The sequence below is a fragment of the Gorilla gorilla genome, chromosome 21 (assembly GCF_029281585.2).
Source record: "Gorilla gorilla gorilla isolate KB3781 chromosome 21, NHGRI_mGorGor1-v2.1_pri, whole genome shotgun sequence".
NCBI classification, from domain to species: domain Eukaryota; kingdom Metazoa; phylum Chordata; class Mammalia; order Primates; family Hominidae; genus Gorilla; species Gorilla gorilla.
In genome coordinates this window covers 7,490,576-7,562,664 of record NC_073245.2, presented here as the reverse complement: position 1 = coordinate 7,562,664, position 72,089 = coordinate 7,490,576, and positions in this window count along the sequence as shown.

Below are 72,089 nucleotides of genomic sequence, written 5' to 3'. Positions count from 1 at the left end.
GATAGCGGTGTAGATATTTCCATGTTTATACAGATAGCGGTGTAGATATCTCCTTCTTAATACAGATGGCGGTGCAGATATTTATATGCTCATACACATGCCGGTGCAGATATTTCCATGTTCATACAGATGGCGATGTAGATATTTCCATGTTTATAGAGATAGCGGTGTAGTTATTTCCATGTGTAAAGAGATAGCTGTGTAGATATTTCCATGTATATGCAGATAGCTGTGTAGATATTTCCATTTTCATGCTGACAGCAGTGTAGATATTTCCATGTTCAAACAGATAGCGGTGTAGATATTTCCATGTTCATACAGATAGCGGTGTGGATATTTCCATGTTCATACAGATAGCGGTGTAGATATTTCCATGTTCATGCAGATACCGGTGTAGATATTTCCATGTTCATACAGATAGCGGTGCTGATATTTCCATGTTTATACAGGTAGCGGTGTAGATATTTCCATGTTTATACAGATAGCGGTGTAGATATTTCCATCTTAATACAGATGGCCGTGTAGATATTTATATGTTCATACAGATGGCGGTGCAGACATTTCCATGTTCATACAGATGGCGGTGTAGATATTTGCATGTTTATAGAGACAGCGCTGTAGTTATTTCCACGTGTAAAGAGATAGCTTTGTAGATATTTCCATGTATATGCAGATCGCTGTGTAGATATTTCCATTTTCATGCAGATATCGGTGTAGACATTTCCATGTGTAAAGAGATAGCTGTGTAGATATTTCCATGTATATGCAGATAGCTCTGTAGATATTTCCATTTTCATGCTGATAGCGGTTTAGATATTTCCATGTTCAAACAGATAGCGGTGTAGATATTTCCATGTTCATACAGATAGCGTTGTAGATATTTCCATGCTTGTACAGATTGCAGTGAAGATGTATGCATGTTTACACAGATAGCGGTGTAGATATTTCCATGTTCATGCAGATAGCGGTGTAGATATTTCCATGTTCATCCAGATGGCTGTGTAGACATATCCATGTTCATACAGATAGCGGTGTAGATATTTCCATGTTCATACATATAGAGGTGTAGATATTTCCATGTTCGTACAGATAGCGGTGTAGCTATTTCCATGTTCATGCAGATAGCGGTGTAGATATTTCCATGTTCATAGAGATAGCGGTGTAGATATTTCCATGTTCATACAAATAGCGGTGCTGATATTTCCATGTTTATACAGGTAGCGGTGTAGATATTTCCATGTTTATACAGATAGCGGTGTAGATAATTCCAGGTTTATAAAGATAGCGGTGTAGATATTTCCAAGTTTATACAGATAGCGGTGAAGATATCTCCATCTTAATACAGATGGCGGTGTAGATATTTATATATTCATACAGATGGCAGTGCAGATATTTCCATGTTTATACAGATAGCGGTGAAAAGTATGCATGTTTACACAGATAGCAGTGTAGATATTTCCATGTTCATACAGATCGCGGTGTAGATATTTCCATGTTCATCCAGATGGCTGTGTAGACATATCCATGTTCATACAGATGGCGGTGAAGATATTTCCATGTTCATACAGATAGCGGTGTAGATATTTCCATGTTCATACAGATAGCGGTGTAGATATTTCCATGTTCATCCAGATGGCTGTGTAGATATATCCATGTTCATACAGATGGCGGAAAGAAATTTCCATGTCCATACAGATAGCGGTGTAGCTATTTCCATGTTCATACAGATAGCGGTGTAGATATTTCCATGTTCAAGCAGATAGCGGTGTAGATATTTCCATGTTCATACAGATAGCGGTGTATATATATCCAGGTTCATACAGATAGCGGTGTAGATATATCCATGTTAATACAGATAGCGGTGTAGATATTTCCATGTTCATACAGATAGCGGTGCTGATATTTCCAAGTTTATACAGGTAGCGGTGTAGATATTTCCATGTTTATACAAATAGCGGTGTAGATATTTCCATGTTTATACAGATAGCGGTGTAGATATTTACATGTTTATACAGATAGTGGTGTAGATATCTCCATCTTAATACAGCTGGCGGAGTAGATATTTCTATGTACATACAGATGGCGGTGCAGATATTTCCATGTTCATACAGATAGCGGTGTAGTTATTTCCATGTGTAAATAGATAGCTGTGTAGATATTTCCATGTATATGCAGATAGCTGTGTAGATATTTCCATTTTCATGCAGATAGCGGTTTAGATATTTCCATGTTCAAACAGATAGCGGTGTAGTTATTTCCATGTTCATACAGATAGCGGTGTAGATATTTCCATGTTTATACAGATAGTGCTGAAGATGTATGCATGTTTACACAGATAGCGGTGTAGATATTTCCACGCTCATACAGATAGCGGTGTAGATATTTCCATGTTCATCCAGATGGCTGTGTAGATATATCCATGTTCATACAGATAGCGGTGTAGTTATTTCCATATTCATACAGATAGTGGTGTAGATATTTCCATGTTCATACAGATAGCGGTGTAGCTATTTCCATGTTCATACAGATAGCGGTGTAGATATTTCCATGTTCGTACAGATAGCGGTGTAGATATTTCCAAGTTCATACAGATAGGTGTGCTGATATTTCCATGTTTATACAGGTAGCGGTGTAGATATTTCCATGTTTATACAGTTAGCGGTGTAGATATTTCCATGTTTATACAGATAGCGGTGTAGATATTTCCAGGTTTATACAGATAGAGGTGTAGATATCTGCTTCTTAATACGGATGGCGGTGTAGATATTTATATGTTCATACAGATGGCGGTGCAGATATTTCCATGTTCATACAGATAGCGGTGTAGATATTTCCATGTTTATAGAGATAGCGGTGTAGTTATTTCCATGTGTAAAGAGATAGCTGTGTAGATATTTCCATGTATATTAAGATAGCTGTGTAGATATTTCCATTTTCATGCAGACAGCGGTGTAGATATTTCCATGTTCAAACAGATAGCGGTGTAGATATTTCCATGTTCATACATATAGCGGTGTAGATATTTCCATGTTCATACAGACAGCGGTGTAGATATTTCCATGTTCATACAGAGAGCGGTGTATATATTTCCATGTTCATACAGATAGCGGTGCTGTTATTTCCATGTTTATACAGGTAGCGGTGTAGATATTTCCATCTTTATACAGATAGCGGTGTAGATATTTCCAGGTTTATAAAGATGACGGTGTAGATATTTCCAAGTTTATACAGATAGCGGTGAAGATATCTCCATCTTAATACAGATGGCGGTGTAGATATTTATATATTCATACAGATGGCAGTGCAGATATTTCCATGTTCGTACAGATGGCGGTGTAGATATATCCATGTTTATAGAGATAGCGGTGTAGTTATTTCCATGTGTAAAGAGATAGGTTTGTAGATATTTCCATGTATATGTAGATAGCTGTGTAGATATTTCTATTTTCATGCATATAGCGGTTTAGATATTTCCATGTTCAAACAGATAGCGGTGTAGATATTTCCATGTTCATACAGATAGCGGTGTAGATATTTCCATGTTTATACAGATAGCGGTGAAGATGTATGCATGTTTACACAGATAGCGGTGTAGATATTTCCATGTTCATACATATCGCGGTGTAGATATTTCCATGTTCACCCAGATGGCTGTGTAGACATATCTATGTTAATACAGATTGCGGTGAAGATATTTCCATGTTCATACAGATAGCGGTGTAGATATTTCCATGTTCATACAGATAGCGGTGTAGATATTTCCATGTTCATACAGATGGCTGTGTAGATATATCCATGTTTATACAGATGGTGGTGAATATATTTCCATGTTCATACAGATAGCAGTGTAGATATTTCCATGTTCATACAGATAGCGGTGCAGATATTTCCATGTTCATACAGATAGCGGTGCTGATATTTCCATGTTTATACAGATAGCGGTGTAGATATTTCCATGTTTATACAGATAGCGGTGTAGATATTTCCATGTTTATACAGATAGCGGTGTAGATATCTCCTTCTTAATACAGATGGCGGTGTAGATATTTATATGTTCATACAGATGGCGGTGAAGATATTTCCATGTTCATACAGATGGCGGTGTAGATATTTCCATGTTTATAGAGATAGCGGTGTAGTTATTTCCATGTGTAAAGAGATAGCTGTGTAGATATTTCCATGTATATGCAGATAGCTGTGTAGATATTTCCATTTTCATGCAGACAGTGGTGTAGATATTTCCATGTTCAAACAGATAGCGGTGTAGATATTTCCATGTTCATACAGATAGCGGTGTATATATATCCATGTTCATACAGATAGCGGTGTAGATATATCCATGTTAATACAGATAGCGGTGTAGATATTTCCATGTTCATACAGATAGCGGTGCTGATATTTCCAAGTTTATACAGGTAGCGGTGTAGATATTTCCATGTTTATACAAATAGCAGTGTAGATATTTCCATGTTTATACAGATAGCGGTGTAGATATTTCCATGTTTATACAGATAGCGGTGTAGATATCTCCATCTTAATACAGCTGGCGGAGTAGATATTTCTATGTACATACAGATGGCGGTGCAGATATTTCCATGTTCATACAGATAGCGGTGTAGTTATTTCCATGTGTAAATAGATAGCTGTGTAGATATTTCCGTGTATATGCAGATAGCTGTGTAGATATTTCCATTTTCATGCAGATAGCGGTTTAGATATTTCCATGTTCAAACAGATAGCGGTGTAGATATTTCCATGTTCATACAGATAGCGGTGTAGATATTTCCATGTTTATACAGATAGTGCTGAGGATGTATGCATGTTTACACAGATAGCGGTATTGATATTTCCACGCTCATACAGATAGCGGTGTAGATATTTCCATGTTCATCCAGATGGCTGTGTAGATATATCCATGTTCATACAGATAGCGGTGTAGTTATTTCCATATTCATACAGATAGTGGTGTAGATATTTCCATGTTCATACAGATAGCGGTGTAGCTATTTCCATGTTCATACAGATAGCGGTGTAGATATTTCCATGTTCGTACATATAGCGGTGTAGATATTTCCAAGTTCATACAGATAGCTGTGCTGATATTTCCATGTTTATACAGGTAGCGGTGTAGATATTTCCATGTTTATACAGTTAGCGGTGTAGATATTTCCATGTTTATACAGATAGCGGTGTAGATATTTCCAGGTTTGTACAGATAGAGGTGTAGATATCTGCTTCTTAATACGTATGGCGGTGCAGATATTTACATGTTCATACAGATGGCGGTGCAGATATTTCCATGTTCATACAGATTGCGGTGTAGATATTTCCATGTTTATAGAGATAGCGGTGTAGTTATTTCCATGTGTAAAGAGATAGCTGTGTAGATATTTCCATGTATATGCAGATGGCTGTGTAGATATTTCCATTTTCATGCAGACAGCGGTGTAGATATTTCCATGTTCAAACAGATAGCGGTGTAGATATTTCCATGTTCATACATATAGCGGTGTAGATATTTCCATGTTCATACAGACAGCGGTGTAGATATTTCCATGTTCATACAGATAGCGGTGTAGATATTTCCATGTTCATCCAGATGGCTGTGTAGACATATCTATGTTCATACAGATTGCGGTGAAGATATTTCCATGTTCATACAGATAGCGGTGTAGATATTTCCATGTTGATACAGATAGCGGTTTAGATATTTCCATGTTCATACAGATGGCTGTGTAGATATATCCATGTTTATACAGATGGTGGTGAATATATTTCCATGTTCATACAGATAGCGGTGTAGATATTTCCATGTTCATACAGATAGCGGTGCAGATATTTCCATGTTCATACAGATAGCGGTGCTGATATTTCCATGTTTATACAGATAGCGGTGTAGATATTTCCATGTTTATACAGATAGCGGTGTAGATATTTCCATGTTTATACAGATAGCGGTGTAGATATCTCCTTCTTAATACAGATGGCGGTGTATTTATATGTTCATACAGATGGCAGTGAAGATATTTCCATGTTCATACAGATGGCGGTGTAGATATTTCCATGTTTATAGAGATAGCGGTGTAGTTATTTCCATGTGTAAAGAGATAGCTGTGTAGATATTTCCATGTATATGCAGATAGCTGTGTAGATATTTCCATTTTCATGCAGACAGCGGTGTAGATATTTCCATGTTCAAACAGATAGCGGTGTAGATATTTCCATGTTCATACAGATAGCGGTGTATATATATCCATGTTCATACAGATAGCGGTGTAGATATTTCCATGTTAATACAGATAGCGGTGTAGATATTTCCATGTTCATACAGATAGCGGTGCTGATGTTTCCAAGTTTATACAGGTAGCGGTGTAGATATTTCCATGTTTATACAAATAGCGGTGTAGATATTTCCATGTTTATACAGATAGCGGTGTAGATATTTCCAAGTTTATACAGATAGCGGTGTAGATATCTCCATTTTAATAAAGCTGGCGGAGTAGATATTTCTATGTACATACAGATGGCGGAGCAGATATTTCCATGTTCATACAGATAGCGGTGTAGTTATTTCCATGTGTAAATAGATAGCTGTGTAGATATATCCATGTATATGCAGATAGCTGTGTAGATATTTCCATTTTCATGCAGATAGCGGTTTAGATATTTCCATGTTCAAACAGATAGCGGTGTAGATATTTCCATGTTCATACAGATAGCGGTGTAGATATTTCCATGTTTATACAGATAGTGCTGAAGATGTATGCATGTTTACACAGATAGCGGTGTAGATATTTCCATGTTCATACAGATAGCGGTGTAGATATTTCCATGTTCGTACAGATAGCGGTGTAGATATTTCCAAGTTCATACAGATATCTGTGCTGATATTTCCATGTTTACAGAGGTAGCGGTGTAGATATTTCCATGTTTATACAGGTAGCGGTGTAGATATTTCCATGTTTATACAGTTAGCGGTGTAGATATTTCCATGTTTATACAGATAGCGGTGTAGATATTTCCAGGTTTATACAGATAGAGGTGTAGATATCTGCTTCTTAATACGGATGGCGGTGTAGATATTTATATGTTCATACAGATGGCGGTGCAGATATTTCCATGTTCATACAGATAGCAGTGTAGATATTTCCATGTTTATAGAGATAGCGGTGTAGTTATTTCCATGTGTAAAGAGATAGCTGTGTAGATATTTCCATGTATATGCAGATAGCTGTGTAGATATTTCCATTTTAATGCAGACAGCGGTGTAGATATTTCCATGTTCAAACAGATAGCGGTGTAGATATTTCCATGTTCATACATATAGCGGTGTAGATATTTCCATGTTCATACAGACAGCGGTGTAGACATTTCCATGTTCATACAGAGAGCGGTGTATATATTTCCATGTTCATACAGATAGCGGTGCTGTTATTTACATGTTTATACAGATAGCGGTGTAGATATTTCCATGTTTATACAGATAGCGGTGTAGATGTTTCCATGTTTATACAGACAGCGGTGTAGATATCTCCATCTTAATACAGATGGCGGTGTAGATATTTATACGTTCATACAGATGGCCGTGAAGATATTTCCATGTTCATACAGATAGCGGTGTAGTTATTTCCATGTGTAAAGAGATAGCTGTGTAGATATTTCCATTTATATGCAGATAGCTGTGTAGATATATCCATTTTCATGCAGATAGCGGTTTAGATATTTCCATGTTCAAACAGATAGCGGTGTAGATATTTCCATGTTTATACAGATAGCGGTGAAGTTGTATGCATGCTTACACACATAGTGGTGTAGATATTTCCATGTTCATACAGATAGCGGTGTAGATATTTCCATGTTCATCCAGATGGCTGTTTAGATATATCCATGTTCATACAGATAGCGGTGTAGATATTTCCATGTTCATACAGATAGTGGTGTAGATATTTCCATGTTCATACAGATAGCGGTGTAGCTATTTCCATGTTCATACAGATAGCGGTGTAGATATTTCCAACTTCATACACATAGCGGTGTAGATATTTCCATGTTCATACAGATAGCTGTGCTGATATTTCCATGTTTATACAGGTAGCGGTGTAGATATTTCCATGTTCATACAGATAGCTCTGTAGCTATTTCCATGTTCATACAGATAGCGGTGTAGATATTTCTATGTTCATCCAGATGGCTGTACAGATATATCCATGTTCATACAGATGGCGGTGATGATAATTCCACGTTCAGATAGCAGTGTAGATATTTCCATGTTCATTCAGATAGTGGTGTAGATATTTCCATGTTCATACAGATAGCGGTGTAGCTATTTCCATGTTCATACAGATATCAGTGTAGATATTTCCATGTTCATCCAGATGGCTGTGTAGATATATCCATGTTCAAACAGATGGCGTTGTAGACATTTCCATGTTCATACAGATAGCGGTGTAGATATTTCCATGTTCATACAGATAGCGGAGTAGGTATTTCCACGTTCATACAGATAGAGGGGCTGATATTTCCATGTTCATAGAGATAGCGGTGCTGATATTTCCATGTTTATACAGGTACCGGTGTAGATATTTCCATGTTTATACAGATAGCGGTGTAGTTATTTCCATGTTTATATAGATAGCGGTGTAGATATTTCCATGTTTATACCGATAGCGGTGTAGATATCTCCATTTTAATACAGACGGCCGTGAAGATATTTGTATGTTCATACAGATGGCGGTGCAGATATTTCCATGTTCATACAGATGGCGGTGTAGATATTTCCATGTTCATACAGATAGCGGTGTAGTTATTTCCATGTGTAAATAGATAGCTGTGTAGATATTTCCATGTATATGCAGATAGCTCTGTAGATATTTCCATTTTCATGGAGATAGCGGTGTAGATATTTCCATGTTTAAACAGATAGCGGTGTAGACATTTCCATGTTCATACAGATAGCGGTGAAGATATTTCCATGTTTATACAGATTGCGGTGAAGATGTATGCATATTTACACAGATAGCGGTGTAGATATTTCCATTTTCATACAGATAGCGGTGTAGATATTTCCATGTTCACCCAGATGGCTGTGTAGATATATCCATGTTCATACAGATAGCGGTGTAGATATTTCCATGTTCATACAGATAGCGGTGTAGCTATTTCCATGTTCTTACAGATAGCGGTGTAGTTATTTCCATGTTCATAGAGATAGCGGTGTAGATATTTCCGTGTTCATACAGATAGCGGTGCTGATATTTCCATGTTTATACAGGTAGCGGTGTAGATATTTCCGTGTTTATACAGATAGCGGTGTAGATATTTCCATGTTTATACAGATAGCGGTGTAGATATTTCCATGTTTATACATATAGCGGTGTAGATATCTCCATCTTAATATAGATTGGGGTGTAGATATTTATATGTTCATACAGATGGCGGTGCAGATATTTCCATGTTCATACAGATGGCGGTGTAGATATTTGCGTGTATATAGAGATAGCGCTGTAGTTATTTCCATGTGTAAAGAGATAGCTTTGTAGATATTTCCATGTATATGCAGATAGCTGTGTAGATATTTCCATTTTCATGCAGACAGCGGTGTAGATATTTCCATGTTCAGATAGCGGTGTAGATATTTCCATGTTCATGCAGATAGCAGTGTAGATATTTCCATGTTTATACAGATAGCGGTGAAGATGTATGCATGTTTATACAGATAGCGGTGTAGATATTTCCATGTTCTTCCAGATGGCTGTGTTGATATATCCATGTTCATACAGATGGCGGTGAAGATATTTCCATCTTCATACAGACAGCGGTGTAGCTTTTTCCGTGTGTAAAGAGATAGCTGTGTAGATATTTCCATGCATATGCAGATAGCTGTGTTGATATTTCCATTTTCATGCAGATAGCGGTTTAGATATTTCTATGTTCAAACAGATAGCGGTGTAGATATTTCCATGTTCATAGAGAGAGCGGTGTAGATATTTCCATGTTCATACAGATAGCGGTGTAGATATTTCCATGTTCATCCAGATGGCTGTGTAGACATATCCATGTTCATACAGATAGCGGTGTAGATATCTCCATCTTAATACAGATGGCGGTGTAGATATTTATATGTTCATACAGATGGCGGTGCAGATATTTCCATGTTCATACAGATAGCGGTGTAGTTATTGCCATTGGTAAAGAGATAGCTGTGTAGATATTTCCATGTTTATGCAGATAGCTCTGTAGATATTTCCATTTTCATGCAGATAGCGGTTTAGATATTTCCAAGTTCAAACAGAGGTGTAGATATTTCCATGTTCATACAGACAGCGTTGTAGATATTTCCATGTTTATACAGATAGCGGTGTAGATACATCCAGGTTTATACAGATAGCGGTGCAGATATCTCCTTCTTAATACATATGGCGGTGTAGATATTTATATGTTCATACCGATGGCGGTGCAGATATTTCCATGTTCATACAGATGGCGATGTAGATATTTCCATGTTTTTAGAGATAGCGGTGTAGTTATTTCCATGTGTAAAGAGATAGCTGTGTAGATATTTCCATGTATATACAGATTTCTGTGTAGATATTTACATTTTCATGCAGACAGCGGTGTAGATATTTCCATGTTCAAACAGATAGCGGTGTAGATATTTCCATTTTCATACATATAGCGGTGCAGATATTTCCATGTTCATACAGATAGCGGTGTAGATATTTCAATGTTCATACAGATAGCGGTGTAGATATTTCCATGTTCATACAGATAGCGGTGCTGATATTTCCATGTTTATACAGATAGCGGTGTAGATATTTCCATGTTTATACAGATAGCGGTGTAGATATCTCCATCTTAATACAGATGGCGGTGTAGATATTTATATGTTCATACAGATGGCGGTGCAGATATTTCCATTTTCATACAGATAGCGGAGTAGCTATTTCCATGTTCATACAGATAGCGGTGTAGATATTTCCATGTTCCTCCAGATGGCTGTGTAGACATATCCATGTTCACACAGATGGCGGTGAAGATAATTCCATGTTCATACATCTAGCGGTGTAGATATTTCCATGTTCATACAGATAGCGGTGTAGATATTTCCATGTTCATACAGATAGAGGGGCTGATATTTCCATGTTCGTACAGATAGCGGTGCTGATATTTCCATGTTTATACAGATAGCAGTGTAGACATTTCCATGTTTATACAGATAGCGGTGTAGATATCTCCATCTTAATACAGATGGCGGTGTAGATGTTTATATGTTCATACACATGGCTGTGCAGATATTTCCATGTTCATACAGATAGCGGTGTAGTTATTTCCATGTGTAAAGAGATAGCTGTGCAGATATTTCCAGGTATATGCAGATAGCTGTGTAGATATTTCCATTTTCATGCAGATAGCGGTTTAGATATTTCCATGTTCAGATAGCGGTGTAGCAATTTCCACGTTCATACAGATAGCGGTGTACATATTTCCATGTTCATCCAGATGGTTGTGTAGATATATCCATGTTCATACAGATAGCGGTGTAGATATCCATGTTCATACAGATAGCAGTGTAGATATTTCCATGTTCATACAGATAGCGGTGTAGATATTTCCATGTTCATACAGATAGCTGTGTAGCTATTTCCATGTTCATACAGATAGCAGTGTAGATATTTCCATGTTCATCCAGATGGCTGTGTAGATATATCCATGTTCATACAGATGGCGGTGAAGATAATTCCATGTTCATTCAGATAGCGGTATAGATATTTCCATGTTCATACAGATAGTGGTGTAGATATTTCCATGTTCATACAGATAGCGGTGCTGATATTTCCATGTTTATACAGGTAGCGGGGTAGATTATTCCATGTTTATACAGATAGCGGTGTAGATATTTCCATGTTTATACAAATAGCGGTGTAGATATCTCCATCTTAATACAGATGGCCGTGTAGATATTTATATGTTCATACCGATGGCGGTGAAGATATTTCCATGTTCATACAGATGGCGGTGTAGATATTTCCATGTTCATACAGATAGCGGTGTAGTTATTTCCATGTGTAAAGAGATAGCTGTGTAGATATTTCTATGTATATGCAGATAGCTCTGTAGATATTTCCATTTTCATGCAGATACCGGTGTAGATATTTCCATGTTCAAACAGATAGCGGTGTAGATATTTCCATGTTCATCCAGATGGCTGTGTAGATATATCCATGTTCATACAGATGGCGGTGAAGGTATTTCCATGTTCATACAGATAGCGGTGTAGATATTTCCATGTTCATACAGATAGCGGTGTAGATATTTCCATGTTCATCCAGATGGCTGTGTAGATATATCCATGTTCATACAGATAGCGGTGTAGATATTTCCATGTTTATACAGATAGCGGTGTAGATATTTCCATGTTTATACATATAGCGGTGTAGATATTTCCAAGTTTATACAGATAGCGGTGTAGATATCTCCATCTTAATATAGATGGGGGTGTATTTATATCTTCCTACAGATGGCGATGCAGATATTTCCATGTTCATACAGATGGCACTGTAGATATTTCCATGTTTATAGAGATAGCGGTGTAGTTATTTCCATGTGTATAGAGATAGCTTTGTAGATATTTCCATGTATATGCAGATAGCTGTGTAGATATTTCTATTTTCATGCAGATAGCGGTTTAGATATTTAGATGTTCAAACAGATAGTGGTGTAGATATTTCCATGTTCATACAGATAGCGGTGTAGATATTTCCATGTTTATACAGATAGCGGTGAAGATGTATGCATGTTTACACAGATAGCGGTGTAGATATTTCCATGTTCATACAGATCGCGGTGTAGATATTTCCATGTTCATCCAGATGGCTGTGTAGACATATCCATGATCAAACAGATGGCGGTGAAGATATTTCCATGTTTACACAGATAGCGGTGTAGATATTTCCATGTTCATACAGATAGCGGTGTAGATATTTCCATGTTCATACCGATAGCTGTGCTGATATTTACATGTTTATACAGGTAGCGGTGTAGATATTTCCATGTTTATACAGATAGCGGTGTAGATGTTTCCATGTTTATACAGATAGCGGTGTAGATATTTCCATGTTTATACAGATAGCGTTGTAGATATCTGCTTCTTAATACAGATGGCGGTGTAGATGTTTATATGTTCATACAGATGGCGGTGCAGATATTTCCATGTTCATACAGATGGCGGTGTAGATATTTCCATGTTTATATAGGGGTGTAGTTATTTCCATGTGTAAAGAGATAGCTGTGTAGATATTTCCATGTATATGCAGATAGCTGTGTAGATATTTCCATTTTCATGCAGACAGCAGTGTAGATATTTCCATGTTCAAACAGATAGCGGTGTAGATATTTCCATGATCATACAGATGGCTTTGTAGATATATCCATGTTCATACTGATGGCGGTGAAGTTATTTCCATGTTCCTACAGATAGCGGTGTAGATATTTCCATGTCCATACAGATAGCGGTGTAGATATTTCCAAGTTCATACAGATAGCGGTGTAGCTATTTCCATGTTCATACAGATAGCGGTGTATGTATTTCCATGTTCATACCGATAGCAGTGCAGGTATTTCCATGTTCATACAGATAGCAGTGTAGATATTTCCATGTTCATCCAGGAGGCTGTGAAGATATATCCATGTTCATACAGATGGCGGTGAAGATATTTCCATGTTCATGCAGATAGCGGTGTAGTTATTTCCATGTGTAAAGAGATAGCTGTGTAGATATTTCCATGTATATGCAGATGGCTGTGTGGATATTTACATTTTCATGCAGATAGCGGTTTAGAGATTTTCATGTTCTAACAGATAGCGGTGTAGATATTTCCATGTTCATAGATATAGCGGTGTAGATATTTCCATGTTCATACAGATAGCAGTGTAGATATTTCCATGTTTATACAGATAGCGGTGAAGATGTATGCATGTTTACACAGATAGCGGTGTAGATATTTCCATGTTCAAACAGCGGTGTAGATATTTCCATGTTCATACAGATAGCGGTGTAGATATTTCCATGTTTATACAGATTGCGGTGAAGATGTATGCATATTTAAACAGATAGCGGTGTAGATATTTCCATGTTCATACAGATAGCGGTGTAGATATTTCCATCTTCATCCAGATGGCTGTGCAGATATATCCATGTTCAAACAGATGGCGGTGAAGATATTTCCATGTTCATACAGATAGCGGTGTAGTTATTTCCATGTTTAAAGAGATAGCTTTGTAGATATTTCCATGTATATGCAGATAGCTGTGTAGATATTTCCATTTTCATGCAGATAGCGGTTTAGATATTTCCATGTTTAAACACATAGGGGTGTAGATATTTCCATGTTCATAGAGATAGCGGTGTAGATATTTCCATGTTCATACAGATAGCGGTGCTGATATTTCCATGTTAATATAGGTAGCGGTGTAGATATTTCCAAGTTTATACAGAGAGCGGTGAAGATATCTCCATCTTAAAGCAGATGGCGGTGTAGATATTTATATGTTGATACAGATGGCGGTGCAGATATTTCCATGTTCATACAGATGGCGCTGTAGATATTTCCATGTTTATAGAGATAGCGGTGCAGTTATTTCCATGTGTATAGAGATAGCTTTGTTGATATTTCCATGTATATGTAGATAGCTGTGTAGATATTTCCATTTTCATGCAGACAGTGGTGTAGATATTTCCATGTTCAAACAGATAGCGGTGTAGATATTTCCATGTTCATACACATAGCGGTGTAGATATTTCCATGTTCATACAGATAGCGGTGTAGATATTTCCATGTTCATACAGATAGCGGTGTAGTTATTTCAATGTTCATACATATAGCGGTGCTGATATTTCCTTGTTTATACAGGTAGCGGTGTAGATATTTCCATGTTTATACAGATAGCGGTGTAGATATTTCCATGTTTATACAGATAGCGGTGTACATATTTCCATGTTTATTCAGATAGCGGTGTAGTTATCTCCATCTTAATACAGATGGCGGTATAGTTATTTATATGTTCATACAGTTGGCGGTGCATATATTTCCATGTTCATACAGATGGCGGTGTAGATATTTCCATGTTCATACAGATAGCGGTGTAGTTATTTCCATGTATAAAGAGATAGCTGTGTAGATATTTCCATGTATATGCAGATAGCAGTGTAGATATTTCCATTTTCATGCAGATAGCGGTGTAGATATTTCCATGTTCAAACAGATAGCGGTGTAGATATTTCCATGTTCAAACAGATAGCGGTGTAGATATTTCCATGTTCATACAGATAGCGGTGTAGATATTTCCATGTTCATACAGATAGCAGTGTAGATATTTCCGTGTTTATACAGATAGCGGTGAAGATGTATGCATGTTTACACAGATAGCGGTGTAGATATTTCCATGTTGAAACAGATAGCGGTGTAGATATTTCCATGTTCATACAGATAGAGGTGTAGATATTTCCATGTTTATACAGATTGCGGTGAAGATGTATGCATATTTACACAGATAGCGGTGTAGATATTTCCATGTTCATAGAGATAGCGGTGTAGATATTTCCATGTTAATCCAGATGGCTGTGTAGCTATATCCATGTTCATACAGATAGCGGTGTAGATATTTCCATTTTCATACAGGTAGTGGTGTAGATATTTCCATGTTCATACAGATAGCGGTGTAGCTATTTCCATGTTCATACAGATAGCGGTGTAGATATTTCCATGTTCATAGAGATAGCGGTGTAGATATTCCCATGTTCAAACAGATAGCGGTGCTGATATTTCCATGTTTATACAGGTAGCGGTGTAGATATTTCCATGTTTATACAGATAGCGGTGTAGATATTTCCATGTTTATACATATAGCGGAGTAGATATTTCCAAGTTTATACAGATAGCGGTGTAGATATCCCCATCTTAATATAGATGGGGGTGTAGATATTTATATCTTCATACAGATGGCGGTGCAGATATTTACATGTTCATACAGGTGGTGGTGTAGATATTTGCATGTTTATAGAGATAGCGCTGTAGTTATTTCCATGTGTAAAGAGATAGCTGTGTAGATATTTCCATGTATATGCAGATCGCTGTGTAGATATTTCCATTTTCATGCAGATAGCGGTGTAGATATTTCCGTGTTCAAACAGATAGCGGTGTAGATATTTCCATGTTCATGCAGATAGCTGTGTAGATATTTCCATGTTTATACAGATGGCGGTGAAGATGTATGCATGTTTACACAGATAGCGGAGTAGATATTTCCATGTTCATCCAGATGGCTGTGTAGATATATCCATGTTCATACAGATGGCGGTGAAGATATTTCCATGTTCACACAGATAGCGGTGTAGTTATTTCCATGTGTAAAGAGATAGCTGTGTAGATATTTCCATATATATGCAGATAGTTGTGTACATATTTCCATTTTCATGCAGATAGCTGTTTAGATATTTCCATGTTCAAGCAGATAGCGGTGTAGATATTTCCATGTTCATAGAGATAGCGGTGTAGATATTTCCATGTTCATACAGATAGCCTTGCTGATATTTCCATGTTTATACAGGTAGCGGTGTAGATATTTCCATGTTTATACAGGTAGCGGTGTAGATATTTCCATGTTTATACAGATAGCGGTGTAGATATTTCCAAGTTTATACAGAGAGCGGTGAAGATATCTCCATCTTAAAGCAGATGGCGGTGTAGATATTTATATGTTCATACAGATGGCGGTGCAGATATTTCCATGTTCATACAGATGGCGCTGTAGATATTTCCATGTTTATAGAGATAGCGGTGTAGTTATTTCCATGTGTATAGAGATAGCTTTGTAGATATTTCCATGTATATGCAGATAGCTGTGTAGATATTTCTATTTTCATGCAGATAGGGGTTTAGATATTTCCATGTTCAAACAGATAGCGGTGTAGATATTTCCATGTTCATACAGATAGCGGTGTAGATATTTCCATGTTTATACAGATAGCGGTGAAGATGTATGCATGTTTACACAGATAGCGGTGTAGATATTTCCATGTTCATACAGATCGCTGTGTAGATATTTCCATGTTCATCCAGATGGCTGTGTAGACATATCCATGTTCATACAGATGGCGGTGAAGATATTTCCATGTTCATACAGACAGCGGTGTAGATATTTCCATGTTCATACAGATAGGGGTGTAGATATTTCCATGTTCATACTGATGGCTGTGTAGATATATCCATGTTCATACAGATGACGGTGAATATATTTCCATGTTCATACAGATAGCGGTGTAGATATTTCCATGTTCATACAGATAGCGGTGTAGATATTTCCATGTTCATACCGATAGCGGTGCTGATATTTCCATGTTTATACAGGTAGCGGTGTAGATATTTCCATGTTTATACAGATAGCGGTGTAGATATTTCCATGTTTATACAGATAGAGGTGTAGATGTTTCCATGTTTATACAGATAGTGGTGTAGATATCTCCTTCTTAGTACAGATGGAGGTGTAGATGTTTATATGTTCATACAGATGGCGGTGCAGATATTTCCATGTGCATACAAATGGCAGTGTAGATATTTCCAAGTTTATAGAGATAGCGGTGTAGTTATTTGCATGTGTAAATAGGTTGCTGTGTAGATATTTCCATGTATATGCAGATAGCTGTGTAGATATTTCCATTTTCATGCAGACAGCGGTGTAGATATTTCCATGTTCAAACAGATAGCGGTGTAGATATTTCCACGTTCATACAGATAGCGGTGTAGATATTTCCATGTTCATACAGATAGCGCTGTAGATATTTCCATGTTCATACAGATAGCGGTGTAGATATTTCCATGTTCATACAGATAGCGGTGCTGATATTTCCATGTTTATACAGGTAGCGGTGTAGATATTTCCATGTTTATACAGATAGCGGTGTAGATATTTCCATGTTTATACAGATAGCGGTGTAGATATTTAAATGTTTATACAGATAGCGGTGTAGATATCTCCAAGTTAATAAAGATGGCGGTGTAGATATTTATATGTCCATAAAGTTGGCGGTGCAGATATTTCCATGTTCATACAGATGGCGGTGTAGATATTTGCATGTTCATACAGATAGCGGTGTAGTTATTTCCATGTGTAAAGAGATAGCTGAGTAGGTATTTCCATGTATATGCAGATAGCAGTATAGGTATTTCCATTTTCATGCAGATAGCGGTGTAGATATTTCCATGTTCAAACAGATAGCAGTGTAGATATTTCCATGTTCATACAGATAGCGGTGTAGATATTTCCATGTTCAGATAGCGGTGGAGATACTTCCATGTTTATACAGATAGCGGTGAAGATGTATGCATGTTTACACAGATAGCGGTGTAGATATTTCCATGTTCATCCAGATGGCTGTGTAGATATATCCATGTTCCTACAGATAATGGTGTAGATATTTCCATGTTCATACAGATAGCGGTGTAGATATTTCCATGTTCATCCAGATGGTTGTGTAGATATATCCATGTTCATATAGATAGCGGTGTAGAAATTTCCATGTTCATACAGGTAGCAGTGTAGATATTTCCATGTTCATACAGATAGCGGTGTAGATATTTCCATGTTCATACAGATAGCTGTGTAGCTATTTCCATGTTCATACAGATAGCGGTGTAGATATTTCCATGTTCATCCAGATGGCTGTGTAGATATATCCATGTTCATACAGATGGCGGTGAAGATAATTCCATGTTCATACAGATAGCGCTGTAGATATTTCCATGTTCATACAGATAGTGGTGTAGATATTTCCATGTTCATACAGATAGCGGTGCTGATATTTCCATGTTTATACAGGTAGCGGGGTAGATATTTCCACGTTTATACAGATAGCGGTGTAGATATTTCCTTGTTTATACAAATAGCGGTGTAGATATCTCCATCTTAATACAGATGGGCGTGTAAATATTTATATGTTCATACAGATGGCGGTGCAGATATTTCCATGTTCATTCAGATAGCGGTGTAGATATTTCCATGTTCATACAGATAGCGGTGTAGTTATTTCCATGTGTAAAGAGATAGCTGTGTAGATATTTCTATGTATATGCAGATAGCTCTGTAGATATTTCCATTCTCATGCAGATACCGGTGTAGATATTTCCATGTTCAAACAGATAGCGGTGTAGATATTTCCATGTTCACACAGATAACGGTGTAGATATTTCCATGTTTATACAGATAGCGGTGAAGATGTATGCATGTTTACACAGATAGCGGTGTAGATATTTCCATGTTCATACAGATAGCGGTGTAGATATTTCTATGTTCATCCAGATGGCTGTGTAGATATATCCATGTTCATACAGATAGCTGTGTAGATATTTCCATGTTCATACAGGTAGTGGTGTAGATATTTCCATGTTCATACAGATAGCGTTGTAGCTATTTCCATGTTCATACAGATAGTGGTGTAGATATTTCCATGTTCATAGAGATAGCGGTGTAGATATTTCCATGTTCAGATAGCGGTGCTGATATTTCGATGTTAATACAGGTAGCGGTGTAGATATTTCCATGTTTATACAGCTGGCTTTGTAGATATTTCCATGTTTATACATATAGCGGTGTAGATATTTCCAAGTTTATACAGATAGCGGTGTAGATATCTCCATCTTAATGTAGATGGGGGTGTAGATATTTATATCTTCATACCGATGGCGGTGCAGATATTTCCATGTTCATACAGATGGCACTGTAGATATTTCCATGTTTATAGAGATAGCGGTGTAGTTATTTCCATGTGTATAGAGATAGCTTTGTAGATATTTCCATGTATATGCAGATAGCTGTGTAGATATTTCTATTTTCATGCAGATAGCTGTTTAGATATTTAGATGTTCAAACAGATAGCGGTGTAGATATTTCCATGTTCATACAGATAGCGGTGTAGATATTTGCACGTTCATACAGATACCTGTGTAGATATTTCCATGTTCATACAGATAGCGGTGTAGATATTTCCCTGTTCATACAGATAGCGGTGTAGATATTTCCATGTTCATACAGATAGCGGTGCTGATATTTCCATGTTTATACAGGTAGCGGTGTAGATATTTCCATGTTTATACAGATAGTGGTGTAGATATTTCCATGTTTATACAGATAGCGGTGTAGATATTTCCATGTTTATACAGATAGCGGTGTAGATATCTCTTCTTAATACAGATGGCGGTGTAGATATTTATATGTTCATACAGATGGCGGTGCAGATATTTCCATGTTCATTCAGATATCGGAGTAGCTATTTCCATGTTCATACAGATAGCGGTGTAGATATTTCCATGTTCCTCCAGATGGCTGTGTAGACATATCCATGTTCACACAGATGGCGGTGAAGATAATTCCATGTTCATACATCTAGCGGTGTAGATATTTCCATGTTCATACAGATAGCGGTGTAGATATTTCCATGTTCATACAGATAGAGGGGCTGATATTTCCATTTTCATACAGATAGCGGTGCTGATATTTCCATGTTTATACTGGTAGCGGTGCAGATATTATCATGTTTATACAGATAGCGGTGTAGATATTTCCATGTTTATACAGATAGCGGTGTACACATTTCTATGTTTATACAGATAGCGGTGTAGATATCTCCATCTTAATACAGATGGCGGTGTAGATATTTATATGTTCAGACAGATGGCTGTGCAGATATTTCCATGTTCATACAGATAGCGGTGTAGTTATTTCCATGTGTAAAGAGATAGCTGTGCAGATATTTCCATGTATATGCAGATAGCTGTGTAGATATTTCCAGTTTCATGCAGATAGCGGTTTAGATATTTCCATTTTCATGCAGATACCGGTGTAGATATTTCCATGTTCAAACAGATAGCGGTGTAGATATTTCCATGTTCACACAGATAGCGGTGTAGATATTTCCATGTTTATACAGATTGCGGTGAAGATGTATGCATATTTACACAGATAGCAGTGTAGATATTTCCATGTTCATACAGATAGCGGTGTAGATATTTCCATGTTCATCTAGATGGCTGTGTAGATATATCCATGTTCATACAGATAGCAGTGTAGATATTTCCATGTTCATACAGGTAGTGGTGTAGATATTTCCATGTTCATACAGATAGCGGTGTAGCTATTTCCATGTTCATAAAGATAGTGGTGTAGATATTTCCATGTTCATAGAGATAGCGGTGTAAGTATTTCCATGTTCATACAGATAGCGGTGCTGATATTTCGATGTTAATACAGGTAGCGGTGTAGATATTTCCATGTTTATACAGATAGCGGTGTAGATATTTCCAAGTTTATACAGATAGCGGTGTAGATATCTCCATCTTAATATAGATGGGGGTGTAGATATTTATATCTTCATACAGATGGCGGTGCAGATATTTCCATGTTCATACAGATGGCACTGTAGATATTTCCATGTTTATAGAGATAGCGGTGTAGTTATTTCCATGTGTATAGAGATAGCTTTGTACATATTTACATGTATATGCAGATAGCTGTGTAGATATTTCTATTTTCTTGCAGATAGCGGTTTAGATATTTAGATGTTCAAACAGATAGCGGTGTAGATATTTCCATGTTCATACAGATAGCGGTGTAGATATTTCCATGTTAATACAGATAGCGGTGAAGATGTATGCATGTTTACACAGATAGCGGTGTAGATATTTCCATGTTCATACAGATCGCGGTGTAGATATTTCCATGTTCATCCAGATGGCTTTGTAGACATATCCATGTTCAAACAGATGGCGGTGAAGATATTTCCATGTTCATACAGATAGCGGTGTAGATATTTCCATGTTCATACAGATAGCGGTGTAGATATTTCCATGTTCATACCGATAGCGGTGCTGATATTTCCATGTTTATACAGGTAGCGGTGTAGATATTTCCATGTTTATACAGATAGCGGTGTAGATGTTTCCATGTTTATACAGATAGCGGTGTAGATATTTCCATCTTTATACAGATAGAGTTGTAGATATCTCTTTCTTAATACAGATGGCGGTGTAGATGTTTATATGTTCATACAGATGGCGGTGCAGATATTTCCATGATCATACAGATGGCGGTGTAGATATTTCCATGTTTATATAGCGGTGTAGTTATTTCCATGTGTAAAGAGATAGCTGTGTAGATATTTCCATGTATATGCAGATAGCTGTGTAGATATTTCCATTTTCATGCAGACAGCGGTGTAGATATTTCCATGTTCAAACAGATAGCGGAGTAGATATTTCCATGTTCATACAGATAGCGGTGTAGATATTTCCATGTTCATACAGATAGCGGTGTAGATATTTCCATGTTCATACAGATAGCGGTGTAGATATTTCCATGTTCATACATATTACGGTGCTGATATTTCCATGTTTATACAGGTAGCGGTGTAGATATTTCCATGTTCATATAGATAGCGGTGTACATATTTCCATGTTTATACAGATAGCGGTGTAGATATTTCCATGTTTATACAGATAGCGGTGTAGATATCTCCATCTTAATACAGATGGCGGTGTAGATATTTATATGTTCATACAGTTGGCGGTGCAGATATTTCCATGTTCATACAGATGGCGGTGTAGATATTTAAATGTTCATACAGATAGCGGTGTAGTTATTTCCATGTGTAAAGAGATAGCTGTGTAGATATTTCCATGAATATGCAGATAGCAGTGTAGATATTTACATTTTCATGCAGATAGTGGTGTAGATATTTCCTTGTTCAAACAGATAGCGGTGTACATATTTCCATGTTCATACAGATAGCGGTGTAGATATTTCCATGTTCATACAGATAGCAGTGTAGATATTTCCATGTTTATACAGATAGCGGTGAAGATGTATGCATGTTTACACAGATAGCGGTGTAGATATTTCCATGTTCAAACAGCGGTGTAGATATTTCCATGTTCATACAGATAGCGGTGTAGATATTTCCATGTTTATAGAGATTGCGGTGAAGATGTATGCATATTTAAACAGATAGCGGTGTTGATATTTCCATGTTCATACAGATAGCGGTGTAGATATTTCCATCTTCATCCAGATGGCTGTGCAGATATATCCATGTTCATACAGATGGCGGTGAAGATATTTCCATGTTCATACAGATAGCGGTGTAGTTATTTCCATGTGTAAAGAGATAGCTGTGTAGATATTTCCATGTATATGCAGAGAGCTGTGTAGATATTTCCATTTTCATGCAGATAGCGGTTTAGATATTTCCATGTTTAAACACGTAGCGGTGTAGATATTTCCATGTTCACAGAGATTGCGGTGTAGATATTTCCATGTTCATACAGATAGCGGTGCTGATATTTCCATGTTAATACAGGTAGCAGTGTAGATATTTCCAAGTTTATACAGAGAGCGGTGAAGATATCTCCATCTTAAAGTAGATGGCGGTGTAGATATTTATATGTTGATACAGATGGCGGTGCAGATATTTCCATGTTCATACAGATGGGGCTGTAGATATTTCCATGTTTATAGAGATAGCGGTGCAGTTATTTCCATGTGTATAGAGATAGCTTTGTAGATATTTCCATGTATATGCAGATAGCTGTGTAGATATTTCTATTTTCATGCAGATAGGGGTTTAGATATTTCCATGTTCATACAGATGGCTGTGTAGATATTTCCATGTTCATCCAGATGGCTGTGTAGACATATCCATGTTCATACAGATGGCGGTGAAGATATTTCCATGTTCATACAGACAGCGGTATAGATATATCCATGTTCATACAGATAGCGGTGTAGATATTTCCATGTTCATACAGATGGCTGTGTAGATATATCCATGTTCATACAGATGACGGTGAAGATATTTCCATGTTCATACAGATCGCGGTGTAGATATTTCCATGTTCATCCAGATGGCTGTGTAGACATATCCATGATCAAACAGATGGCGGTGAAGATATTTCCATGTTTACACAGATAGCGGTGTAGATATATCCATGTTCATACAGATGACGGTGAAGATATTTCCATGTTCATACCGATAGCGGAGCTGATATTTCCATGTTTATACAGGTAGCGGTGTAGATATCTCCTTCTTAAAACAGATGGCGGTGTAGATGTTTATATATTCATACAGATGGCGGTGCAGATATTTCCATGTGCATACAGATGGCTGTGTAGATATTTCCAAGTTTATAGGGATAGCGGTGTAGTTATTTCCATGTGTAAAGAGGTAGCTGTGTAGATATTTCCACGTATATGCAGATAGCTGTGTAGATATTTCCATTTTCATGCAGACAGTGGTGTAGATATTTCCATGTTCAAACAGATAGCGGTGTAGATATTTCCATGTTCATACACATAGCGGTGTAGATATTTCCATGTTCATACAGATAGCGGTGTAGATATTTCCATGTTCATACATATAGCGGTGCTGATATTTCCTTGTTTATACAGGTAGCGGTGTAGATATTTCCATGTTTATACAGATAGCGGTGTAGATATTTCCATGTTTATACAGATAGCGGTGTAGATATTTCCATGTTTATTCAGATAGCGGTGTAGATATCTCCATCTTAATACAGATGGCGGTGTAGTTATTTATATGATCATACAGTTGGCGGTGCATATATTTCCATGTTCATACAGATGGCGGTGTAGATATTTCCATGTTCATACAGATAGCGGTGTAGTTATTTCCACGTGTAAAGAGATAGCTGTGTAGATATTTCCATGTATATGCAGATAGCAGTGTAGATATTTCCATTTTCATGCAGATAGCGGTGTAGATATTTCCATGTTCAAACAGATAGCGGTGTAGATATTTCCATGTTCAAACAGATAGCGGTGTAGATATTTCCATGTTCATACAGATAGCGGTGTAGATATTTCCATGTTCATACAGATAGCAGTGTAGATATTTCCGTGTTTATACAGATAGCGGTGAAGATGTATGCATGTTTACACAGATAGCGGTGTAGATATTTCCATGTTCAAACAGATAGCGGTGTAGATATTTCCATGTTCATACAGATAGAGGTGCAGATATTTCCATGTTTATACAGATTGCGGTGAAGATGTATGCATATTTACACAGATAGCGGTGTAGATATTTCCATGTTCATACAGATAGCGGTGTAGATATTTCCATGTTCATCCAGATGGCTGTGTAGATATATCCATGTTCATACAGATAGCGGTGTAGATATTTACATTTTCATACAGGTAGTGGTGTAGATATTTCCATGTTCATACAGATAGCGGTGTAGCTATTTCCATGTTCATACAGATAGCGGTGTAGATATTTCCATGTTCATAGAGATAGCGGTGTAGATATTCCCATGTTCAAACAGATAGCGGTGCTGATATTTCCATGTTTATACAGGTAGCGGTGTAGATATTTCCATGTTTATACAGACAGCGGTGTAGATATTTCCATGTTTATACATATAGCGGAGTAGATATTTCCAAGTTTATACAGATAGCGGTGTAGATATCTCCATCTTAATATAGATGGGGGTGTAGATATTTATATCTTCATACAGATGGCGGTGCAGATATTTACATGTTCATACAGGTGGTGGTGTAGATATTTGCATGTTTATAGAGATAGCGCTGTAGTTATTTCCATGTGTAAAGAGATAGCTGTGTAGATATTTCCATGTATATGCAGATCGCTGTGTAGATATTTCCATTTTCATGCAGATAGCGGTGTAGATATTTCCGTGTTCAAACAGATAGCGGTGTAGATATTTCCATGTTCATGCAGATAGCAGTGTAGATATTTCCATGTTTATACAGATGGCGGTGAAGATGTATGCATGTTTACACAGATAGCGGAGTAGATATTTCCATGTTCATCCAGATGGCTGTGTAGATATATCCATGTTCATACAGATGGCGGTGAAGATATTTCCATGTTCATACAGATAGCGGTGTAGTTATTTCCATGTGTAAAGAGATAGCTGTGTAGATATTTCCATATATATGCAGATAGCTGTGTACATATTTCCATTTTCATGCAGATAGCGGTTTAGATATTTCCATGTTCAAACAGATAGCGGTGTAGATATTTCCATGTTCATAGAGATAGCGGTGTAGATATTTCCATGTTCATACAGATAGCCTTGTTGATATTTCCATGTTTATACAGGTAGCGGTGTAGATATTTCCATGTTTATACAGGTAGCGGTGTAGATATTTCCATGTTTATACAGATAGCGGTGTAGATATTTCCAAGTTTATACAGAGAGCGGTGAAGATATCTCCATCTTAAAGCTGATGGCGGTGTAGATATTTATATGTTCATACAGATGGCGGTGCAGATATTTCCAGGTTCATACAGATGGCGCTGTAGATATTTCCATGTTTATAGAGATAGCGGTGTAGTTATTTCCATGTGTATAGAGATAGCTTTGTAGATATTTCCATGTATATGCAGATAGCTGTGTAGATATTTCTATTTTCATGCAGATGGGGGTTTAGATATTTCCATGTTCAAACAGATAGCGGTGTAGATATTTCCATGTTCATACAGATAGCGGTGTAGATATTTCCATGTTTATACAGATAGCGGTGAAGATGTATGCATGTTTACACATATAGCAGTGTAGATATTTCCATGTTCATTCAGATCGCGGTGTAGATATTTCCATGTTCATCCAGATGGCTGTGTAGACATATCCATGTTCATACAGATGGCGGTGAAGATATTTCCATGTTCATACAGACAGCGGTGTAGATATTCCCATGTTCATACAGATAGCGGTGTAGATATTTCCATGTTCATACAGATGGCTGTGTAGATATATCCATGTTCATACAGATGACGTTGAATATATTTCCATGTTCATACAGATAGCGGTGTAGATATTTCCATGTTTATACAGGTAGCGGTGTGGATATTTCCATGTTTATACAGATAGCGGTGTAGATATTTCCATGTTTATACAGATAGCAGTTTAGATATTTCCATGTTCATACACACAGCGGTGTAGATATTTCCATGTTTATACAGATAGCTGTGTAGATATTTCCATGTTCATACAGATGGCTGTGTAGATATATCCTTGTTCATACAGATGACGGTGAATATATTTCCATGTTCATACAGATAGCGGTGCTGATATTTCCATGTTTATACAGGTAGCGGTGTAGTTATTTCCATCTTTATACAGATAGCGGTGTAGATATTTCCATGTTTATACAGATAGCGGTGTAGATATTTCCATGTTTATACAGATAGCGGTGTAGATATCTCCTTCTTAATGCAGATGGCTGTGTAGATGTTTATATGTTCATACAGATGGCGGTGCAGATATTTCCATGTGCATACAGATGGCAGTGTATATATTTCCAAGTTTATAGAGATAACGGTGTAGTTATTTGCATGTGTAAAGAGGTACCTGTGTAGATATTTCCATGTATATGCAGATAGCTGTGTAGATATTTCCATTTTCATGCAGACAGCGGTGTAGATATTTCCATGTTCAAACAGATAGCGGTGTAGATATTTCCACGTTCATACAGATAGCGGTGTAGATATTTCCGTGTTCATACAGATAGCGGTGCTGATATTTCCATGTTTATACAGGTAGCGGTGTAGATATTTCCATGTTTATACAGATAGCGGTGTAGATATTTCCATGTTTATACAGATAGCGGTGTAGATATTTAAATGTTTATACAGATAGCAGTGTAGATATCTCCATGTTAATAAAGATGGCGGTGTAGATATTTATATGTTCATAAAGTTGGCGGTGCAGATATTTCCATGTTCATACAGATGGCGGTGTAGATATTTCCATGTTCATACAGATAGCGGTGTAGATATTTCCATGTTTATACAGATAGCTGTGTAGATATCTCCATCTTAATAACGATGGCGGTGTAGATAGTTATATGTTCATACAGTTGGCGGTGCAGATATTTCCATGTTCATACAGATGGCGGTGTAGATATTTCCATGTTCATACAGATAGCGGTGTAGTTATTTCCATGTGTAAAGAGATAGCTGAGTAAATATTTCCATGTATATGCAGATAGCAGTATAGATATTTCCATTTTCATGCAGATAGCGGTGTAGATATTTCCATGTTCAAACAGATAGCAGTGTAGATATTTCCATGTTCATACAGATAGCGGTGTAGATATTTCCATGTTCAGATAGCGGTGTAGATATTTCCATGTTTATACAGATAGTGGTGAAGATGTATGCATGTTTATACAGATAGCGGTGTATATACTTCCATGTTCATACAGATAGCTGTGTAGATATTTCCATGTTCATCCAGATGGCGGTGTAGATATTTCCATGTTCATACAGATAGCGGTGTTGATATTTCCATGTTTATACAGATAGCTGTGTAGATATCTCCATCTTAATAACGATGGCGGTGTAGATAGTTATATGTTCATACAGTTGGCGGTGCAGATATTTCCATGTTCATACAGATGGCGGTGTAGATATTTCCATGTTCATACAGATAGCGGTGTAGTTATTTCCATGTGTAAAGAGATAGCTGAGTAGATATTTCCATGTATATGCAGATAGCAGTGTAGATATTTCCATTTTCATGCAGATAGCGGTGTAGATATTTCCATGTTCAAACAGATAGCAGTGTAGATATTTCCATGTTCATACAGATAACGGTGTAGATATTTCCATGTTCATACAGATAGCGGTGTAGATATTTCCATGTTTATACAGATAGCGGTGAAGATGTATGCATGTTTACACAGATAGCGGTGTAGATATTTCCATGTTCATCCAGATGGCTGTGTAGATATATCCATGTTCATACAGATAACGGTGTAGATATTTCCATGTTCATACAGATAGCGGTGTAGATATTTCCATGTTCATCCAGATGGCTGTGTAGATATATCCATGTTCATACAGATAGCGGTGTAGATATTTCCATGTTCATACAGGTAGTGGTGTAGATATTTCCTTGTTCATACAGATAGCGGTGTAGCTATTTCCATGTTCATACAGGTAGCGGTGTAGATATTTCCATGTTCATACAGATAGCGGTGTAGATATTTCCATGTTCATACAGATAGCGGTTCTGATATTTCCATGTTTATACAGGTAGCAGTTTAGATATTTCCATGTTTATACAGATAGCGGTGTAGATATTTCCATGTTTATACAGATAGCGGTGTAGATATTTCCAGGTTTATACAGATAGCGGTGTAGGTATCTCCATCTTAATACAGATGGCGGTGTATTTATATGTTCATACAGATCGCGGTGCAGATATTTCCATGTTCATACAGATGGCGGTGTAGATATTTCCATGTTTATAGAGATAGCGGTGTAGTTATTTCCATGTGTAAAGAGATAGCTTTGTAGACATTTCCATGTATATGCAGAGAGCTCTGTAGATATTTCCATTTTCATGCAGATAGCGGTGTAGATGTTTCCATGTTCAAACAGATAGCGGTGTAGATATTTCCATGTTCATACAGATAGCGGTGTAGATATTTCCATGTTTATACAGATAGCGGTGAAGATGTATGCATGTTTACACAGATAGCGGTGTATATATTTCCATATTCATACAGATAGCTGTGTAGATATTTCCATGTTCATCCAGATGGCTGTGTAGATATATCCATGTTCATTCAGATGGCGGTGAAGATATTTCCATGTTCATACAGATAGCGGTGTAGCTATTTCCATGTTCATACAGATAGCTGTGTAGATATTTCCATGTTCATCCAGATGGCTGTGTAGATATATCCATGTTCATACAGATGGCGGTGTAGATATTTATATGTTCATACAGATGGCGGTGAAGATATTTCTATGTTCATACAGATGGCGGTGTAGATATTTCCATGTTTATAGAGATAGCAGTGTAGTTATTTCCATGTGTAAAGAGATAGCTGTGTAGATATTTCCATGTATATGCAGATAGCTGTGTAGATGTTTCCATTTTCATGCAGACAGAGGTGTAGATATTTCCATGTTCAAACTGATAGCGGTGTAGATATTTCCATTTTCATACAGATAGCAGTGTAGATATTTCCATGTTCATACAGATAGCGGTGCTGATATTTCTATGTTTATACAGGTAGCGGTGTAGATATTTCCATGTTTATACAGATAGCGGTGTAGATACTTCCATTTTTATACAGATAGCGGTGTAGATATTTCCATGTTTGTACAGATAGCGGTGTAGATATCTCCATCTTAATACAGATTGCGGTGTAGATATTTATAAGTTCATACAGATGGCGGTGCAGATATTTCCATGTTCATACAGATGGCGGTGTAGATATTTCCATGTTCAAACTGATAGCGGTGTAGTTATTTCCATATGTAAAGAGATAGCTGTGTAGATATTTCCATGTATATGCAGATAGCAGTGTAGATATTCCCATTTTCATGCAGATAGCGGTGTAGATATTTCCATGTTCAAACAGATAGCGGTGTAGATATTTCCATGTTCATACAGATAGCGGTGTAGCTATTTCCATGTTCATACAGATAGCGGTGTCGATATTTCCATGTTTATACAGATAGCGGTGAAGATGTATGCATGTTTACACAGATAGCGGTGTAGATATTTCCAGGTTCATACAGATAGCGGTGTAGATATTTCCATGTTCATCCCTATGGCTGTGTAGATATATCCATGTTCATACAGATAGCGGTGTAGATATTTCCATGTTCATACAGATAGTGGTGTAGATATTTCCTTGTTGATACAGATAGCAGTGTAGCTATTTCCATGTTCATACAGATAGCGGAGTAGATATTTCCAGGTTTATACAGATAGCAGTGTAGAAATCTCCATCTTAATACAGATGGCGGTGTAGATATTTATATGTTCATACAGATGGCGGTGCAGATATTTCCATGTTCATACAGATGGCGGTGTAGATATTTCCATGTTTATAGAGATAGCGGTGAAGTTATTTCCATGTGTAAAGAGATAGCTTTGTAGATATTTCCATGTATATGCAGATAGCTGTGTAGATATTTCCATTTTCGTGCAGATAGCGGTGTAGATATTTCCATGTTCAAACAGATAGCGGTGTAGATATTTCCATGTTCATACAGATAGCGGAGTAGATATTTCCATGTTCATACAGATAGCGGTGAAGATGTATGCATGTTTACACAGATAGCAGTGTAGATATTTCCATGTTCATACAGATAGCGGTGTAGATATTTCCATGTTCATCCAGATGGCTCTGTAGATATATACATGTTCATACAGATGGCGGTGAATATATTTCCATGTTCATACAGATAGCTGTGTAGATATTTCCATCTTCATACAGATAGCGGTGTAGATATTTCCATGTTCATACAAATAGCGGTGTAGATATTTTCATGTTCATCCAGATGGCTGTGTAGATATATCCATGTTCATACAGATGGCGGTGAAGATATTTCCATGTTCATACAGATAGCGGTGTATATATTTCCATGTTCATACAGATAGTGTTGTAGATATTTCCATGTTCATACAGATAGCGGTGTAGCTATTTCCATGTTCATACAGATAGAGGGGCTGATATTGCCATGTTCATGCAGATAGCGGTGCTGATATTTCCATGTTTATACAGGTAGCGGTGTAGATATTTCCATGTTTATACAGATAGCGGTGCTGATATTTCCATGTTTATACAGGTAGCGGTGTAGATATTTCCATGTTTATACAGATAGCGGTGAAGATATTTCCATGTTTATACAGATAGCGGTGTAGATATTTCCAGGTTTATACAGATAGCGGTGTAGATATTTCCAAGTTTATACAGATAGCGGTGAAGATATCCCCATCTTAATACAGATGGCGGTGTAGATATTTATATGTTCATACAGATGGCAGTGCAGATATTTCCATGTTCATACAGATGGCGGTGTAGAGATTTCCATGTTTATAAAGATAGCGGTGTAGTTATTTCCATGTGTAAAGAGATAGCTTTCTATATATTTCCATGTATATGCTGATAGCTGTGTAGATATTTCTATTTTCATGCAGATAGCGGTTTAGGTATTTCCATGTTCAAACAGATAGCTTTGTAGATATTTCCATGTTCATACAGATAGCGGTGTAGATATTTCCATGTTTATACAGATAGCTGTTTAGATATTTAAATGTTTATACAGATAGCGGTGTAGATATCTCCATGTTAATAAAGATGGCGGTGTAGATATTTATATGTTCATAAGGTTGGCGGTGCAGATATTTCCATGTTCATACAGATGGTGGTGTAGATATTTCCATGTTCATACAGATAGCGGTGTAGTTATTTCCATGTGTAAAGAGATAGCTGAGTAAATATTTCCATGTATATGCAGATAGCAGTATAGATATTTCCATTTTCATGCAGATAGCGGTGTAGATATTTCCATGTTCAAACAGATAGCAGTGTAGATATTTCCATGTTCATACAGATAGCGGTGTAGGTATTTCCATGTTCAGATAGCAGTGTAGATATTTCCATGTTTATACAGATAGCGGTGAAGATGTATGCATGTTTACACAGATAGCGGTGTAGATATTTCCATGTTCATCCAGATGGCTGTGTAGATATATCCATGTTCTTACAGATAACGGTGTAGATATTTCCATGTTCATACAGATAGCGGTTTAGATATTTCCATGTTCATCCAGATGGCTGTGTAGATATATCCATGTTCATACAGATAGCGGTGTAGATATTTCCATGTTCATACAGATAGCCGTGTACATATTTCCATGTTCATACAGATAGTGGTGTAGATATTTCCATTTTCATACAGATAGCAGTGTAGATATTTCCATGTTTATACAGATAGCGGTGAAGATGTATGCATGTTTACACAGATAGCGGTGTAGATATTTCCATGCTCAAACAGATAGCGGTGTAGGTATTTCCATGTTCATACAGGTAGCGGTGTAGGTATTTCCATGTTTATACAGATAGCGGTGAAGATGTATGCATGTTTACACAGATAGCGGTGTAGATATTTCCGTGTTCATAGAGATCGCGGTGTAGATATTTCCATGTTCATCCAGATGGCTGTGTAGACATATCCATGTTCATACAGATGGCGTTGAAGATATTTCCATGTTCATGCAGACAGAGGTGTAGATATTTCCATGTTCATACAGATAGCGGTGTAGATATTTCCATGTTCATACAGATGTCTTTGTAGATATATCCATGTTCATACAGATGACGGTGAAGATATTTCCATGTTCATACAGATAGCGGTGTAGATATTTCCATGTTCATACAGATAGCGGTGTAGATATTTCCATGTTCATACTGATAGCGGTGCTGATATTTCCATGTTCATACAGGTAGCGGTGTAGATATTTCCATGTTTATACAGATAGCGGTGTAGATATTTCCATGTTTATACAGATAGCGGTGTAGATATTTCCATGTTTATACAGATAGCTGTGTAGATATCTCCATCTTAATAACGATGGCGGTGTAGATAGTTATATGTTCATACAGTTGGCGGTGCAGATATTTCCATGTTCATACAGATGGCGGTGTAGATATTTCCATGTTCATACAGATAGCGGTGTAGTTATTTCCATGTGTAAAGAGATAGCTGAGTAAATATTTCCATGTATATGCAGATAGCAGTATAGATATTTCCATTTTCATGCAGATAGCGGTGTAGATATTTCCATGTTCAAACAGATAGCAGTGTAGATATTTCCATGTTCATACAGATAGCGGTGTAGATATTTCCATGTTCAGATAGCGGTGTAGATATTTCCATGTTTATACAGATAGTGGTGAAGATGTATGCATGTTTATACAGATAGCGGTGTATATACTTCCATGTTCATACAGATAGCTGTGTAGATATTTCCATGTTCATCCAGATGGCGGTGTAGATATTTCCATGTTCATACAGATAGCGGTGTAGATATTTCCATGTTTATACAGATAGCTGTGTAGATATCTCCATCTTAATAACGATGGCGGTGTAGATAGTTATATGTTCATACAGTTGGCGGTGCAGATATTTCCATGTTCATACAGATGGCGGTGTAGATATTTCCATGTTCATACAGATAGCGGTGTAGTTATTTCCATGTGTAAAGAGATAGCTGAGTAGATATTTCCATGTATATGCAGATAGCAGTGTAGATATTTCCATTTTCATGCAGATAGCGGTGTAGATATTTCCATGTTCAAACAGATAGCAGTGTAGATATTTCCATGTTCATACAGATAACGGTGTAGATATTTCCATGTTCATACAGATAGCGGTGTAGATATTTCCATGTTTATACAGATAGCGGTGAAGATGTATGCATGTTTACACAGATAGCGGTGTAGATATTTCCATGTTCATCCAGATGGCTGTGTAGATATATCCATGTTCATACAGATAACGGTGTAGATATTTCCATGTTCATACAGATAGCGGTGTAGATATTTCCATGTTCATCCAGATGGCTGTGTAGATATATCCATGTTCATACAGATAGCGGTGTAGATATTTCCATGTTCATACAGGTAGTGGTGTAGATATTTCCTTGTTCATACAGATAGCGGTGTAGCTATTTCCATGTTCATACAGGTAGCGGTGTAGATATTTCCATGTTCATACAGATAGCGGTGTAGATATTTCCATGTTCATACAGATAGCGGTTCTGATATTTCCATGTTTATACAGGTAGCAGTTTAGATATTTCCATGTTTATACAGATAGCGGTGTAGATATTTCCATGTTTATACAGATAGCGGTGTAGATATTTCCAGGTTTATACAGATAGCGGTGTAGGTATCTCCATCTTAATACAGATGGCGGTGTATTTATATGTTCATACAGATCGCGGTGCAGATATTTCCATGTTCATACAGATGGCGGTGTAGATATTTCCATGTTTATAGAGATAGCGGTGTAGTTATTTCCATGTGTAAAGAGATAGCTTTGTAGACATTTCCATGTATATGCAGAGAGCTCTGTAGATATTTCCATTTTCATGCAGATAGCGGTGTAGATGTTTCCATGTTCAAACAGATAGCGGTGTAGATATTTCCATGTTCATACAGATAGCGGTGTAGATATTTCCATGTTTATACAGATAGCGGTGAAGATGTATGCATGTTTACACAGATAGCGGTGTATATATTTCCATATTCATACAGATAGCTGTGTAGATATTTCCATGTTCATCCAGATGGCTGTGTAGATATATCCATGTTCATTCAGATGGCGGTGAAGATATTTCCATGTTCATACAGATAGCGGTGTAGCTATTTCCATGTTCATACAGATAGCTGTGTAGATATTTCCATGTTCATCCAGATGGCTGTGTAGATATATCCATGTTCATACAGATGGCGGTGTAGATATTTATATGTTCATACAGATGGCGGTGAAGATATTTCTATGTTCATACAGATGGCGGTGTAGATATTTCCATGTTTATAGAGATAGCAGTGTAGTTATTTCCATGTGTAAAGAGATAGCTGTGTAGATATTTCCATGTATATGCAGATAGCTGTGTAGATGTTTCCATTTTCATGCAGACAGAGGTGTAGATATTTCCATGTTCAAACTGATAGCGGTGTAGATATTTCCATTTTCATACAGATAGCAGTGTAGATATTTCCATGTTCATACAGATAGCGGTGCTGATATTTCTATGTTTATACAGGTAGCGGTGTAGATATTTCCATGTTTATACAGATAGCGGTGTAGATATTTCCATTTTTATACAGATAGCGGTGTAGATATTTCCATGTTTGTACAGATAGCGGTGTAGATATCTCCATCTTAATACAGATTGCGGTGTAGATATTTATAAGTTCATACAGATGGCGGTGCAGATATTTCCATGTTCATACAGATGGCGGTGTAGATATTTCCATGTTCAAACTGATAGCGGTGTAGTTATTTCCATATGTAAAGAGATAGCTGTGTAGATATTTCCATGTATATGCAGATAGCAGTGTAGATATTCCCATTTTCATGCAGATAGCGGTGTAGATATTTCCATGTTCAAACAGATAGCGGTGTAGATATTTCCATGTTCATACAGATAGCGGTGTAGCTATTTCCATGTTCATACAGATAGCGGTGTCGATATTTCCATGTTTATACAGATAGCGGTGAAGATGTATGCATGTTTACACAGATAGCGGTGTAGATATTTCCAGGTTCATACAGATAGCGGTGTAGATATTTCCATGTTCATCCCGATGGCTGTGTAGATATATCCATGTTCATACAGATAGCGGTGTAGATATTTCCATGTTCATACAGATAGTGGTGTAGATATTTCCTTGTTGATACAGATAGCAGTGTAGCTATTTCCATGTTCATACAGATAGCGGAGTAGATATTTCCAGGTTTATACAGATAGCAGTGTAGAAATCTCCATCTTAATACAGATGGCGGTGTAGATATTTATATGTTCATACAGATGGCGGTGCAGATATTTCCATGTTCATACAGATGGCGGTGTAGATATTTCCATGTTTATAGAGATAGCGGTGAAGTTATTTCCATGTGTAAAGAGATAGCTTTGTAGATATTTCCATGTATATGCAGATAGCTGTGTAGATATTTCCATTTTCGTGCAGATAGCGGTGTAGATATTTCCATGTTCAAACAGATAGCGGTGTAGATATTTCCATGTTCATACAGATAGCGGAGTAGATATTTCCATGTTCATACAGATAGCGGTGAAGATGTATGCATGTTTACACAGATAGCAGTGTAGATATTTCCATGTTCATACAGATAGCGGTGTAGATATTTCCATGTTCATCCAGATGGCTCTGTAGATATATACATGTTCATACAGATGGCGGTGAATATATTTCCATGTTCATACAGATAGCTGTGTAGATATTTCCATCTTCATACAGATAGCGGTGTAGATATTTCCATGTTCATACAAATAGCGGTGTAGATATTTTCATGTTCATCCAGATGGCTGTGTAGATATATCCATGTTCATACAGATGGCGGTGAAGATATTTCCATGTTCATACAGATAGCGGTGTATATATTTCCATGTTCATACAGATAGTGTTGTAGATATTTCCATGTTCATACAGATAGCGGTGTAGCTATTTCCATGTTCATACAGATAGAGGGGCTGATATTGCCATGTTCATGCAGATAGCGGTGCTGATATTTCCATGTTTATACAGGTAGCGGTGTAGATATTTCCATGTTTATACAGATAGCGGTGCTGATATTTCCATGTTTATACAGGTAGCGGTGTAGATATTTCCATGTTTATACAGATAGCGGTGAAGATATTTCCATGTTTATACAGATAGCGGTGTAGATATTTCCAGGTTTATACAGATAGCGGTGTAGATATTTCCAAGTTTATACAGATAGCGGTGAAGATATCCCCATCTTAATACAGATGGCGGTGTAGATATTTATATGTTCATACAGATGGCAGTGCAGATATTTCCATGTTCATACAGATGGCGGTGTAGAGATTTCCATGTTTATAAAGATAGCGGTGTAGTTATTTCCATGTGTAAAGAGATAGCTTTCTATATATTTCCATGTATATGCTGATAGCTGTGTAGATATTTCTATTTTCATGCAGATAGCGGTTTAGGTATTTCCATGTTCAAACAGATAGCTTTGTAGATATTTCCATGTTCATACAGATAGCGGTGTAGATATTTCCATGTTTATACAGATAGCTGTGTAGATATTTAAATGTTTATACAGATAGCGGTGTAGATATCTCCATGTTAATAAAGATGGCGGTGTAGATATTTATATGTTCATAAGGTTGGCGGTGCAGATATTTCCATGTTCATACAGATGGTGGTGTAGATATTTCCATGTTCATACAGATAGCGGTGTAGTTATTTCCATGTGTAAAGAGATAGCTGAGTAAATATTTCCATGTATATGCAGATAGCAGTATAGATATTTCCATTTTCATGCAGATAGCGGTGTAGATATTTCCATGTTCAAACAGATAGCAGTGTAGATATTTCCATGTTCATACAGATAGCGGTGTAGGTATTTCCATGTTCAGATAGCAGTGTAGATATTTCCATGTTTATACAGATAGCGGTGAAGATGTATGCATGTTTACACAGATAGCGGTGTAGATATTTCCATGTTCATCCAGATGGCTGTGTAGATATATCCATGTTCTTACAGATAACGGTGTAGATATTTCCATGTTCATACAGATAGCGGTTTAGATATTTCCATGTTCATCCAGATGGCTGTGTAGATATATCCATGTTCATACAGATAGCGGTGTAGATATTACCATGTTCATACAGATAGCCGTGTACATATTTCCATGTTCATACAGATAGTGGTGTAGATATTTCCATTTTCATACAGATAGCAGTGTAGATATTTCCATGTTTATACAGATAGCGGTGAAGATGTATGCATGTTTACACAGATAGCGGTGTAGATATTTCCATGCTCAAACAGATAGCGGTGTAGGTATTTCCATGTTCATACAGGTAGCGGTGTAGGTATTTCCATGTTTATACAGATAGCGGTGAAGATGTATGCATGTTTACACAGATAGCGGTGTAGATATTTCCGTGTTCATAGAGATCGCGGTGTAGATATTTCCATGTTCATCCAGATGGCTGTGTAGACATATCCATGTTCATACAGATGGCGTTGAAGATATTTCCATGTTCATGCAGACAGAGGTGTAGATATTTCCATGTTCATACAGATAGCGGTGTAGATATTTCCATGTTCATACAGATGTCTTTGTAGATATATCCATGTTCATACAGATGACGGTGAAGATATTTCCATGTTCATACAGATAGCGGTGTAGATATTTCCATGTTCATACAGATAGCGGTGTAGATATTTCCATGTTCATACTGATAGCGGTGCTGATATTTCCATGTTCATACAGGTAGCGGTGTAGATATTTCCATGTTTATACAGATAGCGGTGTAGATATTTCCATGTTTATACAGATAGCGGTGTAGATATTTCCATGTTTATACAGATAGCTGTGTAGATATCTCCATCTTAATAACGATGGCGGTGTAGATAGTTATATGTTCATACAGTTGGCGGTGCAGATATTTCCATGTTCATACAGATGGCGGTGTAGATATTTCCATGTTCATACAGATAGCGGTGTAGTTATTTCCATGTGTAAAGAGATAGCTGAGTAAATATTTCCATGTATATGCAGATAGCAGTATAGATATTTCCATTTTCATGCAGATAGCGGTGTAGATATTTCCATGTTCAAACAGATAGCAGTGTAGATATTTCCATGTTCATACAGATAGCGGTGTAGATATTTCCATGTTCAGATAGCGGTGTAGATATTTCCATGTTTATACAGATAGTGGTGAAGATGTATGCATGTTTATACAGATAGCGGTGTATATACTTCCATGTTCATACAGATAGCTGTGTAGATATTTCCATGTTCATCCAGATGGCGGTGTAGATATTTCCATGTTCATACAGATAGCGGTGTAGATATTTCCATGTTTATACAGATAGCTGTGTAGATATCTCCATCTTAATAACGATGGCGGTGTAGATAGTTATATGTTCATACAGTTGGCGGTGCAGATATTTCCATGTTCATACAGATGGCGGTGTAGATATTTCCATGTTCATACAGATAGCGGTGTAGTTATTTCCATGTGTAAAGAGATAGCTGAGTAGATATTTCCATGTATATGCAGATAGCAGTGTAGATATTTCCATTTTCATGCAGATAGCGGTGTAGATATTTCCATGTTCAAACAGATAGCAGTGTAGATATTTCCATGTTCATACAGATAACGGTGTAGATATTTCCATGTTCATACAGATAGCGGTGTAGATATTTCCATGTTTATACAGATAGCGGTGAAGATGTATGCATGTTTACACAGATAGCGGTGTAGATATTTCCATGTTCATCCAGATGGCTGTGTAGATATATCCATGTTCATACAGATAACGGTGTAGATATTTCCATGTTCATACAGATAGCGGTGTAGATATTTCCATGTTCATCCAGATGGCTGTGTAGATATATCCATGTTCATACAGATAGCGGTGTAGATATTTCCATGTTCATACAGGTAGTGGTGTAGATATTTCCTTGTTCATACAGATAGCGGTGTAGCTATTTCCATGTTCATACAGGTAGCGGTGTAGATATTTCCATGTTCATACAGATAGCGGTGTAGATATTTCCATGTTCATACAGATAGCGGTTCTGATATTTCCATGTTTATACAGGTAGCAGTTTAGATATTTCCATGTTTATACAGATAGCGGTGTAGATATTTCCATGTTTATACAGATAGCGGTGTAGATATTTCCAGGTTTATACAGATAGCGGTGTAGGTATCTCCATCTTAATACAGATGGCGGTGTATTTATATGTTCATACAGATCGCGGTGCAGATATTTCCATGTTCATACAGATGGCGGTGTAGATATTTCCATGTTTATAGAGATAGCGGTGTAGTTATTTCCATGTGTAAAGAGATAGCTTTGTAGACATTTCCATGTATATGCAGAGAGCTCTGTAGATATTTCCATTTTCATGCAGATAGCGGTGTAGATGTTTCCATGTTCAAACAGATAGCGGTGTAGATATTTCCATGTTCATACAGATAGCGGTGTAGATATTTCCATGTTTATACAGATAGCGGTGAAGATGTATGCATGTTTACACAGATAGCGGTGTATATATTTCCATATTCATACAGATAGCTGTGTAGATATTTCCATGTTCATCCAGATGGCTGTGTAGATATATCCATGTTCATTCAGATGGCGGTGAAGATATTTCCATGTTCATACAGATAGCGGTGTAGCTATTTCCATGTTCATACAGATAGCTGTGTAGATATTTCCATGTTCATCCAGATGGCTGTGTAGATATATCCATGTTCATACAGATGGCGGTGTAGATATTTATATGTTCATACAGATGGCGGTGAAGATATTTCTATGTTCATACAGATGGCGGTGTAGATATTTCCATGTTTATAGAGATAGCAGTGTAGTTATTTCCATGTGTAAAGAGATAGCTGTGTAGATATTTCCATGTATATGCAGATAGCTGTGTAGATGTTTCCATTTTCATGCAGACAGAGGTGTAGATATTTCCATGTTCAAACTGATAGCGGTGTAGATATTTCCATTTTCATACAGATAGCAGTGTAGATATTTCCATGTTCATACAGATAGCGGTGCTGATATTTCTATGTTTATACAGGTAGCGGTGTAGATATTTCCATGTTTATACAGATAGCGGTGTAGATATTTCCATTTTTATACAGATAGCGGTGTAGATATTTCCATGTTTGTACAGATAGCGGTGTAGATATCTCCATCTTAATACAGATTGCGGTGTAGATATTTATAAGTTCATACAGATGGCGGTGCAGATATTTCCATGTTCATACAGATGGCGGTGTAGATATTTCCATGTTCAAACTGATAGCGGTGTAGTTATTTCCATATGTAAAGAGATAGCTGTGTAGATATTTCCATGTATATGCAGATAGCAGTGTAGATATTCCCATTTTCATGCAGATAGCGGTGTAGATATTTCCATGTTCAAACAGATAGCGGTGTAGATATTTCCATGTTCATACAGATAGCGGTGTAGCTATTTCCATGTTCATACAGATAGCGGTGTCGATATTTCCATGTTTATACAGATAGCGGTGAAGATGTATGCATGTTTACACAGATAGCGGTGTAGATATTTCCAGGTTCATACAGATAGCGGTGTAGATATTTCCATGTTCATCCCGATGGCTGTGTAGATATATCCATGTTCATACAGATAGCGGTGTAGATATTTCCATGTTCATACAGATAGTGGTGTAGATATTTCCTTGTTGATACAGATAGCAGTGTAGCTATTTCCATGTTCATACAGATAGCGGAGTAGATATTTCCAGGTTTATACAGATAGCAGTGTAGAAATCTCCATCTTAATACAGATGGCGGTGTAGATATTTATATGTTCATACAGATGGCGGTGCAGATATTTCCATGTTCATACAGATGGCGGTGTAGATATTTCCATGTTTATAGAGATAGCGGTGAAGTTATTTCCATGTGTAAAGAGATAGCTTTGTAGATATTTCCATGTATATGCAGATAGCTGTGTAGATATTTCCATTTTCGTGCAGATAGCGGTGTAGATATTTCCATGTTCAAACAGATAGCGGTGTAGATATTTCCATGTTCATACAGATAGCGGAGTAGATATTTCCATGTTCATACAGATAGCGGTGAAGATGTATGCATGTTTACACAGATAGCAGTGTAGATATTTCCATGTTCATACAGATAGCGGTGTAGATATTTCCATGTTCATCCAGATGGCTCTGTAGATATATACATGTTCATACAGATGGCGGTGAATATATTTCCATGTTCATACAGATAGCTGTGTAGATATTTCCATCTTCATACAGATAGCGGTGTAGATATTTCCATGTTCATACAAATAGCGGTGTAGATATTTTCATGTTCATCCAGATGGCTGTGTAGATATATCCATGTTCATACAGATGGCGGTGAAGATATTTCCATGTTCATACAGATAGCGGTGTATATATTTCCATGTTCATACAGATAGTGTTGTAGATATTTCCATGTTCATACAGATAGCGGTGTAGCTATTTCCATGTTCATACAGATAGAGGGGCTGATATTGCCATGTTCATGCAGATAGCGGTGCTGATATTTCCATGTTTATACAGGTAGCGGTGTAGATATTTCCATGTTTATACAGATAGCGGTGCTGATATTTCCATGTTTATACAGGTAGCGGTGTAGATATTTCCATGTTTATACAGATAGCGGTGAAGATATTTCCATGTTTATACAGATAGCGGTGTAGATATTTCCAGGTTTATACAGATAGCGGTGTAGATATTTCCAAGTTTATACAGATAGCGGTGAAGATATCCCCATCTTAATACAGATGGCGGTGTAGATATTTATATGTTCATACAGATGGCAGTGCAGATATTTCCATGTTCATACAGATGGCGGTGTAGAGATTTCCATGTTTATAAAGATAGCGGTGTAGTTATTTCCATGTGTAAAGAGATAGCTTTCTATATATTTCCATGTATATGCTGATAGCTGTGTAGATATTTCTATTTTCATGCAGATAGCGGTTTAGGTATTTCCATGTTCAAACAGATAGCTTTGTAGATATTTCCATGTTCATACAGATAGCGGTGTAGATATTTCCATGTTTATACAGATAGCTGTGTAGATATTTAAATGTTTATACAGATAGCGGTGTAGATATCTCCATGTTAATAAAGATGGCGGTGTAGATATTTATATGTTCATAAGGTTGGCGGTGCAGATATTTCCATGTTCATACAGATGGTGGTGTAGATATTTCCATGTTCATACAGATAGCGGTGTAGTTATTTCCATGTGTAAAGAGATAGCTGAGTAAATATTTCCATGTATATGCAGATAGCAGTATAGATATTTCCATTTTCATGCAGATAGCGGTGTAGATATTTCCATGTTCGAACAGATAGCAGTGTAGATATTTCCATGTTCATACAGATAGCGGTGTAGGTATTTCCATGTTCAGATAGCAGTGTAGATATTTCCATGTTTATACAGATAGCGGTGAAGATGTATGCATGTTTACACAGATAGCGGTGTAGATATTTCCATGTTCATCCAGATGGCTGTGTAGATATATCCATGTTCTTACAGATAACGGTGTAGATATTTCCATGTTCATACAGATAGCGGTTTAGATATTTCCATGTTCATCCAGATGGCTGTGTAGATATATCCATGTTCATACAGATAGCGGTGTAGATATTTCCATGTTCATACAGATAGCCGTGTACATATTTCCATGTTCATACAGATAGTGGTGTAGATATTTAAATTTTCATACAGATAGCAGTGTAGATATTTCCATGTTTATACAGATAGCGGTGAAGATGTATGCATGTTTACACAGATAGCGGTGTAGATATTTCCATGCTCAAACAGATAGCGGTGTAGGTATTTCCATGTTCATACAGGTAGCGGTGTAGGTATTTCCATGTTTATACAGATAGCGGTGAAGATGTATGCATGTTTACACAGATAGCGGTGTAGATATTTCCGTGTTCATAGAGATCGCGGTGTAGATATTTCCATGTTCATCCAGATGGCTGTGTAGACATATCCATGTTCATACAGATGGCGTTGAAGATATTTCCATGTTCATGCAGACAGAGGTGTAGATATTTCCATGTTCATACAGATAGCGGTGTAGATATTTCCATGTTCATACAGATGTCTTTGTAGATATATCCATGTTCATACAGATGACGGTGAAGATATTTCCATGTTCATACAGATAGCGGTGTAGATATTTCCATGTTCATACAGATAGCGGTGTAGATATTTCCATGTTCATACTGATAGCGGTGCTGATATTTCCATGTTCATACAGGTAGCGGTGTAGATATTTCCATGTTTATACAGATAGCGGTGTAGATATTTCCATGTTTATACAGATAGCGGTGTAGATATTTCCATGTTTATACAGATAACGGTGTAGATATTTCCATGTTTATACAGGTAGCGGTGTAGATATCTCCTTAATACAGATGGCGGTGTAGATGTTTATATGTTCATACAGATGGCGGTGCAGATATTTCCATGTTCATACAGATGACGGTGCAGATATTTCCAAGTTTATAGAGATAGCGGTGTAGTTATTTGCATGTGTAAAGGGGTAGCTGTGCAGATATTTCCATGTATATGCAGATAGCTCTGTAGATATTTCCATTTTCATGCAGACAGCGGTGTAGATATTTCCATGTTCAAACAGATAGCGGTGTAGATATTTCCATGTTCATACAGATAGCGGTGTAGATATTTCCATGTTTATACAGATAGCGGTGAAGATGTATGCATGTTTACACAGATAGCGGTGTATATATTTCCATATTCATACAGATAGCTGTGTAGATATTTCCATGTTCATCCAGATGGCTGTGTAGATATATCCATGTTCATTCAGATGGCGGTGAAGATATTTCCATGTTCATACAGATAGCGGTGTAGCTATTTCCATGTTCATACAGATAGCGGTGTAGATATTTCCATGTTCATCCAGATGGCTGTGTAGATATATCCATGTTCATACAGATGGCGGTGAAGATATTTCCATGTTCATACAGATAGCGGTGTAGATATTTCCATGTTAATACAGATAGCGGTGAAGATGTATGCATGTTTACACAGATAGCAGTGTAGATATTTCCATGTTCATACAGATCGGGGTGTAGATATTTCCATGTCCATCTAGATGGCTGTGTAGACATATCCATGTTCATACAGATGGCGGTGAAGATATTTCCATGTTCATAGAGATAGCGGTGTAGATATTTCCATGTTCAAACAGATAGCGGTGTAGATATTTCCATGTTCATAGAGATAGCGGTGTAGATATTTCCATTTTCATGCGGATAGTGGTTTAGATATTTCCATGTTCAAACAGATAGCGGTGTAGCTATTTCCATGTTCATACAGATAGCGGTGTAGATATTTCCATGTTCATACAGATATCGGTGTAGATATTTCCATGTTCATCCAGATGGCTGTGTAGATATATCCATGTTCATACAGATAGCGGTGTAGATATTTCCATTTTCATACAAGTAGTGGTGTAGATATTTCCATGTTCATACAGATGGTTGTGTAGATATATCCATTTTCATACAGATAGCGGTGTAGATATTTCCATGTTCATACAGATAGTGGTGTAGATATTTCCATGTTCATACAGATAGCGGTGAAGATATTTCCATGTTTATACAGATAGCGGTGAAGATGTATGCATGTTTAAACAGATAGCGGTGTATATATTTCCATGTTCATACAGATAGCTGTGTAGATATTTCCATGTTCATCCAGATGGCTGTGTAGATATATTCATGTTCATACAGATGGCGGTGAAGATATTTCCATGTTCATACAGATAGCAGAGTAGATTTTTCCATGTTAATACAGATAGCGGTGTAGATATTTCCATGTTCATACAGATAGCTGTGTAGCTATTTCCATGTTCATACAGATAGCGGTGTAGATATTTCCATGTTCATCCAGATGGCTGTGTAGATATATACATGTTCATACAGATGGCGGTGAAGATAATTCCATGTTCATACAGATAGCGGTGTAGTTATTTCCATGTTCATAGAGATAGCGGTGTAGATATTCCCATGTTCATACAGATAGCGGTGCTGATATTTCCATGTTTATACAGGTAGCTGTGTAGATATTTCCATGTTTATACAGATAGCGGTGAAGATATGTCCATGTTTATACAGATAGCTGTGTAGATATTTCCAAGATTATACAGATAGCGGTGAAGATATCTCCATCTTAATACAGATGGCGGTGTAGATATTTATATGTTCATACAGATGGCGGTGCAGATATTTCCATGTTCATACAGATGTCTGTGTAGTTATTTCCATGTTTATAGAGATAGCGGTGTAGTTATTTCCATGTGTAAAGAGATAGTTTTGTAGATATTTCCATGTATATGCAGATAGCTGTGTAGATATTTCTATTTTCATGCAGATAGCAGTTTAGATATTTCCATGTTCAAACAGATTGCGGTGTAGATATTTCCATGTTCATACAGATAGCGGTGTAGATATTTCCATGTTTATATAGATAGCGGTGAAGATGTATGCATGTTTACAAAGATAGCGGTGTAGATATTTCCATGTTCATACAGATCGCGGAGTAGATATTTCCATGTTCATCCAGATGGCTGTGTAGACATATCCATGTTCATACAGATGGCGGTGAAGATATTTCCATGTTCATACAGATAGCGGTGTAGATATTTCCATGTTCATACAGATAGCGGTGTAGATATTTCCATGTTCATACCGATAGCGGTGCTGATATTTCCATGTTTATACAGGTAGCGGTGTAGATATTTCCATGTTTATACAGATAGCTGTGTAGATATTTCCATGTTTATACAGATAGCGGTGTAGATATTTATATGTTTATACAGATAGCGGTTTAGATATCTCCTTCTAAATACAGATGGCGGTGTAGATATCTATATGTTCATACAGATGGCGGTGCAGATATTTCCATGTTCATACAGATGGCGGTGTAGATATTTCCATGTTCATACAGATAGCGGTGTAGTTATTTCCATGGGTAAAGAGATAGCTGTGTAGATATTTCCATGTATATGCAGATAGCTGTGCAGATATTTCCATTTTCATTCAGATAGCGGTTTAGATATTTCCATGTTTAAAGAGATAGCGGTGTTGATATTTCCATGTTTATACAGATAGCGGTGTAGATATCTCCATCTTAATACAGCTGGCGGAGTAGATATTTCTATGTACATACAGATGGCGGTGCAGATATTTTAATGTTCATACAGATAGCGGTGTAGTTATTACCATGTGTAAATAGATAGCTGTGTAGATATTTCCATGTATATGCAGATAGCTGTGTAGATATTTCCATTTTCATGCAGATAGCGGTTTAGATATTTCCATGTTCAAACAGATAGCGGTGTAGATATTTCCATGTTCATACAGATAGCGGTGTAGCTATTTCCATGTTCATACAGATAGCGGTGTCAATATTTCCATGTTTATACAGATAGCGGTGAAGATGTATGCATGTTTACACAGATAGCGGTGTAGATATTTCCATGTTCATACAGATAGCGGTGTAGATATTTCCATGTTCATCCCGATGGCTGTGTAGATATATCCATGTTCATACAGATAGCGGTGTAGATATTTCCATGTTCATACAGATAGTGGTGTAGATATTTCCTTGTTGATACAGATAGCAGTGTAGCTATTTCCATGTTCATACAGATAGCGGAGTAGATATTTCCAGGTTTATACAGATAGCGGTGTAGATATCTCCATCTTAATACAGATGGCGGTGTAGATATTTATATGTTCATACAGATGGCGGTGCAGATATTTCCATGTTCATACAGATGGCGGTGTAGATATTTCCATGTTTATAGAGATAGCGGTGAAGTTATTTCCATGTGTAAAGAGATAGCTTTGTAGATATTTCCATGTATATGCAGATAGCTGTGTAGATATTTCCATTTTCGTGCAGATAGCGGTGTAGATATTTCCATGTTCAAACAGATAGCGGAGTAGATATTTCCATGTTCATACAGATAGCGGTGTAGATATTTCCATGTTCATACAGATAGCGGTGAAGATGTATGCATGTTTACACACATAGCAGTGTAGATATTTCCATGTTCATACAGATAGCGGTGTAGATATTTCCATGTTCATCCAGATGGGTCTGTAGATATATACATGTTCATACAGATGGCGGTGAATATATTTCCATGTTCATACAGATAGCTGTGTAGTTATTTCCATCTTCATACAGATAGCGGTGTAGATATTTCCATGTTCATACAAATAGCGGTGTAGATATTTTCATGTTCATCCAGATGGCTGTGTAGATATATCCATGTTCATACAGATGGCGGTGAAGATATTTCCATGTTCATACAGATAGCGGTGTATATATTTCCATGTTCATACAGATAGTGTTGTAGATATTTCCATGTTCATACAGATAGCGGTGTAGCTATTTCCATGTTCATACAGATAGAGGGGCTGATATTGCCATGTTCATGCAGATAGCGGTGCTGATATTTCCATGTTTATACAGGTAGCGGTGTAGATATTTCCATGTTTATACAGATAGCGGTGCTGATATTTCCATGTTTATACAGGTAGCGGTGTAGATATTTCCATGTTTATACAGATAGCGGTGAAGATATTTCCATGTTTATACAGATAGCGGTGTAGATATTTCCAGGTTTATACAGATAGCGGTGTAGATATTTCCAAGTTTATACAGATAGCGGTGAAGATATCCCCATCTTAATACAGATGGCGGTGTAGATATTTATATGTTCATACAGATGGCAGTGCAGATATTTCCATGTTCATACAGATGGCGGTGTAGATATTTCCATGTTTATAAAGATAGCGGTGTAGTTATTTGCATGTGTAAAGAGATAGCTTTGTATATATTTCCATGTATATGCTGATAGCTGTGTAGATATTTCTATTTTCATGCAGATAGCGGTTTAGGTATTTCCATGTTCAAACAGATAGCTTTGTAGATATTTCCATGTTCATACAGATAGCGGTGTAGATATTTCCATGTTTATACAGATAGCTGTGTAGATATTTAAATGTTTATACAGATAGCGGTGTAGATATCTCCATGTTAATAAAGATGGCGGTGTAGATATTTATATGTTCATAAGGTTGGCGGTGCAGATATTTCCATGTTCATACAGATGGTGGTGTAGATATTTCCATGTTCATACAGATAGCGGTGTAGTTATTTCCATGTGTAAAGAGATAGCTGAGTAAATATATCCATGTATATGCAGATAGCAGTATAGATATTTCCATTTTCATGCAGATAGCGGTGTAGATATTTCCATGTTCAAACAGATAGCAGTGTAGATATTTCCATGTTCATACAGATGGCGGTGTAGGTGTTTCCATGTTCAGATAGCAGTGTAGATATTTCCATGTTTATACAGATAGCGGTGAAGATGTATGCATGTTTACACAGATAGCGGTGTAGATATTTCCATGTTCATCCAGATGGCTGTGTAGATATATCCATGTTCTTACAGATAACGGTGTAGATATTTCCATGTTCATACAGATAGGGGTTTAGATATTTCCATGTTCATCCAGATGGCTGTGTAGAGATATCCATGTTCATACAGATAGCGGTGTAGATATTTCCATGTTCATACAGATAGCCGTGTACATATTTCCATGTTCATACAGATAGCGGTGTAGATATTTCCATTTTCATACAGATAGCAGTGTAGATATTTCCATGTTTATACAGATAGCGGTGAAGATGTATGCATGTTTACGCAGATAGCGGTGTAGATATTTCCATGTTCAAACAGATAGCGGTGTAGGTATTTCCATGTTCATACAGGTAGCGGTGTAGGTATTTCCATGTTTATACAGATAGCGGTGAAGATGTATGCATGTTTACACAGATAGCGGTGTAGATATTTCCGTGTTCATAGAGATCGCGGTGTAGATATTTCCATGTTCATCCAGATGGCTGTGTAGACATATCCATGTTCATACAGATGGCGTTGAAGATATTTCCATGTTCATGCAGACAGCGGTGTTGATATTTCCATGTTCATACAGATAGCGGTGTAGATATTTCCATGTTCATACAGATGTCTTTGTAGATATATCCATGTTCATACAGATGACGGTGAAGATATTTCCATGTTCATACAGATAGCGGTGTAGATATTTCCATGTTCATACAGATAGCGGTGTAGATATTTCCATGTTCATACCGATAGCGGTGCTGATATTTCCAAGTTCATACAGGTAGCGGTGTAGATATTTCCATGTTTATACAGATAGCGGTGTAGATATTTCCATGTTTATACAGATAGCGGTGTGGATATTTCCATGTTTATACAGATAACGGTGTAGATATTTCCATGTTTATACAGGTAGCAGTGTAGATATCTCCTTAATACAGATGGCGGTGTAGATGTTTATATGTTCATACAGATGGCGGTGCAGATATTTCCATGTTCATACAGATGGCGGTGCAGATATTTCCAAGTTTATAGAGATAGCGGTGTAGTTATTTGCATGTGTAAAGAGGTAGCTGTGCAGATATTTCCATGTATATGTAGATAGCTGTGTAGATATTTCCATTTTCATGCAGACAGCGGTGTAGATATTTCCATGTTCATACAGATAGCGGTGTAGATATTTCCATGTTCATACAGATAGCGGTGTAGATATTTCCATGTTCATACAGATAGCGGTGTAGATATTTCCATGTTCATACAGATAGCGGTGCTGATATTTCCATGTTTATACAGGTAGCAGTGTAGATATTTCCAGGTTTATACAGATAGCGGTGTAGATATTTCCATGTTTATACAGATAACTGTGTAGATATCTCCATCTTAATAAAGATGGCAGTGTAGATATTTATATGTTCATACAGTTGGCGGTGCAGATATTTCCATGTTCATACAGATGGCGGTGTAGATATTTCCATGTTCATACAGATAGCGGTGTAGTTATTTACATGTGTAAAGATATAGCTGTGTAGATATTTCCATGTATATGCAGATAGCTGTGCAGATATTTCCATTTTCATGCAGATAGCGGTGTAGATGTTTTCAGGTTCAAACAGATAGCGGTGTAGATATTTCCATGTTCATACAGATAGCGGTGTAGATATTTCCATGTTTATACAGATAGCGGTGAAGATGTATGCATGTTTACACAGATAGCGGTGTATATATTTCCATATTCATACAGATAGCTGTGTAGATATTTCCATGTTCATCCAGATGGCTGTGTAGATATATCCATGTTCATACAGATGGCGGTGAAGATATTTCCATGTTCATACAGATAGCGGTGTAGATATTTCCATGTTCATACAGATAGTGGTGTAGATATTTCCATATTCTTACAGATAGCGGTGTAGCTTTTTCCATGTTCATACATATGGCGGTGAAGATATTTCCATCTTCATACGGATAGCGGTGTAGATATTTCCATGTTCATACAGATAGAGGGGCTGATATTTCCATGTTCATATACGTAGCGGTGCTGATATTTCCATGTTTATACAGGTAGCGGTGTAGATATTTCCATGTTTATACAGGTAGCGGTGTAGATATTTCCATGTTTATACTGGTAGCAGTGTAGATATTTCCATGTTTATACAGATAGCGGTGTAGATATTTCCATGTTTATACAGATAGCGGTGTAGATATCTCTATCTTAATACAGATGGCCGTGTAGTTATTTATATGTTCATACAGATGGCGGTGCAGATATTTCCGTGTTCATACAGATGGCGGTGTAGATATTTCCATGTTCATACAGATAGCAGTGTAGTTATTTCCACGTGTAAAGAGATAGCTCTGTAGATATTTCCATGTATTTGCAGATAGCTGTGTAGATATTTCCATTTTCATGCTGATAGCTGTTTAGATATTTAAATGTTCAAACAGATAGCGGTGTAGATATTTCCATGTTCATACAGATAGCGGTGTAGATATTTCCATGCTTATACAGTTAGCGGTGAAGGTATATGCATGTTTACACAGATAGCGGTGTAGATATTTCCATGTTCATGCAGATAGCGGTGTAGATATTTCCGTGTTCATCCAGATGGCTGTGTAGATATTTCTATGTTCATACAGATGGCGGTGTAGATATTTCCATGTTCATACAGATAGTGGTGTAGATATTTCCATGTTCATACAGATAGCGTTGTAGCTAGTTCCATGTTCATACAGATAGCGGTGAAGATATTTCCATGTTCATAGAGATAGCGGTGTAGATGTTTCCATGTTCATACAGATAGCGGTGCTGATATTTCCGTGTTTATACCGGTTGCGGTGTAGATATTTCCATGTTTATACAGATAGCGGTGTAGATATTTCCATGTTCATACAGATAGCGGTGTAGATATTTCCAAGTTTATACAGATAGCGGTGAAGATATCTCCATCTTAATACAGATGGCGGTGTAGATATTTATATGTTCATACAGATGTCGGTGTAGATATTTCCATGTTCAATCAGATGGCGGTGTAGATATTTCCATGTTTATGGAGATAGCGGTGTAGTTATTTCCATGTGTAAAGAGATAGCTTTGTAGATATTTGCATGTATATGCAGATAGCTGTGTAGATATTTCTATTTTTATGCAGATAGCAGTTTAGATATTTCCATGTTCAAGCAGATAGCGGTGTAGATATTTTCATGTTCATACAGATAGCGGTGTAGATATTTCCATGTTAATACAGATAGCGGTGAAGATGTATGCATGTTTACACAGATAGCAGTGTAGATATTTCCATGTTCATACAGATCGGGGTGTAGATATTTCCATGTCCATCTAGATGGCTGTGTAGACATATCCATGTTCATACAGATGGCGGTGAAGATATTTCCATGTTCATAGAGATAGCGGTGTAGATATTTCCATGTTCAAACAGATAGCAGTGTAGATATTTCCATGTTCATAGAGATAGCGGTGTAGATATTTCCATTTTCATGCAGATAGTGGTTTAGATATTTCCATGTTCAAACAGATAGCGGTGTAGCTATTTCCATGTTCATACAGATAGCGGTGTAGATATTTCCATGTTCATACAGATATCGGTGTAGATATTTCCATGTTCATCCAGATGGCTGTGTAGATATATCCATGTTCATACAGATAGCGGTGTAGATATTTCCATTTTCATACAAGTAGTGGTGTAGATATTTCCATGTTCATACAGATGGTTGTGTAGATATATCCATGTTCATACAGATAGCGGTGTAGATATTTCCATGTTCATACAGATAGTGGTGTAGATATTTCCATGTTCATACAGATAGCGGTGAAGATATTTCCATGTTTATACAGATAGCGGTGAAGATGTATGCATGTTTAAACAGATAGCGGTGTATATATTTCCATGTTCATACAGATAGCTGTGTAGATATTTCCATGTTCATCCAGATGGCTGTGTAGATATATTCATGTTCATACAGATGGCGGTGAAGATATTTCCATGTTCATACAGATTGCAGAGTAGATATTTCCATGTTCATACAGATAGCGGTGTAGATATTTCCATGTTCATACAGATAGCTGTGTAGCTATTTCCATGTTCATACAGATAGCGGTGTAGATATTTCCATGTTCATCCAGATGGCTGTGTAGATATATCCATGTTCATACAGATGGCGGTGAAGATAATTCCATGTTCATACAGATAGCGGTGTAGTTATTTCCATGTTCATAGAGATAGCGGTGTAGATATTTCCATGTTCATACAGATAGCGGTGCTGATATTTCCATGTTTATACAGGTAGCTGTGTAGATATTTCCATGTTTATACAGATAGCGGTGAAGATATGTCCATGTTTATACAGATAGCTGTGTAGATATTTCCAAGATTATACAGATAGCGGTGAAGATATCTCCATCTTAATACAGATGGCGGTGTAGATATTTATATGTTCATACAGATGGCGGTGCAGATATTTCCATGTTCATACAGATGTCTGTGTAGTTATTTCCATGTTTATAGAGATAGCGGTGTAGTTATTTCCATGTGTAAAGAGAGAGTTTTGTAGATATTTCCATGTATATGCAGATAGCTGTGTAGATATTTCTATTTTCATGCAGATAGCAGTTTAGATATTTCCATGTTCAAAGAGATTGCGGTGTAGATATTTCCATGTTCATACAGATAGCGGTGTAGATATTTCCATGTTTATATAGATAGCGGTGAAGATGTATGCATGTTTACAAAGATAGCGGTGTAGATATTTCCATGTTCATACAGATCGCGGAGTAGATATTTCCATGTTCATCCAGATGGCTGTGTAGACATATCCATGTTCATACAGATGGCGGTGAAGATATTTCCATGTTCATACAGATAGCGGTGTAGATATTTCCATGTTCATACAGATAGCGGTGTAGATATTTCCATGTTCATACCGATAGCGGTGCTGATATTTCCATGTTTATACAGGTAGCGGTGTAGATATTTCCATGTTTATACAGATAGCTGTGTAGATATTTCCATGTTTATACAGATAGCGGTGTAGATATTTATATGTTTATACAGATAGCGGTTTAGATATCTCCTTCTAAATACAGATGGCGGTGTAGATATTTATATGTTCATACAGATGGCGGTGCAGATATTTCCATGTTCATACAGATGGCGGTGTAGATATTTCCATGTTCATACAGATAGCGGTGTAGTTATTTCCATGGGTAAAGAGATAGCTGTGTAGATATTTCCATGTATATGCAGATAGCTGTGCAGATATTTCCATTTTCATTCAGATAGCGGTTTAGATATTTCCATGTTTAAAGAGATAGCGGTGTTGATATTTCCATGTTTATACAGATAGCGGTGTAGATATCTCCATCTTAATACAGCTGGCGGAGTAGATATTTCTATGTACATACAGATGGCGGTGCAGATATTTTAGTGTTCATACAGATAGCGGTGTAGTTATTTCCATGTGTAAATAGATAGCTGTGTAGATATTTCCATGTATATGCAGATAGCTGTGTAGATATTTCCATTTTCATGCAGATAGCGGTTTAGATATTTCCATGTTCAAACAGATAGCGGTGTAGATATTTCCATGTTCATACAGATAGCGGTGTAGCTATTTCCATGTTCATACAGATAGCGGTGTCAATATTTCCATGTTTATACAGATAGCGGTGAAGATGTATGCATGTTTACACAGATAGCGGTGTAGATATTTCCAGGTTCATACAGATAGCGGTGTAGATATTTCCATGTTCATCCCGATGGCTGTGTAGATATATCCATGTTCATACAGATAGCGGTGTAGATATTTCCATGTTCATACAGATAGTGGTGTAGATATTTCCTTGTTGATACAGATAGCAGTGTAGCTATTTCCATGTTCATACAGATAGCGGAGTAGATATTTCCAGGTTTATACAGATAGCGGTGTAGATATCTCCATCTTAATACAGATGGCGGTGTAGATATTTATATGTTCATACAGATGGCGGTGCAGATATTTCCATGTTCATACAGATGGCGGTGTAGATATTTCCTTGTTTATAGAGATAGCGGTGAAGTTATTTCCATGTGTAAAGAGATAGCTTTGTAGATATTTCCATGTATATGCAGATAGCTGTGTAGATATTTCCATTTTCGTGCAGATAGCGGTGTAGATATTTCCATGTTCAAACAGATAGCGGTGTAGATATTTCCATGTTCATACAGATAGCGGTGTAGAAATTTCCATGTTCATACAGATAGCGGTGAAGATGTATGCATGTTTACACAGATAGCAGTGTAGATATTTCCATGTTCATACAGATAGCGGTGTAGATATTTCCATGTTCATCCAGATGGCTCTGTAGATATATACATGTTCATACAGATGGCGGTGAATATATTTCCATGTTCATACAGATAGCTGTGTAGATATTTCCATCTTCATACAGATAGCGGTGAAGATATTTCCATGTTCATACAAATAGCGGTGTAGATATTTTCATGTTCATCCAGATGGCTGTGTAGATATATCCATGTTCATACAGATGGCGGTGAAGATATTTCCATGTTCATACAGATAGCGGTGTATATATTTCCATGTTCATACAGATAGTGTTGTAGATATTTCCATGTTCATACAGATAGCGGTGTAGCTATTTCCATGTTCATACAGATAGAGGGGCTGATATTGCCATGTTCATGCAGATAGCGGTGCTGATATTTCCATGTTTATACAGGTAGCGGTGTAGATATTTCCATGTTTATACAGATAGCGGTGCTGATATTTCCATGTTTATACAGGTAGCGGTGTAGATATTTCCATGTTTATACAGATAGCGGTGAAGATATTTCCATGTTTATACAGATAGCGGTGTAGATATTTCCAGGTTTATACAGATAGCGGTGTAGATATTTCCAAGTTTATACAGATAGCGGTGAAGATATCCCCATCTTAATACAGATGGCGGTGTAGATATTTATATGTTCATACAGATGGCAGTGCAGATATTTCCATGTTCATACAGATGGCGGTGTAGATATTTCCATGTTTATAAAGATAGCGGTGTAGTTATTTGCATGTGTAAAGAGATAGCTTTCTATATATTTCCATGTATATGCTGATAGCTGTGTAGATATTTCTATTTTCATGCAGATAGCGGTTTAGGTATTTCCATGTTCAAACAGATAGCTTTGTAGATATTTCCATGTTCATACAGATAGCGGTGTAGATATTTCCATGTTTATACAGATAGCTGTGTAGATATTTAAATGTTTATACAGATAGCGGTGTAGATATCTCCATGTTAATAAAGATGGCGGTGTAGATATTAATATGTTCATAAGGTTGGCGGTGAAGATATTTCCATGTTCATACAGATGGTGGTGTAGATATTTCCATGTTCATACAGATAGCGGTGTAGTTATTTCCATGTGTAAAGAGATAGCTGAGTAAATATTTCCATGTATATGCAGATAGCAGTATAGATATTTCCATTTTCATGCAGATAGCGGTGTAGATATTTCCATGTTCAAACAGATAGCAGTGTAGATATTTCCATGTTCATACAGATGGCAGTGTAGGTATTTCCATGTTCAGAAAGCAGTGTAGATATTTCCATGTTTATACAGATAGCGGTGAAGATGTATGCATGTTTACACAGATAGCGGTGTACATATTTCCATGTTCATCCAGATGGCTGTGTAGATATATCCATGTTCTTACAGATAACGGTGTAGATATTTCCATGTTCATACAGATAGGGGTTTAGATATTTCCATGTTCATCCAGATGGCTGTGTAGATATATCCATGTTCATACAGATAGCGGTGTAGATATTTCCATGTTCATACAGATAGCCGTGTACATATTTCCAGGTTCATACAGATAGCGGTGTAGATATTTCCATTTTCATACAGATAGCAGTGTAGATATTTCCATGTTTATACAGATAGCGGTGAAGATGTATGCATGTTTACACAGATAGCGGTGTAGATATTTCCATGTTCAAACAGATAGCGGTGTAGGTATTTCCATGTTCATACAGGTAGCGGTGTAGGTATTTCCATGTTTATACAGATAGCGGTGAAGATGTATGCATGTTTACACAGATAGCGGTGTAGATATTTCCGTGTTCATAGAGATCGCGGTGTAAATATTTCCATGTTCATCCAGATGGCTGTGTAGACATATCCATGTTCATACAGATGGCGTTGAAGATATTTCCATGTTCATGCAGACAGCGGTGTAGATATTTCCATGTTCATACAGATAGCGGTGTAGATATTTCCATGTTCATACAGATGTCTTTGTAGATATATCCATGTTCATACAGATGACGGTGAAGATATTTCCATGTTCATACAGATAGCGGTGTAGATATTTCCATGTTCATACAGATAGCGGTGTAGATATTTCCATGTTCATACCGATAGCGGTGCTCATATTTCCATGTTCATACAGGTAGCGGTGTAGATATTTCCATGTTTATACAGATAGCGGTGTAGATATTTCCATGTTTATACAGATAACGGTGTAGATATTTCCATGTTTATACAGGTAGCAGTGTAGATATCTCCTTAATACAGATGGCGGTGTAGATGTTTATATGTTCATACAGATGGCGGTGCAGATATTTCCATGTTCATACAGATGGCGGTGCAGATAGTTCCAAGTTTATAGAGATAGCGGTGTAGTTATTTGCATGTGTAAAGAGGTAGCTGTGCAGATATTTCCATGTATATGTAGATAGCTGTGTAGATATTTCCATTTTCATGCAGACAGCGGTGTAGATATTTCCATGTTCATACAGATAGCGGTGTAGATATTTCCATGTTCATACAGATAGCGGTGTAGATATTTACATGTTCATACAGATAGCGGTGTAGATAGTTCCATGTTCATACAGATAGCGGTGCTGATATTTCCATGTTTATACAGGTAGCGGTGTAGATATTTCCATGTTTATACAGATAGCGGTGTAGATATTTCCATGTTTATACAGATAACTGTGTAGATATCTCCATCTCAATAAAGATGGCAGTGTAGATATTTATATGTTCATACAGTTGGCGGTGCAGATATTTCCATGTTCATACAGATGGCGGTGTAGATATTTCCATGTTCATACAGATAGCGGTGTAGTTATTTCCATGTGTAAAGATATAGCTGTGTAGATATTTCCATGTATATGCAGATAGCTGTGCAGATACTTCCATTTTCATGCAGATAGCGGTGTAGATGTTTTCATGTTCAAACAGATAGCGGTGTAGATATTTCCATGTTCATACAGATAGCGGTGTAGATATTTCCATGTTTATACAGATAGCGGTGAAGATGTATGCATGTTTACACAGATAGCGGTGTATATATTTCCATATTCATACAGATAGCTGTGTAGATATTTCCATGTTCATCCAGATGGCTGTGTAGATATATCCATGTTCATTCAGATGGCGGTGAAGATATTTCCATGTTCATACAGATAGCGGTGTAGATATTTCCATGTTCATACAGATAGCGGTGTAGATATTTCCATGTTCATCCAGATGGCTGTGTAGATATATCCATGTTCATACAGATGGCGGTGAAGATATTTCCATGTTCATACAGATAGCGGTGTAGATATTTCCATGTTCATACAGATAGTGGTGTAGATATTTCCATATTCTTACAGATAGCGGTGTAGCTTTTTCCATGTTCATACAGATGGCGGTGAAGATATTTCCATCTTCATACGGATAGCGGTGTAGATATTTCCATGTTCATACAGATAGAGGGGCTGATATTTCCATGTTCATATACGTAGCGGTGCTGATATTTCCATGTTTATACAGGTAGCGGTGTAGATATTTCCATGTTTATACAGGTAGCGGTGTAGATATTTCCATGTTTATACTGGTAGCAGTGTAGATATTTCCATGTTTATACAGATAGCGGTGTAGATATTTCCATGTTTATACAGATAGCGGTGTAGATATCTCTATCTTAATACAGATGGCCGTGTAGTTATTTATATGTTCATACAGATGGCGGTGCAGATATTTCCGTGTTGATACAGATGGCGGTGTAGATATTTCCATGTTCATACAGATAGCAGTGTAGTTATTTCCACGTGTAAAGAGATAGCTCTGTAGATATTTCCATGTATATGCAGATAGCTGTGTAGATATTTCCATTTTCATGCTGATAGCGGTTTAGATATTTAAATGTTCAAACAGATAGCGGTGTAGATATTTCCATGTTCATACAGATAGCGGTGTAGATATTTCCATGCTTATACAGTTAGCGGTGAAGGTATATGCATGTTTACACAGATAGCGGTTTAGATATTTCCATGTTCATGCAGATAGCGGTGTAGATATTTCCGTGTTCATCTAGATGGCTGTGTAGATATTTCTATGTTCATACAGATGGCGGTGTAGATATTTCCATGTTCATACAGATAGTGGTGTAGATATTTCCATGTTCATACAGATAGCGTTGTAGCTATTTCCATGTTCATACAGATAGCGGTGAAGATATTTCCATGTTCATAGAGATAGCGGTGTAGATGTTTCCATGTTCATACAGATAGCGGTGCTGATATTTCCGTGTTTATACCAGTTGCGGTGTAGATATTTCCATGTTTATACAGATAGCGGTGTAGATATTTCCATGTTCATACAGATAGCGGTGTAGATATTTCCAAGTTTATACAGATAGCGGTGAAGATATCTCCATCTTAATACAGATGGCGGCGTAGATATTTATATGTTCATACAGATGTCGGTGTAGATATTTCCATTTTCAATCAGAAGGCGGTGTAGATATTTCCATGTTTATGGAGATAGCGGTGTAGTTATTTCCATGTGTAAAGAGATAGCTTTGTAGATATTTGCATGTATATGCAGATAGCTGTGTAGATATTTCTATTTTTATGCAGATAGCATTTTAGATATTTCCATGTTCAAGCAGATAGCGGTGTAGATATTTCCAAGTTCATACAGATAGCGGTGTAGATATTTCCATGTTTATACCGATAGCGGTGAAGATGTATGCATGTTTACACAGATAGCAGTGTAGATATTTCCATGTTCATACAGATCGGGGTGTAGATATTTCCATGTCCATCTAGATGGCTGTGTAGACATATCCATGTTCATACAGATGGCGGTGAAGATATTTCCATGTTCATAGAGATAGCGGTGTAGATATTTCCATGTTCAAACAGATAGCGGTGTAGATATTTCCATGTTCATAGAGATAGCGGTGTAGATATTTCCATTTTCATGCAGATAGTGGTTTAGATATTTCCATGTTCAAACAGATAGCGGTGTAGCTATTTCCATGTTCATACAGATAGCGGTGTAGATATTTCCATGTTCATACAGATATCGGTGTAGATATTTCCATGTTCATCCAGATGGCTGTGTAGATATATCCATGTTCATTCAGATAGCGGTGTAGATATTTCCATTTTCATACAAGTAGTGGTGTAGATATTTCCATGTTCATCCAGATGGCTGTGTAGATATATCCATGTTCATACAGATAGCGGTGTAGATATTTCCATGTTCATACAGATAGTGGTGTAGATATTTCCATGTTCATACAGATAGCGGTGAAGATATTTCCATGTTTATACAGATAGCGGTGAAGATGTATGCATGTTTACACAGATAGCGGTGTATATATTTCCATGTTCATACAGATAGCTGTGTAGATATTTCCATGTTCATCCAGATGGCTGTGTAGATATATTCATGTTCATACAGATGGCGGTGAAGATATTTCCATGTTCATACAGATAGCAGAGTAGATATTTCCATGTTCATACAGATAGCGGTGTAGATATTTCCATGTTCATACAGATAGCTGTGTAGCTATTTCCATGTTCATACAGATAGCGGTGTAGATATTTCCATGTTCATCCAGATGGCTGTGTAGATATATCCATGTTCATACAGATGGCGGTGAAGATAATTCCATGTTCATACAGATAGCGGTGTAGTTATTTCCATGTTCATAGAGATAGCGGTGTAGATATTTCCATGTTCATACAGATAGCGGTGCTGATATTTCCATGTTTATACAGGTAGCTGTGTAGATATTTCCATGTTTATACAGATAGCGGTGAAGATATGTCCATGTTTATACAGATAGCTGTGTAGATATTTCCAAGATTATACAGATAGCGGTGAAGATATCTCCATCTTAATACAGATGGCGGTGTAGATATTTATATGTTCATACAGATGGCGGTGCAGATATTTCCATGTTCATACAGATGTCGGTGTAGTTATTTCCATGTTTATAGAGATAGCGGTGTAGTTATTTCCATGTGTAAAGAGATAGTTTTGTAGATATTTCCATGTATATGCAGATAGCTGTGTAGATATTTCTATTTTCATGCAGATAGCAGTTTAGATATTTCCATGTTCAAACAGATTGCGGTGTAGATATTTCCATGTTCATACAGATAGCGGTGTAGATATTTCCATGTTTATATAGATAGCGGTGAAGATGTATGCATGTTTACAAAGATAGCGGTGTAGATATTTCCATGTTCATACAGATCGCGGAGTAGATATTTCCATGTTCATCCAGATGGCTGTGTAGACATATCCATGTTCATACAGATGGCGGTGAAGATATTTCCATGTTCATACAGATAGCGGTGTAGATATTTCCATGTTCATACAGATAGCGGTGTAGATATTTCCATGTTCATACCGATAGCGGTGCTGATATTTCCATGTTTATACAGGTAGCGGTGTAGATATTTCCATGTTTATACAGATAGCTGTGTAGATATTTCCATGTTTATACAGATAGCGGTGTAGATATTTATATGTTTATACAGATAGCGGTTTAGATATCTCCTTCTAAATACAGATGGCGGTGTAGATATTTATATGTTCATACAGATGGCGGTGCAGATATTTCCATGTTCATACAGATGGCGGTGTAGATATTTCCATGTTCATACAGATAGCGGTGTAGTTATTTCCATGGGTAAAGAGATAGCTGTGTAGATATTTCCATGTATATGCAGATAGCTGTGCAGATATTTCCATTTTCATTCAGATAGCGGTTTAGATATTTCCATGTTTAAAGAGATAGCGGTGTTGATATTTCCATGTTTATACAGATAGCGGTGTAGATATCTCCATCTTAATACAGCTGGCGGAGTAGATATTTCTATGTACATACAGATGGCGGTGCAGATATTTTAATGTTCATACAGATAGCGGTGTAGTTATTTCCATGTGTAAATAGATAGCTGTGTAGATATTTCCATGTATATGCAGATAGCTGTGTAGATATTTCCATTTTCATGCAGATAGCGGTTTAGATATTTCCATGTTCAAACAGATAGCGGTGTAGATATTTCCATGTTCATACAGATAGCGGTGTAGATATTTCCATGTTTATACAGATAGTGCTGAAGATGTATGCATGTTTACACAGATAGCGGTGTAGATATTTCCACGCTCATACAGATAGCGGTGTAGATATTTCCATGTTCATCCAGATGGCTGTGTAGATATATCCATGTTCATACAGATAGCGGTGTAGTTATTTCCATATTCATACAGATAGTGGTGTAGATATTTCCATGTTCATACAGATAGCGGTGTAGCTATTTCCATGTTCATACAGATAGCGGTGTAGATATTTCCATGTTCGTACAGATAGCGGTGTAGATATTTCCAAGTTCATACAGATAGCTGTGCTGATATTTCCATGTTTATACAGGTAGCGGTGTAGATATTTCCATGTTTATACAGTTAGCGGTGTAGATATTTCCATGTTTATACAGATAGCGGTGTAGATATTTCCAGGTTTATACAGATAGAGGTGTAGATATCTGCTTCTTAATACGGATGGCGGTGTAGATATTTATATGTTCATACAGATAGCGGTGCAGATATTTCCATGTTCATACAGATAGCGGTGTAGATATTTCCATGTTTATAGAGATAGCGGTGTAGTTATTTCCATGTGTAAAGAGACAGCTGTGTAGATATTTCCATGTATATGCAGATAGCTGTGTAGATATTTCCATTTTCATGCAGATAGCGGTTTAGATATTTCCATGTTCAAACAGATAGCGGTGTAGATATTTCCATGTTTATACAGATAGCGGTGAAGATGTATGCATGCTTACACACATAGTGGTGTAGATATTTCCATGTTCATACAGATAGCGGTGTAGATATTTCCATGTTCATCCAGATGGCTGTGTAGATATATCCATGTTCATACAGATAGCGGTGTAGATATTTCCATGTTCATACAGATAGTGGTGTAGATATTTCCATGTTCATACAGATAGCGGTGTAGCTATTTCCATGTTCATACAGATAGCGGTGTAGATATTTCCAACTTCGTACACATAGCGGTGTAGATATTTCCATGTTCATACAGATAACTGTGCTGATATTTCCATGTTTATACAGGTAGCGGTGTAGATATTTCCATGTTCATACAGATAGCTCTGTAGCTATTTCCATGTTCATACAGATAGCGGTGTAGATATTTCTATGTTCATCCAGATGGCTGTACAGATATATCCATGTTCATACAGATGGCGGTGATGATAATTCCATCTTCAGATAGCGGTGTAGATATTTCCATGTACATACAGATAGTGGTGTAGATATTTCCATGTTCATACATATAGCTGTGTGGCTATTTCCATGTTCATACAGATATCAGTGTAGATATTTCCATGTTCATCCAGATGGCTGTGTAGATATATCCATGTTCAAACAGATGGCGTTGTAGACATTTCCATGTTCATACAGATTGCGGTGTAGATATTTCCATGTTCATACAGATAGCGGAGTAGGTATTTCCACGTTCATACAGATAGAGGGGCTGATATTTCCATGTTCATACAGATAGCGGTGCTGATATTTCCATGTTTATACAGGTAGCGGTGTAGATATTTCCATGTTTATACAGATAGCGGTGTAGTTATTTCCATGTTTATATAGATAGCGCTGTAGATATTTCCATGTTTATACTGATAGCGGTGTAGGTATCTCCATTTTAATACAGACGGCCGTGAAGATATTTGTATGTTCATACAGATGGCGGTGCAGATATTTCCATGTTCATACAGATGGCGGTGTAGATATTTCCATGTTCATACAGATAGCGGTGTAGTTATTTCCATGTGTAAAGAGATAGCTGTGTAGATATTTCCATGTATATGCAGATAGCTCTGTAGATATTTCCATTTTCATGGAGATAACGGTGTAGATATTTCCATGTTTAAACAGATAGCGGTGTAGACATTTCCATGTTCATACAGATAGCGGTGAAGATATTTCCATGTTTATACAGATTGCGGTGAAGATGTATGCATATTTACACAGATAGCGGTGTAGATATTTCCATTTTCATACAGATAGCGGTGTAGATATTTCCATGTTCATCCAGATGGCTGTGTAGATATATCCATGTTCATACAGAAAGCGGTGTAGATATTTCCATGTTCATACAGATAGCGGTGTAGCTATTTCCATGTTCATACAGATAGCGGTGTAGTTATTTCCATGTGTAAAGAGATAGCTTTGTAGATATTTCCATGTATATGCAGATCGCTGTGTAGATATTTCCATTTTCATGTAGACAGCGGTGTAGATATTTCCATGTTCAGATAGCGGTGTAGATATTTCCATGTTCATGCAGATAGCAGTGTAGATATTTCCATGTTTATACAGATAGCGGTGAAGATGTATGCATGTTTATACAGATAGCGGTGTAGGTATTTCCATGTTCTTGCAGATGGCTGTGTTGATATATCCATGTTCATACAGATGGCGGTGAAGATATTTCCATCTTCATACAGATAGCGGTGTAGTTTTTTCCGTGTGTAAAGAGATAGCTGTGTAGATATTTCCATGCATATGCAGATATCTGTGTTGATATTTCCATTTTCATGCAGATAGCGGTTTAGATATTTCCATGTTCAAACAGATAGCGGTGTAGATATTTCCATGTTCATAGAGAGAGCGGTGTAGATATTTCCATGTTCATACAGATAGCGGTGTAGATATTTCCATGTTCATACAGATAGCGGTGTAGATATTTCCATGTTCATCCAGATGGCTGTGTAGGCATATCCATGTTTTACAGATGGCGGTGAAGATATTTCCATGTACATACAGATCGCGGTGTACATATTTCCATGTTCATCCAGATGGCTGTGTAGACATATCCAGGTTCATACAGATGGCGGTGAAGATATTTCCATGTTCATACAGATAGCGGTGTAGATATTTCCATGTTCATACAGATATCGGTGTAGATATTTCCATGTTAATACAGATGGCTGTGTAGATATATCCATGTTCATACAGATGACGGTGAAGATATTTCCATGTTCATACAGATAGCGGTGTAGATATTTCCATGTTTATACAGATAGCGGTGTAGATATTTCCATGTTCATACCGATAGCGGTGTAGATATTTCCATGTTCATACAGATGGCTGTGTAGATATATCCATGTTCATACAGATGACGGTGCTGATATTTCCATGTTTATAAAGGAAGCGGTGTAGATATTTCCATGTTGCTACAGATGGCTGTGTAGATATTTCCATGTTCATACAGATAGCGGTGTAGATATTTCCATGTTTATACAGATAGCGGTGTAGATATCTCCTTCTTAATACAGATGGCAGTGTAGATATTTAGAAGTTCATACAGATGGCGGTGCAGATATTTCCATGTTCATACAGATGGCGATGTAGATATTTCCATGCTCATAGAGATAGCGGTGTAGTTATTTCCATGTGCAAAGAGATAGCTGTGTAGGTATTTCCATGTATATGCAGATAGCTGTGTAGATATTTCCATTTTCATTCAGACAGCGGTGTAGATATTTCCTTGTTCAAACAGATAGCGGTGTAGATATTTCCATGTTCATACAGATAGCGGTGTAGATATTTCCGTGTTCATACTGATAGCGGTGGAGATATTTCCATGTTCATCCAGATAGCGGTGTTTATATTTCCATGTTCATACAGATAGTGGTGCTGATATTTCCATGTTTATACAGGTAGCGGTGTAGATATTTCCTTGTTTATACAGATAGCGGTGTAGTTATTTCCATGTTTATACAGATAGCGGTGTAGATATTTCCATGTTTATGCAGATAGGGCTGTAGATATTTCCATGTTTATACAGATAGCGGTGTAGATATCTCCATCTTAATACAGATGGCGGTGTAGATATTTATATGTTCATACAGATGGCCGTGCAGATATTTCCATTTTCATACAGATAGCGGTGTAGTTATTTCCATGTGTAAAGAGATAGCTGTGTAGATATTTCCATGTATATGCAGATAGCTGTGTAGATATTTCCATTTTCATGCAGATAGCGGTTTAGATATTTCCATGTTCAAACAGATAGCGGTGTAGATATTTCCATGTTTATACAGATAGCGGTGAAGATGTATGCATGTTTACACACATAGTGGTGTAGATATTTCCATGTTCATACAGATAGCTGTGTAGATATTTCCATGTTCATCCAGATGGCTGTGTAGATATATCCATGTTCATACAGATAGCGGTGTAGATATTTCCATGTTCATACAGATAGTGGTGTAGATATTTCCATGTTCATACAGATAGCGGTGTAGGTATTTCCATGTTCATACAGATAGCGGTGTAGGTATTTCCATCTTCGTACACACAGCGGTGTAGATATTTCCATGTTCATACAGATAGCTGTGCTGATATTTCCATGTTTATACAGGTAGCGGTGTAGATATTTCCATGTTCATACAGATAGCTCTGTAGCTATTTCCATGTTCATACAGATAGCGGTGTAGATATTTCCATGTTCATACATATTGCAGTGCTGATATTTCCATGTTTATACAGGTAGCGGTGTAGATATTTCCATGTTCATATAGGTAGCGGTGTACATATTTCCATGTTTATACAGATAGCGGTGTAGATATTTCCATGTTTATACAGATAGCGGTGTAGATATCTCCATCTTAATACAGATGGCGGTGTAGATATTTATATGTTCATACAGTTGGCGGTGCAGATATTTCCATGTTCATACAGATGGCGGTGTAGATATTTAAATGTTCATACAGATAGCTGTGTAGATATTTCCATGAATATGCAGATAGCAGTGTAGATATTTACATTTTCATGCAGATAGCGGTGTAGATATTTCCATGTTCAAACAGATAGCGGTGTACATATTTCCATGTTCTTACAGATAGCGGTGTAGATATTTCCATGTTCATACAGATAGCAGTGTAGATATTTCCATGTTTATACAGATAGCGGTGAAGATGTATGCATGTTTACACAGATAGCGGTGTAGATATTTCCATGTTCAAACAGCGGTGTAGATATTTCCATGTTCATACAGATAGCGGTGTAGATATTTCCATGTTTATACAGATTGCGGTGAAGATGTATGCATATTTAAACAGATAGCGGTGTTGATATTTCCATGTTCATACAGATAGCGGTGTAGATATTTCCATCTTCATCCAGATGGCTGTGCAGATATATCCATGTTCATACAGATGGCGGTGAAGATATTTCCATGTTCATACAGATAGCGGTGTAGTTATTTCCATGTGTAAAGAGATAGCTGTGTAGATATTTCCATGTATATGCAGATAGCTGTGTAGATATTTCCATTTTCATGCAGACAGCGGTGTAGATATTTCCATGTTCAAACAGATAGCGGTTTAGATATTTCCATGTTCATACAGATAGCGGTGTAGATATTTCCATGTTCATACAGATAGCGGTGTAGATATTTCCATGTTCATACAGATAGCGGTGTAGATATTTCCATGTTCATACAGATAGCGGTGTACATATTTCCATGTTCATACAGGTAGCGGTGTAGGTATTTCCATGTTTATACAGATTGCGGTGAAGATGTATGCATATTTACACAGATAGCGGTGTAGATATTTCCATGTTCATACAGATAGCGGTGTAGATATTTCCATGTTCATAGAGATAGCGGTGTAGATATTTCCATGTTCATACAGATAGCGGTGCTGATATTTCCATGTTTATACAGGTAGCGGTGTAGATATTTTCATGTTTATACAGATAGCGGTGTAGATATTTCCATGTTTATACAGATAGCGGTGTAGATATTTCCATGTTTATACAGATAGCGGTGTAGATATCTCCATCTTAATTAAGATGGCGGTGTAGATATTTATATGTTCATACAGTTGGCGGTGCAGATATTTCCATGTTCATACAGATGGCGGTGTAGTTATTTCCATGTTCATACAGATAGCGGTGTAGTTATTTCCATGTGTAAAGAGATAGCTCAGTAGTTATTTCCATGTATATGCAGATAGCAGTGTAGATATTTGCATTTTCATGCAGATAGCGGTGTAAATATTTCCATGTTCAAACAGATAGTAGTGTAGATATTTCCATGTTCATACAGATAGCGATGTATATATTTCCATGTTCATACAGATAGCGGTGTAGATATTTCCATGTTTATACAGATAGCGGTGAAGATGTATGAATGTTTACACAGATAGCGGTGTAGATATTTCCATGTTCATCCAGATGGCTGTGTAGATATATCCATGTTCATACAGATAACGGTGTAGATATTTCCATGTTCATAGAGATAGCGGTGAAGATATTTCCATGTTCATCCACATGGCTGTGTAGATATATCCATGTTCACACAGATAGCGGTGTAGATATTTCCATGTTCATACAGATAGCCGTGTACATATTTCCATGTTCATACAGATAGCGGTGTAGATATTTCCATTTGCATACAGGTAGCAGTGTAGATATTTCCATGTTTATACAGATAGCGGTGAAGTTGTATGCATGTTTACACAGATAGCGGTGTAGATATTTCCATGTTCAAACAGATAGCGGTGAAGATATTTCCATGTTCATACAGATAGCGGTGTAGATATTTCCATGTTTATACAGATTGCGTTGAAGATGTATGCATATTTACACAGATAGCGGTGTAGATATTTCCATGTTCATACAGATGGCTGTGTAGATATATCCATGTTCATACAGATAGCGGTGTAGATACTTCCATTTTCATACAGATAGTGGTGTAGATATTTCCATGTTAATACAGACAGCGGTGTAGCTATTTCCATGTTCATACAGATAGCGGTGTAGAGATTTCCATGTTCATAGAGATAGCGGTGTAGATATTTCCATGTTCATACAGATAGCGGTGCTGATATTTCCATGTTTATACTGGTAGCGGTGTAGATATTTCCATGTTTATACAGATAGCGGTGTAGATATTTCCATGTTTATACATATAGCGGTGTAGATATTTCCAAGTTTATACAGATAGCGGTGTAGATATCTCCATCTTAATATAGATGGGGGTGTAGATATTTATATCTTCATAAAGATGGCGGTGCAGATATTTCCATGTTCATACAGATGGCGGTGTAGATATTTCCATGTTCATACAGATAGCGGTGTAGTTATTTCCATGTGTAAAGAGATAGCTGTGTAGATATTTCCATGTATATACAGATAGCAGTGTAAATATTTCCATTTTCATGCAGATAGCGGTGTAGATATTTCCATGTTCAAACAGATAGCGGTGTAGATATTTCCATGTTCATACAGATAGCGGTGTAGATATTTCCATGTTCATACAGATAGTGGTGTAGATATTTCCAGGTTCATACAGATAGCGGTGCTGATATTTCCATGTTTATACAGGTAGCGGTGTAGATATTTCCATGTTTATACAGATAGCGGTGTAGATATTTCCATGTTTATACATATAGCGGTGTAGATATTTCCAAGTTTATACAGATAGCGGTGTAGATATCTCCATCTTAATATAGATGGGGGTGTAGACATTTATATCTTCATTCAGATGGCGGTGCAGATATTTACATGTTCATACAGATGGTGGCGTAGATATTTGCATGTTTATAGAGATAGCGCTGTAGTTATTTCCATGTGTAAAGAGATTGCTGTGTAGGTATTTCCATGCATGTGCAGATCGCTGTGTAGATATTTCCATTTTCATGCAGATAGCGTTGTAGATATTTCCATGTTCAAACCGATTGCAGTGTAGATATTTCCATGTTCATGCAGATAGCAGTGTAGATATTTCCATGTTTATACAGATGGCGGTGAAGTTGTATGCATGTTTACACAGATAGCGGAGTAGATATTTCCATGTTCATACAGATAGCGGTGTAGATATTTCCATGTTCATCCAGATAGCTGTGTAGATATATCCATGTTCATACGGATGGCGGTGAAGATATTTCCATGTTCATACAGATAGTGGTGTAGTTATTTCCATGTGTAAAGAGATAGCTGTGTAGATATTTCCATATATATGCAGATAGCTGTGTACATATTTCCATTTTCATGCAGATAGCGGTTTAGATATTTCCATGTTCAAACAGATAGCGGTGTAGATATTTCCATGTTCATAGAGATAGCGGTGTAGATATTTCCATGCTCATACAGATAGCCTTGCTGATATTTCCATGTTTATACAGGTAGCGGTGTAGATATTTCCATGTTTATACAGGTAGCGGTGTAGATATTTCCATGTTTATACAGATAGCGGTGTAGATATTTCTAAGTTTATACAGAGAGCGGTGAAGATATCTCCATCTTAAAGCTGATGGCGGTTTAGATATTTCCATGTTCATACAGATCGCGGTGTAGATATATCCTTGTTCATGCAGATGGCTGTGTAGACATATCCATGTTCATACAGATGGCGGTGAAGATATTTCCATGTTCATACAGACAGCGGTGTAGATATTTCCATGTTCATACAGATAGCGGTGTAGATATTTCCTTGTTCATACAGATGGCTGTGTAGATATATCCATGTTCATACAGATGACGTTGAATATATTTCCATGTTCATACAGATAGCGGTGTAGATATTTCCATGTTTATACAGGTAGCGGTGTAGATATTTCCATGTTTATACAGATAGCTGTGTAGATATTTCCATGTTTATACAGATAGCGGAGTAGATATTTCCATGTTCATACACACAGCGGTGTAGATATTTCCATGTTCATACAGATAGCTGTGTAGATATTTCCATGTTCATACAGATGGCTGTGTAGATATATCCATGTTCATACAGATGACGGTGAATATATTTCCATGTTCATACAGATAGCGGTGCTGTTATTTCCATGTTTATACAGGTAGCGGTGTAGATATTTCCATGTTTATACAGATAGCGGTGTAGATATTTCCATGTTTATACAGATAGCGGTGTAGATATTTCCATGTTTATACAGATAGCTGTGTAGATATCTCCTTCTTAATACAGATGGCTGTGTAGATGTTTATATGTTCATACAGATGGCGGTGCAGATATTTCCATGTGCATACAGATGGCAGTGTAGATATTTCCAAGTTTATAGAGATAACGGTGTAGTTA